This window comes from Triticum dicoccoides, chromosome 2A (assembly GCF_002162155.2).
Source record: "Triticum dicoccoides isolate Atlit2015 ecotype Zavitan chromosome 2A, WEW_v2.0, whole genome shotgun sequence".
NCBI classification, from domain to species: domain Eukaryota; kingdom Viridiplantae; phylum Streptophyta; class Magnoliopsida; order Poales; family Poaceae; genus Triticum; species Triticum dicoccoides.
The window spans coordinates 732,816,029-732,886,820 of NC_041382.1; the positions used below are offsets into that span (position 1 = coordinate 732,816,029).

Here is a 70,792-nt window from a genome sequence, read left to right on the forward strand (position 1 = left end):
TCGGCTATAGATTTTTGATAATAAAATCTGAGGTATCCGACATGCATGTTGGTACGATTATGGAGTCGAATGACGCAACTTTCTTTGAGGACATATTTCCTATGAAGGATATGTCGAGTTCATCAAATCAGGAGATACCTACTCCATCTAGTGAGGAATTCACTATAATTCCTGAACCCACCATTGCGATGGAACACGTTGAGAATCCTGTTGAGGGTGACAATGGAACTCCTGTGAGGAGTAAGAGACAGAGGACTGCAAAGTCCTTTGGTGATGATTTCATTGTGTACCTCATGGATGACACACCCAGGACTATTTCAGAAGCCTATGCATCTCCTGATGCTGACTACTGGAAGGAAGCTGTACGTAGCGAGATGGATTCCATCTTAGCTAACGGTACCTGGGAGATCACTGACCGTCCTTATGGGTGCAAACCTGTAGGATGTAAGTGGGTGTTCAAGAAGAAGCTTAGACCTGATGGTATGATTGAAAAGTACAAGGCACGGCTTGTGGCCAAGGGTTATACCCAGAAAGAAGGTGAAGACTTCTTTGATACTTACTCACCCGTGGCTAGACTGACCACAATTCGGGTGCTACTATCACTGGCTGCCTCACATGGTCTTCTTGTTCATCAAATGGACGTTAAGACTGCTCTCCTCAATGGAGAGTTGAAGGAGGAAATTTACATGGATCAGCTAGATGGTTTTGTAGTACCTGGTCAGGAAGGAAAGGTGTGCAAGTTATTAAAGTCTTTATATGGCCTTAAACAAGCTCCTAAGGAGTAGCATGAGAAGTTCGAAAGAACATTAACTGCTGCCGGCTTTGTAGTGAACGATGGTGACAAGTGTGTGTACTATCGCTATGGTGGGGGCGAAGGAGTTATTCTTTGTCTGTATGTCGACGACATACTGATCTTTGGAACCAAACTTGATTTAATCAAGGAGGTTAAGGATTTCTTATCTCGCTGTTTTGAGATGAAGGATCTAGGAGTAGCTGATGTTATCTTAAACATCAAGCTGTTGAGAGATGAGAATGGTGGGATCACACTACTTCAGTCTCACTATGTGGAAAAGGTCTTGAGTCGTTTTGGGTATAGCGACTGCATGCCTTCTCCAACTCCATATGATGCTAGTGTGTTGCTTCGAAAGAACCGACGGATTGCTAGAGATCAACTGAGGTATTCTCAGATTATTGGCTCGCTTATGTATTTGGCGAGTGCCACGAGGCCTGACATCTCTTTTGCTGTGAGCAAGCTGAGTCGGTTTGTGTCAAAACCGGGAGATGATCATTGGCATGCGCTTGAGAGAGTTATGCGCTATTTGAAAGGCACCGCGAGCTATGGGATTCACTACATCGGGTATCCAAGGGTACTGGAGGGTTATAGTGACTCAAACTGGATATCTGATGCTGATGAGATTAAGGCCACAAGTGGTTATGTTTTCACACTTGGTGGTGGCGCTGTTTCCTGGAAGTCTTGCAAGCAGACCATCTTAATGAGGTCAACTACGGAAGCAGAACTCACAACATTAGACACTGCCACTGTTGAAGCAGAGTGGCTTCGTGAACTCTTGATGGACTTACCTATGGTTGAAAAACCAATACCCCCTATCCTGATGAACTGTGATAATCAAACTGTGATCGTCAAAATAAACAGTTCAAAGGACAATATGAAGTCCTCAAGGCATGTGAAGAGGAGACTGAAATCTGTCAGAAAATTGAGGAACTCCGGAGTTATTACATTGGATTATATCCAAACATCGAAAAATTTGGCAGATCCCTTCACAAAGGGTCTATCACGTAATGTGATAGATAATGCATCGATGGAGATAGGTCTGAGACCCACCGCATGAGTTGTCCATAGTGGTAACCCACTCTATGTGATCGGAGATCCCGTGAAGTAGAAGTGGGAGACAAGCTGTTGGTCAGCTGGGAGGAGAGTATCCCTATATTACCTATCCCACTCCATGAGGATGCAATACTCTCCTGATCTGCATGGTAGGTTGATACTTATCTTAATGTGTTCCAAGTGGCTTATTCGGGTAAGCAGAGATGTTGTCCTGCAGAACATCTTCTGAGGAACACACCTATATGAATTTGACTGTTAACATCACAGTCTGTGAGAATTGGGTGTTCTCTAATAAATTCATGAAAAGGCATTGGAGTATGACGTATACACTGCACCCGCGGGGAAGCCTTGCGGCAGCCCAGTATCGGTCAAGAATTTGTGTGAAAGTAGTCTCACAGAAAACTTGTAGTTCAAGGCATAGTCCACTATTCAAGTTGTGATCTAGTGTAGCATAAATCTCTAAGTGGAAGTTCAACTTCACAGTCTCCAGTAAGCACCGGTATATAAGCAATGTTTTGGAACTAAATGATGAGATGTGACAATGAGACTTTGTGGGGGATTGTTGGAATTTTGCTAGTAGGCCTTTGGCCCAAAGCCCAACTACAATTCTGAAATTCTCTTGGCCCATTCATGCACACATGTGAGTGGAGTGAGTGAGGCTAAAGTTTAGTCCCACCCCGGAAGTTGAGAGAGAGTTGCACCTCTTTATAAGATGAGCTCTTCTACCACTTGTATGAGCATGAGAAGAGGAGACCTACACGCGCGCTCCTCCTCCTTGCTCGCCTCGCCACGCCTCGTCACGACACGCCGCGGGTTGCGGGATTGAGCCGAGCCGAGGACAAAGCTATGCACGTTGTCTATATTTTTGCTGCTCGGGAAAAATTAATGAGTCATTAATTAATAATTAACGGACGCGTTAATTACTGAACCGTTTCCGATTCTTTTGGATCGTGACGACTCGGACGTGGGGTTTACTCCAACGACCTACCCGGCCCGCACTATATGGTCAGGCAGACGTCTACCCTAGCCGCCGACGCTTCGTATGGTTTCTCACCACCGTTCCAGATCATTGTTCCGCCAAGCAAGTCTTATCCATCCCTCCTTTCGGCGTGCACCGGGAGAAGGGACGGCAGGCCTCCGGAACCCCGCCTCTCGTGATCCTGTACGGGAGAGGGGCGATCAGATTTTTGGGGAGCGCACTCGCGCGACTGCTGGCAGCGACGACTTCGTGAACGACGACTTCTTCCCTGACCTCGACAACCTCATCCTTGACGACATGGGCGACAACGTCAACGCCGGCGGTGCTGCTCCCGCTGCACCGTATGTGATTCTATCCTTCCTGTTCAAGATCGTGGTAGAATTCATGTTTCTAGTATGTGCCCTAGATGTGATCTGTTCATCTGCTATGCTAGTTCGCATGATTAGTTTAATCTCTGCTACTGTAGTCATGATTTATCTTCTAATTATTCGGATTAAATCTCGTAGTAACTTGCTCTTATTTCCAACAATGTTGACAAGGCACACTAGAGCATTCTGGTCGGGCAGGAGTGGGTAGTGAACGTCAAGGGAGGTGGGGCGGCCGCGCACAACAGGCTCCATGGCGAGGTAGGAAGAGAGCTCAGAGAGGCAAGGATATTGGGGCGCTAGGAAGGAAGGCTTTAAGGCTTGGGGATAGCAGTGGGATGAGCCGTGATGCGGGGTGCTATAAGTAGCCGAGACAACGGCTCGAGAAGCTTGGCGGTCACGTAGTCTACCCCGGCGTAGAACATGACATTGGGAGGAAGTGTGGCCCACCCGACGGCAAGACCAACACACAATGGGATCACGACAATCTATCCTACGGTGATCGTATGAAAGGCATCTAAAGCATCGAAGATGCAGATCTTTTGGCTTTGTGAATCGCTTTGCAGCATTGGGCGTGGAGTTAGGCGCGGTGTAGGTGTGCTGCCCAGGGACGAGGTTAGACAGAAGCTTCGGCGTGCCCCCTTGCGAGGTGAGCCGATTGGTCGAGGAGCTCGGCCGCCAGCGTGGAAGTAGGATTTAAAGAATGCGGGCCATGATTACGCTTGCATGGGGCATGCAACCCGGTGGACTCGCTCATGGAAGATCGCAGGAAATCCGGAGCGCATCGATCACACACACTCGGTGAGGGTGGGGTGGGGTACGCATTCGAGCTAGGATGCGGCCCTAGTATAGACGGGAGGCCTGAGCGTGCAGCGCGTGAGATAGCGCTGTGCTATGCAAGCGAACGGTAGGGAATGGGTCGTGGACGCATAGAGAAACGAACCGCCAGAGCGCCCCAGTGCCATGCACCACGTCGCACAATCTCCCATGCAACCCCAGCATGGGCAACTTCGAATTCGAAATGGCCAACGGGCAGCGGGCAGACGCGGAAACCAGCCAGAGAGCCCCGAACCAGTGGTGCAGCAGGTTGGCGAAGAACTCCGCGAGCAGAAAACGCCCGGAGTGAGGAGGTGGCCATCGAGAAAGGAGGCCTGGCGGGATCCGGCCATTGGCGCAACCGTACCAGAACCATAGTGTTCTAGCATTTGATCCTCGAAACGAACACCTACGACATCGGCTGGCCGCATGGCTTACCCAGCGCCCAGCGGACGCACGTCACTAGAAACCTCTAGGCGCGCGCAATCTTGGAATGCTGAAATGCAAGCATGCTGCAAAGAGAAGGCAAGAAGACGGCGAAGCAGCAGGAGATGCTTGCTTAGCAGGCTAAGCAGGACAGCTCAATGCCGCATAGAACTCAGAGCATGCAAGACAACAAGTGCAACTATATGTGAAGAGGAAAGCGAGAAAGAGGATGCAAAAGGAACGCAGGGGAGCGGATGCACAGGATGCCTAATGCAACTATATGCAGCAAAGGAGATGGAACTATGCTAGCATGGACTTGGTGAAACCAGACAAAGCAGATAGGATCAAGGAGCTCAACCTGTTAGTTTCACGTAGTGCAAGTCTACCTGTGGGTCAAAGATCGCCAGCAGGCAGTGGCCTATGGTTTGCGGGTGTCCGCCGGGCTCGGAGCGAGGGTCGGCGTGGCCGCCGGGCGCGGGGAGAGCAACGGCGGGAGGTAGCCGCCGGGCTCGGAGCGAGCGCCGGCAAGATGCGGTGGCCGCTGGGCTTGGAGCGAGCTAAAGCGGTGAGCTAGCACATGCCAATATACGCGGACGATGTAGTCCTTTTCCTGAAGCCGAAGCAAGTGGATCTGGCGGCATGTAGAGCGATCTTTGCCATGTTTGGGGAAGCTTCGAGACTAAGAATAAACATGGCCAAATAGGATGTGATGAGCACACAATGGCTTGGGTGAGCCAGGAGTTAGGATGTCCAGTGGCCTCGTTCCCGATCAAATATCTTGGTTTACCGCTTTCCCTAAGAAAACAAACGGTAGGACAGCTACAATACTTGGTGGATAACTTGGCAAATCATTTGCCCAAATGGAAGTCCGCGCTAATGCCGAAGAGTGGGAGGTTGACACTGGTGCAGTCTGTGTTATGTGCCATGCCGATACACATGATGATGGCTCTGGACCTGCCGATGAAGACAATAGCGGCTATGAACAAGGTGTGCAGGGGATTTCTGTGGTGCAAGAGGGCCGAGGCAAATGGAGGTAATTGCGCGGTGGCCTGGGAAGCGGTGTGTGCCCCTAAGTGGGCCGGAGGTCTGGGCATACCAAACTTGCAATGGTTGAATGTGGCAATGCAAGCGAGGTGGCCGTGGCTGCAAAGGGTGGATGGTAACAAACCGTGGAGTGAATTCACTATTAAAGTGCCTAAAGAGTCTATGCAGATATTCTGGGCAGCAACTAGAGCCGAGGCTAGAGATGGGAGGACTACCTTGTTCTGGGAGGATAGATGGCTCGATGGCATGAGGGTGCAGGAGGTAGCACCGGCAGTGTATGAAAGGATCCCACCAAGAATCAGGAGAGGCCAGAAGGTGGGGCAGGTCGCTGCGAGTGGAGTTTGGGCACAACATGTTGGGCCGGACATGGATGAGATCACACTGCGGCAGTTCATGGATCTGTGGTCGAGGGTGCAAGCTTGGGAGCCGCGTGTGGGAGAGCAGGACGTGGTCGCTTGGTCCTGGGAGGCTCACGGCCAGTTCACCGTGAGCTCGGCCTATGCGAGCAGATTTTGGGGTCGGGAGGTGGTGCCCACATCAAACCTGACTTGGAAGTCTAGGGCGCCATTGGAGTGTCGCTTTTTTGTGTGGTTGGCCCTCAGAAACCAGTGTTGGACCTCGGACCGGCTAGCGAGGAGAGGTTTACCGCACCAGGACACGTGCCCGTTTTGTGATCAGGAAGAGGAAACGATAAACCATATTTTGCTCACGTGCGTGTTTGCCAGAATGGCGTGGACGCGCATAGGTGAGGCTCTTGGCAGAGCAGATTGGAAACCAAGAAAGGATGACAAGCTCGGGGACTGGCTTGGCAGCAGGAGCGCGGATGGGACAACGAGGATCAAGGACCTACGTACAATGATGTTACTTGTAATGTGGGAGCTTTGGAAGCATCAAAATGCCATTGTTTTTGACGGCGTTTCCCCATCAATTGAGAGGCTCATCCAGAAGGCGAAGTCTGAGGCCATGATATGGGCTAAGGCATGGCTTATCAAGAGGGAGTTAGGGAGTTTCCAAGGTAGTTTGTATAGGTGGGCTATGAGGGAGGAGTAGGTTACGTGTATCTGGGTGGAGTGGGCGCGTACTAAGCGCCGCACAGACGTGTAAATGTAACTGTTGGTGAAGGCTTTCTTTGCCGTTCTTCTTTAATATATGATATGCACATTCGTGCATATTCGAGGGGAAAAAAGTCAAAAACCCCTTGAAGAACTTCCGACGTCGTCGTCATGGCATGTTGATGGACGAGCTAAACTCAAACTCTTCGAACACTAACCGACAGGGCATGAAAAAGTTGGCAGTCGTGACTAGCTCAACAACAAATAGACATAACAATAATATACATGGGCCTTGTCTACACACATGTATGTATATGCGTAGGCTAGTCTTGTATCATAGTGTAGGAACAAGTAGCAGACAAGTTCACGATGGAACAATAGTTCACACGATATTAGAACATCATCAGATGCATGACTTCATTTTTACTAGAGTGAACATGCTAACCTATGTTCAACAAGCGTCTTCCTCGAGTATCATCTTGGGAATACGATATAGTTCATGTGCGTAATAAGGTTCTGCACATCCCATCAGCCCGATATGATGTTGGCTTTTAGCCATGAGAGACCAAGTAACGGTTATCTCCACTTCACAATCACCAAGGTCACATCTTTCTTGACTTACGCTGCTAGATTTGGGTGTGAAGACAACACTTCCACTCGCTTCTCTAGCATGTACGAGAATTGCCAGCCTTCCGTTTAATTTTACTGAACCAGCTCGCCTTGAGAGCTCTAGATAACCCTCTTCATCCACGGGCATTGTTTCAGCTTGTGAATCAAGCAGCAAAACAGGCCTAGATGGGAGACCGCCTTTGGTTTCATCTTCGGTTAGTGCGAAGCAAAGGACTTTGATGCCACTTTCACAAGGCAATGATCCTTTTACAAGTTGGACGCCCAGGATAGTGGCTTGGAGCGACCGTCGAAGATGCTCACAACATAGCTCCAGCGTGCAAAGACTGTAACACCTTCGATGCGGCTACATCTCACACGTATTGAAGCACGACTTAGAGGCATAACAGCATTGAAAGCAATGTCGCAAGTGAGGTAATCTTCACACAACCCATGTAATATATAAGAGAAAGAAATACATAGTTGGCTTACAATCGCCACTTCACACAAATACATGAATAAATCATTACAACATCCAAATACAATCAAGGCCCGACTACGGAACCAAAATAAAAGAAGAACCCCAAATGCGACACGGTCCCCGATCGACCCCAACTGGGCTCCAGTACTAATCAACTAGAACGAAACAACACAAAGGACAAGATCTTCATCAAGCTCCTCCAGAGTTTGGTTGCGTCATCTGCTCGGTATCCTCGGCACCTGCAAGCTGGTTTTGAAAGTATATGTGAGTCACGGGGACTCAGCAATCTTACACCCTCGCGATCAAGACTATTTAATCTTATAGGTAAGGCAAGGTAGTATGTGGAGCTGCAGCAAGCGACTAGCATATATGGTGGCTAAACATACGCAAATGAGAGCGAGAAGAGAAGGCAAAGCACGATCGTGAAACTATGATCAAGAAGTGATCCTAGAACAACCTACGTCAAGCATAACTCCAACACCGTGTTCACTTCCCGGACTCTGCCGGAAAGAGACCATCACGGTTACACACACAGTTGATGTATTTTAATTAAGGTCAACCTCAGGTTTTCTACAACCGGACGTTAACAAATTCCCATCTGCCCATAACCGCGGGCACGGCTTTCGAAAGTTCAAATCCCTGCAGGGGAGTCCCAACTTAGCCCATGACAAGCTCTCACGGTCAACGAAGGATATACCTTCTCCCGAGACATTCCGTTCAGACTCGATATCCCGGTTCTACAAGACAACTTTGACAAGTTAAAACAAATCCAGCAACACCGCCCGAATGTGCCGACAAATCCCGATAGGAGCTGCACATATCTCGTTCTCAGGGCACACTCAGATGAACACTACGTACAACTAAAACCAAACCTCGAGTTTCCCCGAGGTGGCGCTGCAAGTGGCTCTGTTTGGACCAACACTCAGAGGAGCACTGGCCCGGGGGGGTTTAAATAAGATGACCCTTGAGTCCGCGGAACCCAAGGGAAAAAGAGGCTAGGTGGCGAATGGTAAAACCAATGTTAGGCATTGCTGGAAGAGTTTTAATCAAGGCGAACTGTCATGGGGTTCCCATTATTACCCAACCGCATAAGGAACGCAAAATCCGGGAACATAACACCGATATGACGGAAACTAGGGCGGCAAGAGTGGAACAAAACACTAGGCAAAAGGTCGAGCCTTCCATCCTTTACAAAGTATATAGATGCATTAATTAAATAAGAGATATTGTGATATCCCAACAAGTAAACATGTTCCAACAAGGAACAACATCTCCATGTTCCAACAAAGAACAAACTTCAATCTTCACCTGCAACTAACAACGCTATAAGAGGAGCTGAGCAAAGCGGTAACATAGCCAAACAACGGTTTGCTAGGACAAGGTGGGTTAGAGGCTTGGTTCAACAATATATGAGGCATGATAAGCAAGTGGTAGGTATCGCGGCATAGGCATAGCAAAAGAGAGAGCAACTAGCAAGCAAAGATAGAAGTGATTTCGAAGGTATGATCCCGCAAGGAAGAAGAACGAGTCATGAAGAAGACACACGGACAAAGTCGAACGGATCCTGACAACTCTGGAACGGAACCGAAGCTCACGAGAAAGGCAACCCGGAAAGAAGCAAACAACATAGTAAACAACCATCACATAATCATGGCACGATGCACAATCAAGTATGATGCATGTCCGATTTAAAGAGGCATGGCATGGCAAAGTGCACAAACAAAACTACAAATTAAGTGGAGCTGAATATGCAACGAGTTGCATATTGACGGACACCACAATAATTATTTAGTTCTCTCTCGTTTAGGTACCCAACAATATTAAATGTCGATTAACATGGCAAGAGGTGAGGCATAACAAAACTACACCATCTAAACAATTTAAATGGAGCCGGATATAACAAATAACGAATCCGGTAAATCCCCATATGCATTAGTAATTTAAAAGCAAACAACAATTTTAACCATCTAAATGTTATTATCATGATGCGAATGACATGAACAAGTTTATGCAATTTTTATTAAAAGTTGACATGAGCATAAAGAAGCATTTGTCATCGTGGCGGAAACAAAAGGGGTGCCACGACAATGACAACGGAAATGGTGCCACGGCAACATTCCGGTTCCGATAGCTCACGGAGATACCGGTGCAAAAGGAAAAGTGATGGGAGCGTGACATGCGATAGAAGGTGGGGTGATCCCGGCAACCGGGTTCCCACGAGACAACGGCATAGCAACGGGGAACATGCAAGAAACACGTCGGGCACGGTGCAACCGCGAGCATTTCACACAACATATGCATTCGTCCACGGGCGGTCGTTTCGGGGTTATACCTTCGAAGCGTGCAAACGGGCCGGTTCTCGTTCAGTGCCAAGTAGAGGAAGTATACGTTCTCGGGACGTGGTGGAAGAAGGGGGTACACGACGACGGTAGAGGTACTCGCGACGGTAGAGGTACACGTTTTCGTAGAAGGACTTGACGAATCCGAGTAACTTGGGGTCGACGGTAGTCGTTCATGTTTCGAGGAGGAAGTAGGGGTTCTCGCGATCTCGGTGACGGTAGTTGTTCACGGAGGTAGTGGAACTTGACGGCTCCGATGCCTCCGGACGTAGTGGTACATGTTCGGTGCGATGTAGGGGTACATGTCAAAGGTCATCATGGTACTTGGTGTAACATAGGTCTTCGGGGTCGTCGGGCACACTTTCACATTATGGTTGTACACGTCGACGGTCTTATCGGAACCTCGTCAACGTTCGAGATCCACCTTGGCGATCCGAAGGGGTACTTGGCGTCATGGTACTTGGGTCTTCGGACTTGCCGGTCTCGGTTCTTGTGACGGTAGTGGTACAAGGTCGTCGTGGGACTTGATGGTCTTGACAAAACGAAGGGGTACTCGCCAAAACCATGTTCTTCGGAGGTCGATGGTAGTGGTTCCCGTATCAACATGGTGTGGTTGTACTTGATGGGTCTGGTCTTGGCGTGCGAACAAACACGGCACGATGTACAGGTGTAGTGGTGGCCCTGGCATCTCGCAATAGTAGTACGGGAAGGCAAGGACGCGGCCGTTGGTGAGGTTGTAGCGGCCTTGGGCGTGAACTCCGGCGACGTGACGAGGGGAACGACGAGTCCCCAGATGGAGGAGGACGGGGCCAACTGGATCTGGCCGGAGTAGAACGGAGGCAGCGGGGCGAGCTCGACGGAGGCGAAGCCACAGACGCAGGGGTCGTGCATCTAGAGCAGAGGCGGGTAGCAGGAGCGGCAGGAGGATGGCCGGCGCTGGTCGTGGTGGCCGGCAGCGACCGGACACGACGGCGGGGCTTGGTGGAGCTCGGCGGCCTGGTTCCACAGACGCGGACAAGGACGGCGGCGGGCGGCCGTGAGGGACCTCCTGTCCAAGGCGTAGCAGTGGGAGCTCTGGCCTGGGTAGTCGAGGACGAGGCCAAGGCCCGGGAGGGAGCGGCCGGTGGTGGCCGGAGCCAGAAGTCGAGGCGGCGGCTTCCATGGACGAGGCAGGAGGAGGCGCAAGCGGGAGGAGGAGCAAGGCCCGATGTCGAGGCAGGCGAACGGGAAGGGGAAGGAGGGTGCTCGCGAGGGAGAGGCTGCAATGGGGATCGGGCTCCTCCTTTGGCGGCGCTAGGAGGAAAGAAAGGGAGAGATCGAGGGAAGAGGGGATGGATCGGGCGAGAGAAGGACCGAGAGGGAGATCGAGAGAAGAAGGGGTCGAGCGAGGCCGCAGCGCTCGCTGACTCTGGCGGCGCGAGGGAGAGGGTCCAGATGCGCCTAGGGTTAGGAGGGATACGGGCCTTGGGCCAAAAGGTCAAGTGGTTGGCCTTGTTGTGCTGGGCTAAAGGAAGACTAGGAAGAGAGAAGGAGAGGGCCAGCCTGGAAAGCTAAATTGGGCTCCCAATAAAAAAATAAAAATAAAGAGAACTTTGGAGAACAGAAAGAGAGAATTAGAAAAGGAATTAGACCAACAGGGATATTTTCCTTGGACCAAGAAAATATGAAGGATTTATCAAAAATGGTTGGAAGAGGTTTGGGCAAACTAGGTCCACACTCATTTGAATTTAATTCAAATGGGTTCTAATAGAAAGTGGGTGCTAGGACGGTCTAGAAATGATTGAGAATCTCGGTGGAGCTCCGGAAAAATAGAGAAAGGATATATAGCAAAGTTAGAGGCCAAGAGTTGTGATTACAAAGGCATTGGGATTTTGCAAGTGTGTTAAGGTGAATTCCAAAATAGTTGAATATTTATAATAGCTCCCTAAATATTAGGAGGATATGTTATAAAGAGAAGTCACTCTTCCCTCGATTTAAATGGATCTAAAATCCACACAATTTATTTAGTTGAGATGCAAAAGATTTATGAGATGATGGCATGATGACATGATGTAATGCAAAAATAAAAGGGTAAGCACAAATGAAACACACGGCGAAACCCGGAATATATGGAAGTCTTCTCGAGCCTCGGTCTCGGGGCGTCACAACACTCCACCACTACGAGAGGATCTCATCCCGAGATCTAGGATGGCACTGGATAGAAAATGGAAGAGGAAGAGGTAAAACAAAATTGCTTCTTTGACAAATGAGTGAAACCACGAATCTTGAAAGGTTAAGCCATTTCGAGAAAAGAATGCAATGGAGATGAACGAAGTTTAAAGCACTCCGTTAAGAAAGAGGAAAAGAAAGAACCGATTCGGGTAGCACTTCGGTTGAAAAGAGATGAAAGACTTGATAAAATGAAAGAGCTTGAGCAAAAGGACACAACACTCCGGTTAAATGGATAAACCAAGAAAAGAACACGATCCTGACAACACGAAAAGATGGGTTGAAGAGAGCAACATCACAAAGCCTCCGAAACAAAAGTAAGAATGGAATGGGATGAACGAAGGGAAACAAGATCTCGAGGGAGCACGCTTACAACAAATGCTAGAACGGATTTGTTGGAAAACCAACAACGAAAAGAATAAGCTTGATATGGTCTTATGGAATACATCTCAAATTATGAGGTGACAACCTGCCACTCACGGGAAAAAGAATTGGATTGATAAGAACAAGGAGACGAGAAACTTATTTCGCCGGGAGGATAAATGAAGAACTTAGATCATTTATAAGCACCATAAATAGCAACAATCATTAGGGAAAGCTTTAGGTGAAAATATAACCCAAGATAACTCCAACGAAGAGGTATATGGATTTAAAATACCTCATTCTTAACAACATGTGATTCATGAAACATGAACTCAAATTATCAAGAATGACATAATACCACCTCCAATGATACGGAAGAAAGAATTGCACTCCGGATTGCAAGAAGAAGAATGATTGAGCTCCTTAAAAGAATCTTGATGAAAACTTGGTGAAGGAATTAAATCCTTGATGAAACATCATGTAGAACCTTCATGAAGAACTCCGGTAAACAAAAGAATGATCAAACGAAAGGAAAGAGAAGTTGAAAAACACAAGGTGAATCCTTGTAACGATTTAGATGAATCTCCGTGGTGATATAATTGAAAGAGGTTGGAACTCTGGAAAAAAGAGAATATGAAACAAATGGAACCGAGAATTTGAAGAGCCTCCGGAATAAGGAATTAATCACTTGGATGAAGCAAGAATAAGAATTACGTTATGCGTATCCTTCACCAATTAAATTGATGACAATCAACGGATTTGACATATTACTTATTCTCATAGAAAGGATTAAGATAGATATAGCGCAAATTTGAGAAAGTCTTCAACGAACCACCGGTAGGGTTGGAAAGAAGGAGTCAATTGATATTATAACGAAGGAAGAAGAATCTTAGAAGAGCCACCGGTAGAATTCAAAATGAACGAAGAAAAAAAATAAAGAAACACCGGGAAGAATTAGAAAATGAATGAAGATGCTTGAGAGGATTTAGATACATGAGAACGAAGAGATCACGAGCCGATTAGAGATCACTTGAACGAAGCACCGGCAAGATTGGAGAATGATAACTGAAAACTGAGAATGAATAAACCTGAATTGATGGACTCCAGATAGGCGAAAGGAATTCTCACAATCAAAACAATTATGAGAGGATGGACTTGAACTAGAACCACGAATCTTTGAGAGAACAGATAAGATATGGAGGGAAAACTCTTCTTCGGTCTTCAAAATCTGAGAATGACGACGAGAAACACCAACAATAATTGTAGAGGCACTCCGGAATGAAGAATGGAAAGGTTGATCCAACGATGAAAAGAATTTGAAAGATCTTGGAGAAAGGCATGTGACTGATGATAACTCATTCTTACACCAAACTTTGAAAAGGATTTGATAGATAGCTCCGGGAAGGGAAAAGAGTCAGGTAAGATCCTGGGAAAAGACCTGTGGGTTAGGGCCCACTCAAAAGGAACATCGTAGAACGATTTAAAAGAGAGAATGCACCGGTTAGATTTAAATGGCTAGAATGAGATAACAACCTCGAAATAGGTTGAATTGGTCTTGAAAGACAAGACGAGCCTTCTGAGATATCTTCAGCACTCCCGAACAAATGAATAGCGAGAAGTGAATTATTATGAGGTGCACCGGTATGAGAAGGTATTGAAACGAGGAAAAGATGTGATCACCATCGAAAGATTGCATTGAACACACCGGGGAAGATAAAAGAACAAAGAATTATAAACTTGAGGCTCCATTAGTATCTTCATGAGAAACACCGGGTAAGAACATGAAGGAGAAGAATGGAGAGGCTTCACATCAATAAGATGGATACTTGATCAAGAAATATGAGTCCTTGAAGAAACAAGGGTGGGAGGGCTGGAAAAACAAAGGCAACTTGGAGACGGATGAAACAAACACCGTTGAGAAAAAACGAGAGGTGATCTTGCGATGTTAAAATGATCGGATCCACTTGAAGAGAAACACGCCGGTTGGAAAGAAATTGGCATGACAATCTCGATTATCATGAAGGATTGGTATTCACCTCGGAGTATGAGAACACCATTTAGAGAAGGTATGGAATCAACATTTGACTTTGAAGCAACTCGAATACCACAACTCAAAAACAAAAACAAAGGATTGGCTTGCGGAATAAGCCAGAACAAACATATGATAGAGATTTCGTCCGAAGTTTTCGTGGTGGGGCCTACACGGGCTCGGTTGTACAGCACCATCATGTACAAGGCAGTGCACATGACATATGAAGCGTCCCCGAGTCGGCATAGCCAAGGACTCTTTAAGACATAAGGAGACCACTGTAAAACCAACCGTGGATAGGCGGACCACTAGACGTCGAACCCCAATTTCATATCATACATCTGTCGAAAAGATATCCTAAGAGCTACTTGAATTCCCACTTATAAACTCCCGAAATTTTCCGGTTATGCAATCAGGTGTTGGGGATACAGGGGAAGCATAATATCTCACCCAAACTAACAAATCCTACATCCAGCTGTATCCATCCTTCAACACATAACCAAGAAACCTTCGGAACTCGTCTACCTCAACCTTCGAAAAGCATCCGTTATACGAGTTATGGCAATACTCCCGAACTCCCGCCCCAGTATTGGGTGGCGTCGAGGTTATCTCACCAACAACTACATAAAAGAGATTTTCGATGTCGGCGAACTAAACTCAGGTATTCCAGAACTGCAACGATAAAATTGTGATAACAACACCTCGGAGCTCAACTCCCCGGGACACTGCCACAACCCCTAAATGTCAGGAGGCACCAAGAATAATGTTCTCGTCACAAAACCATCAGAACGATTCCAAGATACCCGCGTGATCCTAAATTTTTTTTAGTGAAATTTGAGAAAAGAAGAGTCAAAACTCTACGTCAGGATGCCTTACCAGAGCGATGAAGGGACTAGGGAGTAAAAAGAATTCCTAAACTCTCCGATATATAATTCCTAATGACTCAAAACATTTTTTCTAGACTCAACAATGGCAGCTAATTCGATCAAGCAGTGGGGGCTCCTAAGGTCGGGGAAGGCTCTAATACCAACTTGTAACGCCCTCGATGCGGCTATATCTCCCACGTGTCGAAGCACGACTTAGAGGCATAACCGCATTGAAAGAATGTCCCAAGTGAGGTAATCTTCACACAACCCGTGTAATATATAAGGGAAAGAGATACATAGTTGGCTTACAATCACCACTTCACACAAATACATGAATAAAGCATTACAACATCCAAATACAATCAAGGCCCGACTACGGAACCAAAATAAAAGAAGAACCCCAAATGCGACACGGTCCCCGATTGACCCCAACTGGGCTCCAATACTGATCAACTAGAACGAAACAACACAAAGGACAGGATCTTCATCAAGCTCCTCCAGAGTTTGGTTGCGTCATCTGCTCGGTATCCTCGGCACCTGCAAGCTGGTTTTGGAAGTATCTGTGAGTCACGGGGACTCAGCAATCTTACACCCTCGCGATCAAGACTATTTAATCTTATAGGTAAGGCAAGGTAGTATGTGGAGCTGCAGCAAGCGACTAGCATGTATGGTGGCTAAACATACGCAAATGAGAACGAGAAGAGAAGGCAAAGCACGATCGTGAAACTATGATCAAGAAGTGATCCTAGAACAACCTACGTCAAGCATAACTCCAACACCGTGTTCACTTCCCGGACTCCGCCGGAAAGAGACCATCACGGTTACACACGCGGTTGATGTATTTTAATTAAGGTCAACTTCAGGTTTTCTACAACCGGACGTTAACAAATTCCCATCTGCCCATAACCGCGGGCACGGCTTTCGAAAGTTCAAATCCCTGCAGGGGAGTCCCAACTTAGCCCATGACAAGCTCTCACGGTCAACGAAGGATATACCTTCTCCCGAGACATTCCGATCAGACTCGGTATCCCGGTTCTACAAGACAACTTCGACAAGTTAAAACAAATCTAGCAACACCGCCCGAATGTGCCGACAAATCCCGATAGGAGCTTCACATATCTCGTTCTCAGGGCACACTCAGATGAACACTACGTACAACTAAAACCAAACCTCGAGTTTCCCCGAGGTGGCGCTGCAAGTGGCTCTGTTTGGACCAACACTCAGAGGAGCACTGGCCCGGGGGGGTTTAAATAAGATGACCCTTGAGTCTGCGGAACCCAAGGGAAAAAGAGGCTAGGTGGCGAATGGTAAAACCAATATTGGGCATTGCTGGAAGAGTTTTAATCAAGGCGAACTGTCAAGGGTTCCCATTATTACCCAACCGCGTAAGGAACGCAAAATCCGGGAACATAACACTGATATAACGGAAACTAGGGCGGCAAGAGTGGAACAAAACACTAGACAAAAGGCCGAGCCTTCCACCCTTTACCAAGTATATAGATGCATTAATGAAATAAGAGATATTGTGATATCCCAAACAGTAAACATGTTCCAACAAGGAACAACATCTTCATGTTCCAACAAGGAACAAACTTCAATCTTCACCTGCAACTAACAACGCTATAAGAGGAGCTGAGCAAAGCGGTAACATAGCCAAACAACGGTTTGCTAGGACAAGGTGGGTTAGAGGCTTGGTTCAACAATATATGAGGCATGATAAGCAAGTGGTAGGTATCGCGGCATAGGCATAGCAAAAAAGCGAGCAACTAGCAAGCAAAGATAGAAGTGATTTCGAGGGTATGGTCATCTTGCCTGAGATCCCGCAAGGAAGAAGAACGAGTCATGAAGAAGACACACGGACGAAGTCGAACGGATCCTCACAACTCCGAAACGGAACCGAAGCTCACGAGAAAGGCAACCCGGAAAGAAGCAAACAACATAGTAAACAACCATCACATAATCATGGCACGATGCACAATCAAGTATGATGCATGTCCGATTTAAAAAGGCATGGCATGGCAAAGTGCACAAACAAAACTACAAATTAAGTGGAGCTGAATATGCAACGAGTTGCATATTGACTGATACCACAATAATTATTTAGTTCTCTCTCGTTTAGGTACCCAACAATATTAAATGTTGATTAACATGGCAAGAGGTGAGGCATAACAAAACTACACCATCTAAACAATTTAAATGGGGCCGGATATAACAAATAACGAATCCGGTAAATCCCCATATGCATTAGTAATTTAAAAGCAAACAACAATTTTAACCATCTAAATGTTATTATCATGATGCGAATGACATGAACAAGTTTATGCAATTTTTATTAAAAGTTGACATGAGCATAAAGAAGCATTTGTCATCGTGGCGGAAACAAAAGGGGTGCCACGACAATGACAACGGAAATGGTGCCACGGCAACATTCCGGTTCCGATAGCTCACGGAGATACCGGTGCAAAAGGAAAAGTGACGGGAGCGTGACATGCGATAGAAGGTGGGGTGATCCCGGTAACCGGGTTCCCACGAGACAACGGCATGGCAACGGGGAACATGCAAGAAACACGTCGGGCACAGTGCAACCGCGAGCATTTCATACAACATATGCATTCGTCCACGGGTGGTCGTTTCAGGGTTATACCTTCGAAGCGTGCAAACGGGCCGGTTCTCGTTCGGTGCCAAATAGAGGAAGTATACGTTCTCGGGACGTGGTGGAAGTAGGGGGTACACGACGACGGTAGAGGTACTCGCGACGGTAGAGGTACACGTTTTCGTAGGACTTGACGAATCCGAGTCACTTGGGGTCGACGGTAGTCGTTCACGTTTCAAGGAGGAAGTAGGGGTTCTCGCGATCTCGACGACAGTAGTTGTTCACGGCGGTCGTGGAACTTGATGGATCCGATGCCTCCGGACGTAGTGGTACATGTTCGGTGCGATGTAGGGATACATGTCAAAGGTCATCGTGGTACTTGGTGTAACATAGGTCTTTGGGGTCGTCGGGCACACGTTCACATTGTGGTTGTACACGTCGACGGTCTTATCAGAACCTCGTCAACGTTCGAGATCCACCTTGGCGATCCGAAGGGGTACTTGGCGTCATGATACTTGGGTCTTCGGACTTGCCGGTCTCGGTTCTTGTGACGGTAGTGGTACAAAGTCATCGTGGGACTTGATGGTCTTGACAAAACGAAGGGGTATTCGCCAAAACTATGTTCTTCGGAGGTCGACGGTAGTGGTTCCCGTATCAACATGGTGTGGTTGTACTTGATGCGTCCGGTCTTGGCGTGCGAACGAACACGGCACGATGTACAGGTGTAGTGGTGGCCCTGGCATCTCGCAATAGTAGTACAGGAAGGCAAGGACGCGGCCGTTGGTGAGGTTGTAGCGGCCTTGGGCGTGAACTCCGGCGACGTGACGAGGGGAACGGCGAGTCCCCAGATGGAGGAGGACGGGGCTAACTGGATCTGGTCGGAGTAGAACGGAGGCGGCGGGGCGAGCTCGACGGAGGCGAAGCCACAGACGCAGGGGTCGTGCGTCTAGAGCAGAGGCGGGTAGCAGGAGCGGCAGGAGGATAGCCGGCGCTGGTCGTGGTGGCCGGCAGCGACCGGACACGACGGCGGGGCTTGGTGGAGCTCGGCGGCCTGGTTCCACGGACGCGGACAAGGACGGCGGCGGGCGGCCGTGAGGGACCTCCTGTCCAAGGCGCAGCAGTGGGAGCTCTGGCCTGGGTAGTCGAGGACGAGGCCAAGGCCCGGGAGAGAGCGGCCGGTGGAGGCTGGAGCCAGAAGTCGAGGCGGCGGCTTCCATGGACGAGGCAGGAGGAGGCGCGAGCGGGAGGAGGAGCAAGGCCCCATGTCGAGGCAGGCGAACGGGAAGGGGAAGGAGGGTGCTCGCGAGGAAGAGGCTGCAATGGGGATCGGGCTCCTCCTTTGGCGGCGCTAGGAGGAAAGAAAGGGAGAGATCGAGGGGAGAGGGGATGGATCGGGCGAGAGAAGGACCGAGAGGGAGATCGAGAGAAGGAGGGGTCGAGCGAGGCCGCAGCGCTCGCTGACTCTGGCGGCGCGAGGGAGAGGGTCCAGATGCGCCTAGGGTTAGGAGGGATACGGGCCTTGGGCCAAAAGGTCAAGTGGTTGGCCTTGTTGTGCTGGGCTAAAGGAAGACTAGGAAGAGAGAAGGAGAGGGCCAGCCTGGAAAGCTAAATTGGGCTCCCAATAAAAAAAAAATAAAGAGAACTTTGGAGAACAGAAAGAGAGAATTAGAAAAGGAATTAGACCAACAGGGATATTTTCCTTGGACCAAGAAAATACGAAGGATTTAACAAAAATGGTTGGAAGAGGTTTCGGCAAACTAGGTCCACACTCATTTGAATTTAATTCAAATGGGTTCTAATAGAAAGTGGGTGCTAGGACGGTCCAGAAATGATTGAGAATCTCGGTGGAGCTCCGAAAAAATAGAGAAAGGATATATAGCAAAGTTAGAGGCCAAGAGTTGTGATAACAAAGGCATTGGGATTTTGCAAGTGTGTTAAGGTGAATTCCAAAATAGTGGAATATTTATAATAGCTCCCTAAATATTAGGAGGATATGTTATAAAGATAAGTCACTCTTCCCTCGATTTAAATGGATCGAAAATCCACACAATTTATTTAGTTGAGATGCAAAAAATTTATGAGATGATGGCATGATGACATGATGCAATGCAAAAATAAAAGGGTAAGCACAAATGAAACACACGGCGAAACCCGAAAATATGGAAGTCTTCTCGAGCATCGGTCTTGGGACGTCACAAAGGCCCCTGTGGAGACGCGTAGAAACACTATCATCATAATGACCGTAGTCGTAACATAAGGCTTTACTGATCAATGTCCTATCTTTAGACTCTACGGTGCCCTTTAGCTTTAGGTGGACATCAATCATGACATCGTCCCCAGACATAATCGCACGAGACGGGCCAATCAAGTGCAGAAAGGGATCCTGCAAGCATCATTATTCACAAACTAACTTGTCAACAAATATATTTTTTCCAAATTTTTTTCTAAACTTATCAACAAAGATGCAAGCAATAAGAAAAATAAGAAGAGGAAAATAGCAACGCGTCGTGGTACCTGTTTTGTGAGGATTTGGCAGTCATCCCTTATGCGGAGGAAGAGAAGGTTGCGACGATGGTCCACGCCATCCTGGGCAGCGACCACACCGTATACCTCGAGTGGCCACTCAAGGTGAAAGCTTTCCGTTTCCGCGACTTTGATGGAGTAGATCTGCATGGTCCTCAAGAATTTAGGACCCATGGGTTTGGCCAGTGTGGCCCGGCATATAGTGGGTAAACTGCATAGGGCTCAATACCACTGCACACAACCAAGCGAAGTGGAACGTGTTAGAAATCTAACATGGACCAAGAGCACGTCACTAGCAAGCAAATTTACTCACTTGGGTCTTCGAAGTTGCCACCCCAGCTGAGGCTGAGCATACTTTCCCAGGATCTACGGTAGGCAGCGTAGTAATACTCCTCGGCCTTCTTCTCCTCCTCGTACTCGTCCACCTCGAACTACTCCTCGTCATCCTCAGACTCATTCACCTCATCGTCATTGTCAGTTTGTCACCGTCGCCGTCACCATCACCGCCCTCCGTCTGCTTGTGCTCATTGATCGATCGCAATTCCCGTGCGAAATCGGGTACCCATGTGTCTAGCCGGTTGATGACGGCAGACATGAACCGCAATGTGTGGAGGCGTGGCGCGCGAAGGGCTCGCGTGTGAGCATGCACGTCGCCAGAAGTTTCGGCTCCGTGGAGGCTAGCTGCCGACGTCGTCCCACAGCTCATCGATCAGCCCGGAGAGCAGGCTTAGTTTGAAGTCGACCGTCCGTGCCGCCGCCCCCGCGGCGGTCGCTTCCTCTGCCTCAGACATCTTTCATGCCGGCCAGCGGCTCGTCGAACTGCTCCTGGCTAACCTGCATCGCCATCTCGTTGGAGATCGATTGGCCTCCGTCGCCAATCTTGGTCTCCGTCTGTGCCGGGACATGTTCGAATTCCGGCATGATGTTGCTAACCGGTCTATGTACGATCTCCTCCCTGCAGGACACATGATTCTCGTCGGGCTTGCCGGCGATCCTCTCGTGGGTCTCGAGTGCGGCGGCATGATCCTCCCGGCCCAGGGACTCGCCGCCACTCCTTCCTGCTTCCATATCGCCGTCCTCGCCACCAATGTCGCTCCGGGTCTCCATTAGGCTAGTTATAGTGGGAGTAACTTACATAGTAACATAGCGCACTTTAATTTTTTTTTTTTGCTTATGTGGCATGTAGTTAATGAGGAGAGAGGTGTTTAAAGTAACATAATATGTTACTGTAACATAGCGCTTCACGAGAAAAAATGAGTCTATAAACTAATAAAAAAAGTCATCTGTGACACTAGTATTATGTTACTTTACACTATAAAAATAATAACTTAGATTAATGTCATATATATAACACTAGTCTAAATTACTCCTCACTGACCAGCCTTGATAAACTGGTCCTCCCGTCGTCCTTATGCGTCTCGGAATCGGCCTGACGGTCAGTACAACTTTCTTTTAGGGACGCGCTGGTACAAGGCCAAGCCCAGTAACCCGTCTGAGCGTCTCCTCCCAGCACAACTATCAAGGCACACCGACTCAAAAAAAAAACTATCAAGGCACTTGATTCTCAAAAAAAAAAAACTATCAAGGCACACCTCTCAAAAAAAACTATCAAGGCACATTCTTCTCAAAACGAAAAGGCTAGCAAGGCACATTCTTCTAAAGACAAAAAACAAAAAAAAAACTAGCAAGGCACTTCCTCGAAAAAAAGGTAGCAATGGATTTTAGAGAAAAAGTGCAACAAACGGTCACCTTTTTATCGGGGTTTTCAATTGTTTTGGGTGAATACATATGTTTTGTTAAATAAAATGTTTTTTGTGAAACATTGTTCATGTGTATTTTAACAACTGTTGTTGTATTCAGATTAAAACAAATTCTTATAGACAGTAAAAACAATTCATCATGTATAAAAAATGTTCATCATATTTTTAAAATATAATCATAAAGCATTTTCAATTATTTTTGTTGCACATTTAAAATTCATTCATTGTGTATTTGAAGATGTTCATCGTGTAATAAATAATGTTCATATGTAATTAAAAAGTGTTAACATATTATAAAAATGTTCATAAAATTTTAAAAGAGTGTTCACCTATTTTATAAAAAAATCTTGTGTTTGATAAAAAGTGCCCCCCCCCCCTTATGTTTAAAAAGTCATGTAGTATCAAAAAGTGTTCATGATTTAAAAAATATTTATATAAATTTAAAAAGTTTCACATGTTTAAAATATGAAGTAATTACAAAAAATTCAACCTATTATGAATGTTTGTGTATTGTTAATAGTGTTCACACCTCTCGCAAATTTGTTCATGTAGTATTAAGAACGTTTTCACATATTTTTTAAAATATGCGCGTAATTAAAAAAATGTTCAATCTATTTAAAAAATGTTCATGTAATTCTAAAATGTGTTAATGTCTTTTTAAGAAATTCCACATGTTCCAAAACAATGTTCATGTATATATACACAAGCGTGCATGAATTTGGCCCCCTCTTGGTTGCTTGCCATGCGCATTACCTATTGAAGCATTATTTTTGGCACTTCGTGATGTAAAAAGTGATCATGCCTTATCATAGCGACACCTACTGAAGATGCTATAAGGCCATCTACAATGGAGAGGCTCATGTTTGGCCGGTTATAGAATATTAAAAATATATCAATTAAGAAAATTGAATACGTAGAGGAGTCTGCTGCCCCAAGACATGGGGTGCTTATTCAGGCGCTAACCGAATTGATTTTTTTGGCTAAAGAATGTGCATTGCACTCGTTAGAAAAGTCCATGCAAAAAAAAAAAAAAACCAGACGCCAAACGACTAGCTTGACATCAATACCAGCCAAAAACACAGGATTGGACGGGATTACATTGAAACGACCAGGAATCAAAGCGTAGCGCCTCGTTCGCCCGCGTTCGCCCCGTATATACCCCAAAAAAGAGGCTGCAAAATGCCAACGCTCCAAAAAGTATTTCGTTAGCGAACCAACTTGTGGAGGCTGCAAATGCCAACGCTCCAAAAAGTATTTTCATTATTTCTAAATTTATTTCAGGATTTCAGCGATGCGTTTTCATTAGGAGGAGACGTTTCCGTCGACGACGAGGCGCCTACAGTGACTTCGTAAATTTCAAGATGACATGCCGGCTCAATCTCTCGGAGGTGCTCATAGAGGTAGGATGTGCGTGTGTGCGTCATAAGAATGAGTGTATGCGCGTCTGTATGAGCATTTGCGTCTGTATTGATGTTAAAAAAAAAGTATTCCGTTAAGCGCATGTCCGGCTGACGTGCAGCGTTCGGGGTTGCGGGTTCTGGACGGTGGATCCATCCTCGATCTTGTCGAAGAATCCCGTCTGCATGGAACCGCCAACCCTTCCCACGTGAAAGGGGCCCGGGATCGGTCGGTCGGTCGTCGCGCCTCGCACGCCACTCCACCGCGTGATGCGGTACGGGCCCGACAGCAAAGCAAGGGAATTACGCGCTGCTCCGAGGGCCTGAGTGCAAGAAAGCCGACGACGAGGCGAGGGGGGAGTGCCGGAGGAGCAGCTTGCGCCCACTATAGAAATCCCTCGCCCTCCGTCTCCGCTCCCCCCAAATCCCCCAAATTTGACCCGTTTCTCCGCCGATTCGCGTCACCCCCCTTTCTGCTCGGGTCGGTGAGTGGCCTCGGCCCCCGGCGGGGATGGGGTACCTGAGCACCGTCATCGGCCACCCCACGGACGGATCGCCCGTCAGCGGCGGCGGCCTCAGGTTGGGAGCCACCCCCGGAATCTCTTTTGCCCTTGTCTCTGCTTGATCTGCTCGAATTGCTCTAGTGGCAGTCCGATTCGTCGTCAATTCGATTCGATTCGGGACGCATGCACGCCCCTGGCTCAGCCTCTGGCGTGCGGTGGTAAATGCAGTAGTTCCCGTCGGTTACTGCGGTTCTGGCACGCAATTTTGCCGTATGGGCGGCCTGGAACATCACGCGGATTTAGCGTATGGAGTAGTGGTGATCTCGCTGCTACGAGCGAGGAGCTGTTTCCCTTCTATTTTTGGTAGCAGTTGCTTCCTAGTGAACTGTCGCGAGTATATGACTATTGTAGTGGTGCAATCCAGATACACGCAGTGATATGTTTGTATCCACTCTGTGAATGGTACTATGGGATCTCTAGTAATATAGCAACTCCATATTTGTGTTATGTTGTTATCGGCTAAAAGACCGGGTAATTGGGGCTGTTACTGTGTAGTTATTATACCTGTTTGCTCAGCATTTCTCATTTGTTTTTCTGCCAGCCAGAATGGTAGGTTTAGCTATGGTTATGCGAGCTCCCTGGGTAAAAGGGCTTCCATGGAAGACTTTTATGAGACAAGAATTGAAAGTGTTGATGGACAGCTTATTGGTTTATTCGGAGTTTTTGATGGTATGTATCATCTCTCTTCACGTAGTTTTTGTTCATGGCCAATTCTTATTTAAGCTTAGAACTTCGATAAGAGGGCGTTTTCCACATTTGGCACAATGTGCCAAAAGATCACACTTATATTTCTTATGTTGGACTTTAATCTGTCTAATATAGCGTAGCTAGCACCATAAAATTCTCTGCTCTTTCAAATGTATGTTGTTTTTGTGGCTAAAGAAACCATTAATCAAGGGGTTAATGGATAAAAGAACATATAAAATACGCACAGGGGGCGCAATGAAGAAGTTAAAGTTGAACAAGCCAAATAGATTTGCTATTTTCTTCCAAATAGGGTTGCTAAATGCACAGCTCATTTTTATAGGTCATGGTGGTGCTAAAGTAGCTGAATATGTCAAACACAACCTCTTCAGCCATCTTCTTAGGCATCCAAAGTTCATGAGTGACACAAAAGTGGCTATAGGTATCTCCTTGTTCTTTTGGTTACTAATCCGCTCGACTACCGAGTTGGGTGAATAAAACTAACATAATCATTGCATTGTATTGCTATCTGCAGATGATTCTTATAAAAGTACCGACAGTGAGTTCTTGGAATCTGACAGTACTCAAAACCAGTGTGGGTCAACAGCATCAACTGCTGTACTTGTTGGTGATCGTCTCTTTGTCGCAAATGTTGGAGACTCCAGGGCTATCATATGCAGGGCAGGAAATGGTAACCAACATTCAATATTTTTATTGCTTTTACTTCATGCTTTCTGAGACCATGCATTTTCGTTTAAGACTTGTTCAATGAATATGGCAGAACGGACAAACTTGGTCTACTTCCAACCTACTACAAAGTTATATGATTACAATATGGATCAATATTTTTCATTAGTAACTGGGTTTTAAGGTTTTAGTTGATTATGGGACAAATGTGTGTTATGAGGTTGAGAGCACATCATTTACAGACATCTACTCAACAGTATGTTTTCGTGCATGCTTGTAAAAGTTAAGAACATGTTATACGATTATTTTGTATTTGACTGGATGTATGATTATTTTGTTTTTAACGGAGGCCTTTCCTAAAGGCTTAAATGCTTGCCTCGTTTTATGAAAGCGCTGTTTTTGCCTGTAGATGCCAGTATTCTTCTTTCACACTAAACTAGTCAATAGGCTAATAGACTCAAGTTATTTTGATGGCAAATCAATGCGATGGGAAGTAAAATAGTGGTAATACTTTTATCAGTTCTTCACTTAATGGGGTGTACTGGTTTTTACAGCTGTACCTGTTTCGAAAGATCACAAGCCTGATCAGACAGATGAGCGGCAACGTATTGAAGAAGCTGGAGGTTTTGTTATGTGGGCAGGTACTGTGCACTGCACTCTCTTCAAATTATCTGGATGGGATATGATTGCCTTTCTAATGATGGTTTTCTGTTCCATAGGGACATGGCGTGTTGGTGGTGTACTCGCTGTTTCTCGCGCTTTTGGTGACAAGCTCTTAAAGCAGTATGTAGTTGTGGATCCAGAGATCCGGGTACGAACTTTTGGGGTGTTTAATGTTTCTCATTTTATTTCTCTCTCTAACTGCATATGCATGTAAGCAGGCATTCATCTTCATGACTCTTTGTGAGTCACTGTACCAATAAAAGAACTACTTACTTCTCTTTCTGCATATGCCGTCTTGAGGGGCTTAAGAAATTTTGTTCTTTATATTCACCTTTATAAATGATGATCGTGTTTAGTAATGCTTTGCTGGGTCATAGGAGGAAATCGTTGACGAGTCCCTGGAGTTTCTCATCCTTGCAAGCGATGGGCTGTGGGATGTGGTCTCTAACGAGGTAATTCAAGAAAACAGAAGGATTTCAAGACCTGTATCATTTTCCACGTGTCTGATATGCCCTTTCTACACAACGTTTCTAATGCAGGAGGCTGTCGATATGACCCGGTCAATACAAGACCCAGAGGAAGCTGCTAAGAGGCTCTTGCAGGAGGCCTACAAGCGGGAGAGCAGCGACAACATAACCTGCGTCGCCGTGCGCTTCTTTCACGGGCAAGGGAGTAGTGGGCCTGCTTAAAGCAGGTGCGAAGAGTTACTCTCAACTTCTCAAGTGGATGTTGTACTGTGATGACACACGTACATGCCTTGATTGATTCTTAAGGTTTAAACGAAGAGAAACTGGAAGTAGGAAAAGTGTACTCTGATATGAGAACAAAAGTTTAGAACGAAGTGTGCCCTAGGCCTTAGATTTAACAATAAATTTGCTGGTGATGAACTGATGATCGTTCATCGTGGTTTAGTCGTGGACGGTGTTGGGTCTGATGAGTGTGTTGTATCTTGTTGTGGATTGCCAAACCATGTGTGAGTGTGATGTAATATCCATAACTCTCTCAAGGTAAGCGATTATTGTTGTACTGAAATTGAGCAATGACAAGTATAATTGAGTTGTTAGATGGGTCTTAATTTCGATGTTTTATTGGATTGTGTGTGTGTGTGTGTGTGTGTGTGGAGTCTGGAGACTTAATTCTACTGGAATGTGTTGTGTACATACAAAAACTTTGATGAGTGGCCTTGTACATTGTGTTTTTTTTTTCTGTGGGGAAAATGGGAACTTTATTCCATGATAATATGATTACAATCTAGTGGCAACAGGTCCTTGATACACGGAGGCCCCCTATGCAACCATGCAGCTAGTCCATACGACTGTAATTAGCCAGTTGATGTGCTATCCTATTTTGACCTCTTCTAAACAAGATGCTAAACCACACACAGAATGGCAGGTTCAGGCTTCAGACCAGTAGAAGATGGCACAGACAACGCCTCCACCATGCATGTCTGAATTTAGTCCTCCCAGGATTGTAGCATGCCTATCTCCTTCAGACGTGTCCTGTATAGTTTCAGCGTTGCTCCCATGGGCGTCATGGTTTTTATCTAGACCAGAAGAAACCTGCATGGAAAAAAGGTTGAGTATCTTTGATCACATAAAGATATTTTTTGAGGATCACAATTAGCATCTTTTTTTCTTTCAGAATTGACCGCATCGCCATGAATCGCAGGGATCTGTTCAAGCAGATTTATTTTCACAAACAAAAGCAGGCGGAATAAAAGCCGAGGAGTAGTTTTTTCGATAGTTTTTTATCCACCCCATGCAGTCCCCGCAAATTTCTGAAACGGAAAACTTATGGATTGTGGTCCAATTCTCCGTAAGAACGACATCACAGAGAGGTATAGGAAGTCCAGAAAAAACAGAGTTTTTGAAGTGTTCTTAGCAGAAAGAAGAAGAAAATGAGTGTGTGCATGGAGAACTCAGTCCACATCACGATTTCTGATCATCAAGGCATAGTGAGCCATGTTAGGTTCGGCGAGCGAGCCTTCGTTTGTTTCCATCATCGTCCTCCAAACCAAACCAAGCCAAACCAAGCCAAAAACCACACGAAAATACCACCATCACTAACCGAACTTAGCAACAGCAAATTGGCAACTCAAAACAGACGATATCTATATATACTAAGGGTCCATGCGATTGAAACTCATGCGATCGGACCAAAAACACAAGCGAATGCAGAAGAGTAGGAGGAGGAAGGAGAGCTTGCAAGAAGCTATGGCACGGGGAGGGAAGGCTACTGGATCGGATAAACTAACGAGGCTTCATGGACTGCAGTGTGTGAGTGAGCTGCGGGTGCACAGGGAGAAGCGCAAGGGGCGGTTTTTATAGGCAACAAGAGCCAATGGTAAGTGTTCTTGGCGCCCAAGGTGTCGCGTGTGGAGCCGGATCCCCTGACGTACGGCCACCTGACGTTGGGTCACTGACGCGTGGGTCCGGGTCCACACGTCAGCGAGTGCGCCGTACGTCAGAGGAGCTGCGTCCGTCGCGTGTGGTAGGTGTCCTGCTGAATGATGGTGATGGGGCTCTTCTTTCTGCTGCTTTGGAGGATAAACTATAGAAAACATGCCGGATAACCTTAATTAAATGGCATGATCGCAAAGGCTGAGCTTGTTAACTGCTCCACGCGCTGCGCAAGCATAGTGTTGATTTGTCTAATACGGCCCGTACGGTTTGAAGTTTGAATGCATCGATTGTTTTTCACCGGCTTCCGTGCCTTCTTTAAACTACTACTCCCTCCGTTCCTAAATATAAGTCTTTGTAGAGATCACTATGGATCACATGCAGATATATGTAGATGCATTTTAAAGTCTAGATTCATTCATTTTGCTTTGTATGTAGTCCATGATGAAATCTCTACAAAGACTTATATTTAGGAACGGAGGAAGTAATTCAATTCCGAACTGGCCCTCGTGTTGTTTCGCCTTTCCCATCATGCCCAACTTCACCAGCCTGGTTCGGTTTAAGGAAGACATGTTTGAAAAAGGAGTAATGCGAGGATCTCCCAATGAAATTAACGGGATGGCTGGCATGTAGCTAGCTTTAGGATTGGAAATAGGTGAAGGAAAGGCCCACCCCATGAAATCCAGAGGGAGAGAGAATTACTAGCCCCGTCCCGTAATATAAGAGCGTTTTTTACATTAGTATATTTCAAAAACACTCTTATATTATGGAATGAAGGGAGTAGTTAGGAAGGAGTCCGTAAAACATCAGTAATTTCCCATGAATTTAGGTCCAACTGCGTTGGCGCTACCCTTGAAACCAGCCAGCTCTCGAAGAAAGCGTAATCTCACGAGGCAGCACAGTATCCGCCAACCAAGAGGCAACACGGCATAACGCTTCACGTTTCCGCAATCCCCGTCGCCGCGCAGCCTCCGCCACGAGCCGTCGCGAGACGCCGGGAATGGGGAATCCCGACGGGGCGAGGAAGAAGAAGAGGAGGAAGAGAAGCGGCGGCGAGGCGGCCGCCTCGTTCGACCGCGACGTCTTCCCCATCCTCCTCGCGGCCGTCGCGCCAGCCACCGGGCCGAACCAACGCGTCTCCTCCGCCGCCACCGCCGCGCGCCTCCTGCGCCGCCTTCTCCCCCGCTCGCCGCCGCCGCCGCCGCTATCCCCTCTCCCCGGACCCCTGGTCGCGCTCCTACCGCTCCTCCTCACCTCCAGGTACCGAAAGGGGAGCCCTCTCCTTTTTTGTTCTGTTCTCGCAGCAATGCACTCTCGGTCTTAGCCTGCTCAGTTAATTTGTTTTCCGATTTGTGATGCAGCTCGCACTCCGTGGCCGCGCTGAGCTGCGAGGTGATGGGCGCGGCGGCGCTGCAGTCCATGGAGGCTGGCGAGGCGCTGGCATCCGACGGCGGGATCGCCAGTGGCTTGGCGCGGGCGTTGGGGAGTGGCAGCCAGCGAGTGGCCGAGGCTGCCTGCAATGCCGTGATGGACCTCTCGGCGTCTTCAATTGGCAGGGAGCACCTCTCGGGCTCACCTGTTCTGCCGAGGCTATTGTGAGCATCCAACCTGCTGTTCTAGGTTAAAGCATAACATAGCTTCTAGTTTGTCTGATTGCTATGAATCGTCTTCCAGAGATCCAGTGAAAAGTGATTTAAATTGTAGTATATCCTTGAATTTTCGTTGTGTTCATGCATTACCCTGTTTTCCCACTGAAGATTTTGAATATGTGGAAGTGCGAATAAACTCCAGAAGGGTGAAAACCAACCTTCATCTTCACTACTTAAGCTATCTGTACATTAAGCGACTGCAGTGATTTGGCATAAAACCATGCAGCCAGCAATTATTGTCATATGATAATCTAACTCTGCATTTCTGACTATATCTAGAAGCCTAGCATTGCAGTCTGTTTTAATGGTGAAAGAGATACTATTTTGCTTGTACTTCCTGAATATCTCCAGTCAGTGGAATTGATTTCCTTTAGATATCTATTTTCTCAGGTGGAATCTATTTCTGGGGCTGTCGGTGGCGGGAGCACCGGGTGCCAAGCAAGGGTTTCAGAGCCAAGTAAATGTTTGAACTTGATCATTGACACAGTGGTGCTCATGGTGAACTCCTGTAAAGTCGACAAGTTACACAATCTTCAACAGGAGCTAGTTAGAAAAGTTATGCATTTGTTGTATGAAGTATGGAGCAAAGTTAGACTCTTACAGTCATCAGCTGACTGCAGCAACGGGAAGGATCAACTTCAAAGCAGACCATATGAGATATCTGAAGCTATTTTTAGGCTTTCGATGGATCTTGCTTATCCAGCCCACCTGGAACCTGATCAAGTCAGAAAAAGCTTTTTTGGACAAACGGAATCTGACTTTGAAAAGTTTGCCCTGATGTACTGGGAAAACTCACCTTATTTGTACAGGAAGAAACAAAGTGGTCTGGAGGGGGATGCTGTGTTCACTGCATTGCATAACGCTTTTGATCTTAGAACACCTGATGCTATCATTGAGTCATTCATACAGGACCTTGTTTCTTGCCCTGCTATTGCTTCGGATGAACTCAACATAAATTCCTTTCTCGATGAGGTTCATGATTCCTTGGGTGCTGCTGTGAAGTATAGGCAAGATGTAAGAGTCGTGAGAACACCAGATCAGACCTCAACAGGATCTGGGATAGAGGAGCATTTCTTTGATGATGGAACGGTCTTCCCAGATGCAACTGCATTTGTTGAAAAATGTAAGGGCGCAATCAGGAATGGTTTCTCAATCGCCTTGCGTGGCATGGAGTTCCGGTCTGAAAAGGTTGCTGCTATAGCTTCTGCTCTAGCTGATCTATTTGGTCAGCCTTCTGTAGGGGCCAACATATACTTCTCACCCCCAAGATCTCAAGGTCTGGCCCGGCACTATGATGACCACTGTGTGCTTGTTTGGCAACTACTTGGACGCAAGAAATGGAAGATTTGGCCCAATACAAAGTCAATTCTGCCTAGATTATATGAACCTTTTCACTCTTTAGATGGCTTGGTGGATGATCGTGGTGGAAGGGTGGAAGTTTTACGTGAAGGAGACATAATGTATGTTCCTAGAGGCCATGTGCACGAGGCTTGCACTGACATTGACGAAGGTGAATCTGAAGTCAATGCATCCGCCAATTACTCGCTCCATTTGACCCTTGCCATCGAGGTCGAGCTACCCTTTGAGTGAGTATTCTTCCTGTCTAAAATATAAAAGGCATTCCTGGCTTGCATGTCTAGAGGTTCTGTTTCTGACCATTTCTCTACCTTTGTTACAGGTGGGAAGGGTTCACACACATTGCTCTTCACTGCTGGTTGGAGGAGCAGAAACTTGTGGGGAGCTCTGGATCTGTCGAGTCCAGGATGGAAGAACAAGCTCCATTGTTTGCTCTCCTGCTGCATGTGGCCATCAGGTTGCTCTCGGACAAGGATCCTACACTCAGGAAGACGTGCATGGTTGCGGCAAAGCTCCCATCATCCAGTAAATCTGTCCGAAGCAGCCATAGGTCAATCTTCGACGAGATACTCGACAACATCGACAGGAACTGCGGCTTTGAGGATGCGCTGAGGTCGGTTGAGCTCGCGGTCAAGGAGAGGAATGATGAGCCGTTCCAGTGGATGTGCTGGCTCCGGCATCTCCCACAGCAGCAGCAGCAGCACGGTCGCAGCAGCAGGATCGACTTCTGCGACGTCCTGGGGCCCTTGGAAGAGCTTCTTGACATGTTCAGCTCCGATCGTGAGCGAGCCTCAGCCGATTTCGCCGATTTCAAGTCAAGGTTCTGTAGGCGTGCCATGTACGACGACGCTTGCAGCGAGTTCGAGGCGCTGCTCGTTTTGTATCGGGCGGGTCGGACGCGGTACACCAAGGGCATGCTTGCGTTGCACGGGAAGCATGGAGGGTGACTGCTCCAGAGTTCCCCCCCCATTTTTGCCGAACAGTTTGTCCTGTACACACACTGCGAAGGCGGTGACCGTTGCATCACTGGTTGTTAACTCGGTCGTGCAACCTGGAGTAGTTTGTGGTTTCCACTTTTGCCGTTCTACGACGGAGGATAAACTCGCCTGCTAGGCTACTAGTGTGGTTGCACTTGCACAAGAAGGCAGGGCCAAAAGTACAGGCAGCCCATGTGTGCTACCGCTGCTGCTGGGCGCTGTCACAGTGTCACTGCTAGTCCGTCCGTCCCCGGCACCGGGCAGCCCGACTGGAAGTGGACCAAGCTAGGGTGCCCCCATGACAGGCCACCCGGCGCAAAGACATGCTGCACCTGACAAAGGGATCCATCCATCCATCATCCTATACGGCTACACCCCCAATTATTGGCCCCGGGGTCAATGAGACACGCACGCCGCACAGCACATAGTTTGCTTGCGTTGCGGTGCAGTGCAGGTCTTGCTCCGCTCTGATGCATCTGGCTGGGTTTGGTTGGAGAGGTCGCTTGGGCTGGGGCGGGAGACGGACGTGACAAGGAGAGGCAGCCGCATCTTTCATTTCATATCCGGAGCCAGAGGGAAGGAACATTGTAAACTCTATCCGAGATGTGTGTGCCTTCTTTGGGCAGACGGCGCTTGGTTTCTGGCCCGGTTTGCCTCCGGTGCGGCTGCAAGGGGCGCCTCAAATCTCGTCCACCCAGAGCCCTATCGCCTAATCAAGAGCCAGATGCCACTGCCCGCGCCGCGGCCACTAGAATCTCCCCCGCAATCTAAATTACTTGTACCACCGGCCTCCGCTCCCATAAATATAAATAATATTTCCAGCAAGGTCGCCTCCCCTTCCCTCCATCCTCTCCTCCCTCGTCTCGTCCGCGTCCTTGTCCGTCTCTCTGGTGAGTGCCGCGGACTCCTCGATGCAATGCTTCTTGGAGCACCCGGCTTCTTCAATCTCTGTTGCGTTCATTCGCTGATCGACCGCAATGGCGCTGCTTTGGTTTGGTTGATCAGCTAGCGCTGAAGGGGAAGGCGGCGGCGGAGTAAGTAAGTAAGCAGCGGCGATGGCGCAGGCGGTGGTGCCGGCGATGCAGTGCCAGGTGGGCGTGCGGGGCAGGTCGGCCGTCCCGGCGAGGCAGCCCGCGGGCAGGGTGTGGGGCGTCAGGAGGACCGCCCGCGCCACCTCCGGCTTCAAGGTGCTGGCCCTCGGCCCGGAGACCACCGGCGTCATCCAGAGGATGCAGCAGCTGCTCGACATGGACACCACGCCCTTCACCGACAAGATCATCGCCGAGTACATCTGGTACGCGCGCACTGCTACGCGCCCTTCGCCGCAAATGTCGCCGCTGTTTTCTCGTCAGGCGCATCAATCTTCGCTTCCATAGATTGATTGATTGACTTCCATGAGAGCACAGTGGTACTACTGTGGTAGTAGCACCTTGGGATAGGCCAAGACGGCACTTTCACGGGATTACACTAGATTAGATTAGATTAGCACGGAGGGAGCAGTGCAGTGCGGATTTGCACCCTTAAAGTCGATACTCACTGCTAATATTAGGAAAAGCTTTCAAGGCCTGGTGGGTGATTTGTGACGACTCACTCACTGCTTTTGCCTTTTTAGTTCCGGCACTTGAATAAGATGCAGGGGACTGGACACCCCACTTTTGGGGTGCAACCAGGAGTCGATCCTGTCATGGCATGGCATGCACCACTATTATGTTTCTAGTAGCATTTTACTGTTAACAAAACTGACCTTTTCTCTTTTCTTTCTCTCTTCGCATTCTGCAGGGTTGGAGGATCTGGAATTGACCTCAGAAGCAAATCAAGGGTACGCGTTCGATAGCGTGATGGTCATCACAGTTATCGATGTTTCCTTGCATACATACTTTGTACTCGCTCTGTAGCGTTCTTATAGGGATGAGCAGCCATCATTTTCTCCAGAAGTTTTAGGGGATGAGCAGTTCACTGCGGAGTACTGTTTGCTCTACTTTCTATTTTTGCTGCTGACAAGAAAATGCAATGCTACTGTTTCAGACGATTTCGAAGCCAGTGGAGGACCCGTCAGAGCTACCCAAATGGAATTATGACGGATCGAGCACCGGGCAGGCTCCTGGAGAAGACAGTGAAGTCATTCTATAGTAAGGGGGAAATTGCTGTCCATGTGTTCTTCAGCCTTGCACATACAGAGTATTCTGGATTTTGGCTTTTGCTAACTCTGTTCATGTTTTTCTGTCCTGCTTTCAGCCCACAGGCCATATTCAAGGACCCATTCCGAGGAGGCAACAACATCCTGGTACCTTTCATCTGGACGTGCTTTATGCTAATCATGAATAAATGATTAATAGTAGTGGTCACTTTTACTGGTTACATGTGTATTTTGGCATGTTAGTTAATACGGGATTTGGTTTTTTCAGGTTATCTGTGACACCTACACGCCACAAGGGGAACCCATCCCTACTAACAAGCGACACATGGCTGCACAAATCTTCAGTGACCCCAAGGTCACTGCACAAGTGCCATGGTAACTAGTGCATTTGAGAACCTCTGCCTATATAAAAGCCTGCTATTGTTTGCACACGAAGTTGAAACATTTGCTTTTCTAGGTTTGGAATCGAACAGGAGTACACTCTGATGCAGAGGGATGTGAACTGGCCTCTTGGCTGGCCTGTTGGAGGGTACCCTGGCCCCCAGGTACTGCATCAAGAGGCTTGATATACCAGATGACAATTAATCTCAGGCTAACTGAAATATACACTTCATTAAACACAACCGAGTAGTAATATTTGTGCTGAAATGTTGCAGGGTCCATACTACTGCGCCGTAGGATCAGACAAGTCATTTGGCCGTGACATATCCGATGCTCACTACAAGGCCTGCCTTTACGCGGGAATTGAAATCAGTGGAACAAACGGGGAGGTCATGCCTGGTCAGGTATGCCTCCGTATTTATATGGGTGCATGTATTATTCTTGTTATGTGTGAATCAGTGTGATGTTTTTGACCTCTTCTTTTAAAAGAAAATCGAACTGTTTAATAAGTGAAAATTCACAACCTGTATTCATGCAGTGGGAGTACCAGGTTGGACCTAGCGTTGGTATTGATGCGGGAGACCACATATGGGCTTCAAGATACATTCTCGAGGTACTTCGAACAATTATCCATTGTTCCGTGATGGCCTGATATCACAGAACTTTGGTTTTTTTTGCTCTTATTTATGAGAATATGGTTAAAAAGTCGACTGGTTTGTTACATTATCGTAGACTCGGTAGGTGCATGTGCTGTGAGTTTATGATTTATTCTGACACCCTGAAGAATTCCCTTCTTAAATACCATAAAACCAGTTTTCACTAAAACATCAGATCCGATAACTGACCAAGTGATCATCCTTTTGCTGTTATCAATTTTCCCATTGGTAAGCACTTCTAATTATCATCCTACTCACCGTAATCAGAGAATCACGGAGCAAGCTGGTGTGGTGCTCACCCTTGACCCAAAACCAATCCAGGTATATTCCTATAAGATGTTTGTAGCAATTTATATATTAGAACTTGGTAATCTGAAGATTGATCTTATGTAGGGTGACTGGAATGGAGCTGGCTGCCACACAAATTACAGGTTCCACTTTTTTCTGTTAATATTTATTTATCCTGCATAACTTCTACAATTATATCTTGCCGTGTGTATTTTTTTTTGAGAAACCTGTATATATTAAATAAACATCAGAAAACCTATTATAGCTGTATTGAAGTAAATACAATGGAGATTTTGTGGGAAGAAAACATATGCTGATACTAACAGACAATGTTCCTTCAAATACTAAGGTATTTCAAACAGGGCCTGAATGTGCAGTGTTGATTATTTTTTAAATTGTTATCAACTGTTATTCAGAATAGACATGTATTTACTACACTTCATTTCTAACTTATGGAGTAGTTTTCTCAATTGGTTGATACAGCTTGTCCTTAATTTGCGAGTGAGAAACAACAATCTTTTCTTGTTGTTGCAAATGTAGTACACTGAGCATGCGCGAAGATGGAGGTTTCGACGTGATCAAGAAGGCAATCCTGAACCTTTCACTTCGCCATGACTTGCACATAGCCGCATATGGTGAAGGAAACGAGCGGAGGTTGACAGGGCTACACGAGACAGCTAGCATTTCAGACTTCTCATGGGTATGGGTGGAGCAAACCCTTTCTTTCTATATTAGTTGTGTTTTCCTTCCTGTTTATTTACATGGTGTGCTAATCAAAACACTTTGTTTATCAGGGTGTTGCGAACCGTGGCTGCTCTATTCGTGTGGGCCGAGAGACCGAGGCAAAGGGCAAAGGTATTTGCTCCCCCTTGTTCTGCAAAACTAATTGCAATGGTTGGGAATGCAGAAAAAGAATTATGATGTCCCAAATAAAACTCAAGTACATTGGGCAAGCCTAATTCTTGCGGAGCAGAAAAGGAATTATGACAACCCAAATAAAATTCAAATAAACCTCTTGCATATATTATACTGGTAGTCTGCTGGCACCTATGTGCCGTAGCTTGGTAATCTGCATCTTTGAACTGTAAACGATACCTTGTTGCCCAACAGGATACCTGGAGGACCGTCGCCCGGCGTCGAACATGGACCCGTACACCGTGACGGCGCTGCTGGCCGAGACCACGATCCTGTGGGAGCCGACCCTCGAGGCGGAGGCCCTCGCTGCCAAGAAGCTGGCGCTGAAGGTATGAAGGACCTGAAAAGGCCGAATTCTTCTGGGGAAAAGAAAATAAATCGGCGGTTCCGTCGTCCATTCTTGTTGATCCTGTGGTTCCGTCGGGGCACTGTCTGTACAAAATCTTCACGGTTTGTAGAACCGCTCCGCATGTTTTTTCGCTTGAACTGAGTCCATTTGATCTGTTGGGTCTGTACAATCCCTGTACCTGAGTCCATTCGGAGAACTACGTTATTATAAGGATAATGAATCACACAAAGGATTTTTCTTTGTGCTGCTTTCAACTTGGTCCGTCTGCTCGATTGGTGCGCAGCCTTGGGCCCGGCGTGTGTGCGCTTGTCGCAGGCGTATCGGTTTTCGGCCATCTTGATAGTTCTTTCTGAGTTGTGCCTGATATCAACGATCTCTCTTGATCCGTGAATCAATACAAAAATCAATGGGCTCTGACCAAGTTAGCTTATCTTCTTCTTAATGAAAAGACAGAGCTCTTGCCTGTTGCCCGAAAGGAAAACTTGGGCCGTTTGTAGATCTCAGTGTCCCCAGGCTGCCAGACGCCGCTATGACCACTGTGGAGGAGGGCGCTCCGTTTGCAGATGGTCGCTCTGTTGCCGGACTGCCCTCTCTTTCTCTGTCTCTCAGCTCGAGCACAGTCTGAAGAAATGAGACAAGGAATCATGCAGCGCAAAGTTCTGCTCTGCTTTTATGCTCTTATTTTCCTTTTATTTATTCAGTAAAACAGATCGTACCGTACTGCTGCATAGCTTGCAGCTAACTCCACAATGCCTGTGCCATCCCACGGACGAAGTCGTGCAGCTGGCCTGCTCCCTGAACGCACGGAGCGCACAGCGAGCGTGCCCTGCTGCAGATACTGAACTTGATAGAAAAGTAGTGAAGAAGCTGCTATCTGAAACGCCTACTGATTTTGGCTGCCATGGCTCCCAGGTTTCCCACCCGTGCACACTTCACCGTGCTTTGCCCTATGTATGTGGAGTGCCTGTGCCGTGCGTTCTGCGTTTGGTGGTGTTGAACCTGCTGGGTGCACGGTGCACCCCACGGATCATCGAGTGCCGCCCGGAGCCAACCCCCAACAAACAGCTACTGAATCAACAAAGGCACAAGTAATTTTCCGATAAAGGGTGTATTTTATTAATTTGAAATGAAGCATCAAAGGGATACAAACACAATGAGTACACACCCATCCCGGCCTCAAGCAACAAAGGCACAACTATGTATCTCGATTTTTCTTTTTAACGAAGATCCATATAAAATCGTGGACTTGGCATCTTTTACAGAGACGGCGAGGAGCTCCCGATACCCCAATTCCGTGAAACCGGCCTACTTACTTTGCTAAAGGCACAAAGAACTGGAAACTGAACCGGACAAGATTACACACGAACTGAATAATATCCGGAGGCGGAAGGCCTATGGCCTGGGGTGCTTTTTGTGCGCCGGCGGGGAGCTGTGGCCGTGCATGGCCACGCCGCTGTAGTCCGCGCTGGAGATCAGCCCTTCCGTCGCAACCGCCTCCTCGTCCTCGTTCCTCCAGCCCGCCTTCCTCCTCTCTTCAACACTCTCCACTCCCATAGGCACAACCTGCACTTGTGCTTCGTCGTCAAAAAACTCTGATGGTGCCATACATTTTCTTCTGAACAAAACAAATTTCTTCTGAGCAGAAAATGGTGCGTGCTTCGTTCAGAGACAGGTACACAGCTGAATAACAGCTGCAGAGTCTCTGCTCAAATTACACGGGAAACTCTGTTTTGGGGTCTCTGAATTTCTTGGTGGGGGCAAAATGAACTGACCTCATGCTGCTCCTCGTGGTCGCCTTCACGCCGGTAATGGTGGTGGTGTGCCGGTTCCTCTCTGCCTCTGCGACCTAGAACACGACCTTGTAGACTGTCCGGGGAGGGGTGCTGAAGAGAAGATCTGGAGGAGGCATCGTCCGCGAGAGTGGCTAGAAGAAGGCTTGAAACACACACTACGGTGAGCAGCTTTTCCATGGTGGTGGTGCCTGTGGCAGCTGACAATAATGGAGAGGAGGAAGCTCTTGTAGAACGCTCTCTCATCGGTGTCTTTACCAGACACACATCGGCGAGGGTTGCACAAAATGCATAATGGCACCTCGGCTTAGGCATATTTGCAAACTAGGCCCCATTTGAAGAAAAAATGTCATAATCGGCTTGGAGTCGGCATGACATTGTCGATAACAGTCAAAAAGTATTCCTTGTCCCTAAGGATTAGGGCTGGAATTTGAGCCGAGTCGAGCCGGCTCGTTTCGTTAACGAGGTAGCTCGACTCGACTCGTTACTGTAACGAGGTCAAATCCAAGATTGGCTCGACTTGTATAACTCGCAAGCTGGCTCGTTTAGCTTGTTATAAGCTTGTTAAAGATACGAACAAAAAATCTTACAAATATGATAAAAATGATTACTTGGGAATGTAACATGTACATAATGAGCATGTACAATGTTCATAAACAATTGTAAGTATGTACGAGCCTCGGTAACATCAACAAGTCAGACAGAAGAATGCAAGCATAGATCAGTAGTAGATGAACTAAAGGAAGATAAGGAGGAGATGAGCAGTGTTGCCGGGGAGTGTCCGACGCACGCACCTCAGAAGCGCAGGCCGCTGGCCGAAGAGGTGGGGTTGCGGCATACACACGGTACTGCCGCCATCGCGTTTCACAGGTAAAAGAAACAGAGAAGACAAGAGGGGAATCGGTCATCTATAACTTCACTGGGGATGGAAGGAGAGAAATAGTCACGTGCGATGTATGAGTCTCCCGGGCGGTTGAGCCTTGTGTTGTGCGCCTAGGACGCAGGGAGTTGAGTGGCTGATCTTTTGTACCGAGTCTAACGAGTTACATGAGTACTCGTGAAATTGTCTCGTTTAACTCGGTCTATAAACGATCTTAAACTAAAGGTTGGCTCGACTAGTTATTATTTGAGTTCGAGAGGATTCGAGCTAAGGCACGAGCTACTTGCTTAGCTCGCAAGCTTCGAGCCTTTTTCCTAGGGCTGCTTAAGATCAACGCCCCACCTTGGAACCGCAGTTGTAGTGGTTGGACTCTTGAATTGATCTAAAGTGCCTGAAACATATCCCGCCTTTTGTGCACGTACAAACAAGAAACCCTATTCTCTCCCTTACCCCCTCCCCCCAAAGGAGACAACGAGGAATCTACGCCAGATCTCTGTCGACTCTGTCCCGATGCACAAATTTGAGGAGGATCGAGGCTCTGAATACCAGCTCGAAGATGAATCGCCACCATCTGTCCGAGCGCCGCTCCCCCGAGGACCAAAAGACCCTAACCTAAACTACTAGCTAGAATCGAGGCACCGTGATTCTCCTACCCGCCACCAGCCATAGGAGCGGCAGGTTAGGGGAGTGGCGAATCTATGGTCTAATCAATGGAGCTTGGAGGGGAGGAAAATGTTGGCCTAAGCACCTACGCGCGAGGGAAAGCAAAATATTGTATGATCACCTCTGGGTGAGAATACACATATTTCAACATTGAGAAGTTACATGTGGTATATGGTGCGGTGGAGTTGCAGATGGAGCTGTAGTAATCCATGAATATTTGTACAAGAAAATAGGTGGGGAAAACTTAGAAAAATGGAAGGTATGATAGTTAGTTGTAAGTTTATTTTTGAAGGTTGGGCATCAAACACTGATGGAGATAGTTAGTTAAGTTTTCAAACACTCTTGATTAGGGGTGACATTTATGGTTCATCCATTCCCATGATCCTTTTTGTGTACCACTTCATGTGGACTATAATCAATAAAGCTTAGCTATAGCCCTAAAAAAAGATATCCGGTAACTGCGCAGGGCCCTGATATCGAAACACATTAGTACTACTTCCTCCATCCATATATATAGGGCCTAAGGGCATCTCCAAGGCAGACCCGCAAACTGCCCACATCCGTCCGGACCACGGGAGTCATCCAACGCGGGTCTGCATCGGTCCGGACGCAGTTTCTCCTGCAAAATGGAGACAAAAGTGGGGAAGCTTTGCGGGAGTCCGGACTCGCGAGACATAGGAATCCGACACCCCAGGCCCACCAAAAACCCTTCCCGGACCCCACGACTCCATCCTCCCCATTTCCTATCCTTCGTTCTTTCTCTCTTGCCACCACCGTCACTCCACCACCCCGGCCACTATGCCACACCCCTGCCAGAAATCTGCATCTCCGTCACCTCTAGCGCTCCATCAGGGCTCTTGCCACTTCTCCTCCGTCTCCGTTCAACCCCCTGTCTTCCAAACGCCCCCAGGTACCATCCTCTACCGTGCCCGGCAACTGTTTGATGAATCGTCGGAGCTGAAAACAATTGTCCCTTAATGAATTCCGATTTGGAGTACATATACGAGCATTATGTTGAGTAGTACTCCGATGAGATGGCGATGATGTAGGCAGTCCTTGAAGATGCCGAGCGTGCGAAGGAGCATGTTCTCAATTTCAAGGGTTTGATCAAGGGTCATCGAGTGCTCAACCGCAACAGGGCGTGTGGGCATTTGACACTTATGGTTGACTACTTTGCCCCCGATACACTATTTGTTGACCATTTTCGTCGGAGTTTTTGGATGCGCAAGACTGTCTTCGATCGTTTGTACCATGGTGTCTGGTCCTACGATGACTACTTCATCCTAAAGGATGTCGTGGGAACAATTGGCTTCTCTAGTTACAAGAAGAGCACGGCTGCACTCCGGATGCTTGCATATGGTATGGCCGCTGATTCATGGGACGAGTACCTACGGATGTCTGAGAGCACATGGGGAGATGTTGTCGGTGTCAAAACCGGCGGATCTGGGGTAGGGGGTCCCGAACTGTGCGTCTAAGGTCGATGATAACAGGAGACAGGGGACACGATATTTACCCAGGTTCAGGCCCTCTCTATGGAGGTAATACCCTACTTCCTGCTTGATTGATCTTTATGAATACAAGAGTTGATCTACCACAAGATCGTAATGGTTAAATCCTAGAAGTCTAGCTTGTATGATTGTCATAATAATCTATCGACTAGCCTGGCCTTGGCTTATATAATGCACCAGAGGCCTAGGATAACAAGAGTCCTAGCCGAATATGTTGGTGGAGAGGAGTCCTTGTCTTGATCACCAAGTCTTGTGGAATACTCCTTGTATGCGGCATGGGCTGCCCGAAGTGGCCCATGAGTGAAACGCCATGGGGGTCCTCGGCCCGATCCACCTGGTCAGGACAGGATGTGGTGAGTACCCCCTAGTCCAAGACACCGTCAGTAGCCCCCTGAACCGGTCTTCAAGTTGGGGACGCTCCTCGATCCTTCCGAACTATTCTTCATCTTCGGTCGTCGGTCTTGAAAACTGGTTCAACAAATCTTCTCGTCTTCGATCTTGAGGATCGCCGAAGTGAATCCGAAGTGTTTACACATCGGGTATTTGAGGAGCCCCTTTAAGTTCTCGGCCTTTATCAATGCCTTAGGATTATTTTTCACGCCACACGTCGGGTTTGAAGTTGTTCCCGTGCGGCGGTGTCCTCTTGCATCCGAGCTCCAACGTCGGACTGCATTCGAGATATCTTTTGCAGCCGAGCACCAACGCTGGACTATATCCGAGCTCCAATGCCAGACTATATCTGAGGTGTCATAGATCACCTTGGCTTGAAAATATTTGAAGGAGGTTATCCGAGTTTAACGTTGAAAAGTTCTCTATGGAAAGAGCCATTCAAATCCGGGCTTTATGCCGAACCACTTCCGAGCTCCAACGATGGTCAGCGTCCGAGGTGTCGTAAACTACCTTGGTCTTTTAAAAGATTGAACGAATTCAGCCGAGCTTAATGCCGGAAATGCCCTCTATGGAGCCAGCCACTGGCGCCCGAGCTTTTATGTCGGACTGCTTCCGAGGTGGTGCACCACCCTGACCACGGGCTGATTTTTGTGAATATTTTTGATTGGTGCAATTTACTCTCTGCTGAGATATATAGCCAGTATATGTATATCCGGTAGCCCTTAAGGTGTGTGTTGGTCTAAACCCAGGGTGCACCTGAAGGAAAACATAAAACTGCTGATTCCGGTAGCCCCTAAGACTCAGGTCGATTTGCGAAATCGGCCTGAGGATCAACTCCTAGCTCGGCAGCATACGTAGGAATAGAAACGCAGTATTATATTAGAGATAATAGTGATCGGCGAACGGGCCCTTGAGAGAGGGTTTTGAGAAGTTGCCGCAATATATTAACTTGACGCCAGATAGGTCCAGATGGTACCTATTGTTGTCCGAAGACGCGTTTGCCCATAGTTCGGTCAAGCCGAACACTAAGCACTTTGAATTTTCTGCACTGAACAGGCAACGCAGTAGCCCCCGAGACACTGGTCGGGTGGCAACACCAGATTAGGGGATCGATGTCCCCCTTTAATATTTATAAATAATGAGCGCGAAGCCCAGTAGCCCCCGAGCCTTAATGTGGGCACGGGTGGCCGAATTAAGGATCGATATCCGTGTGAATTTTTTTTGTTGTGTTTAACACAAACTTCTCGAAAAGAGAATAAAGATCTCTTAAAGGAGCTAGAGCCAGCGAAAGCTGGGCTCGCCAAGGTTGACCCCAAGGGGCTTAATAGATAGGAAATCGATGCCATTTGGGATTTAGGAGAGCTTTATGTAAGTTGCTCGCTTGGTCTTTAAAAGATGAGCTGCAATAAATCGACTTTACTCGCAATTTATGATCTTATGTATCCAAGTATTTTACATCATTAATGCTCGGATTCGCATTGTACAAAACTTTGTTGACCGACTATCGGCTTCCACCTCCTCGGCCAGCAACCAAGGAGTGTTTGTCCTTCTTTATAAAGCCTTCATGAGAGCAAAGATTTACGACAAACAAGGCAATCTAGTCATACGGTTTAAAAAACAAAGGTACACTGCGGGATATGTTATATTACTTAATGTAAGAGACATCTTCCAAGGAAAATAGTCCCGCTATCGGTTCCTTTCATTGGGTCGTCATGCTTATCATGATCATGAAACCTCACCTCCGATCAATGTGGGAGGAAAATATTGAGGATTTAGTTCGGGGAAAGTTCCCGAACTCTATGGTATTAATGAACCAAAATTTTCACTTCCGTCGTTGCTGACCAATGTGATCCTTTAAGATCACTAGCTTTCGGCTTCACCCAGTCTGAGGTACTAACTCGGATGACCCGGTAGTAACAATCACAGAGGTGCTCCCTTTACCGCCTAGCGGAACAATCGGGAACGTAGGGGTAAGCACAGGAGTCAGGCAACCCAGCTTGGCAAAAATCTTAAGTCAAATTGATGCATATTTATGGCTTTATAACGATGATTACGCAAGGCGGCCCTTGTGTATTAAATACAAATGACGATGATATGTTTATTTTGACTCCGTTGCGACCATTTATCAGTTGAAAGTGACCCATCATCGGCTTCTACCCCTTTGTAGATACTACGCAGGGTGTCTCCGCAATAACAAGACAACCCTTAGCCGACGTCTCGGTGCCCGAAGGCGGTTGTGTTAGCGAAAATGAGGCAATCAGATATGCGGGCTTTATAACTTTCACTTAGTCATAGGAGTTTTAAACTGGGGAAGCTAGCTACGAGCCCCTGGTTAGTGTTCAGCGACAGCCGAGGTCAAGTCGTAAACACTTCGGCCAATGTTATGAACGACCCGTCATTTAACATAGTCATAGGATCGCTAACCAGTTTATGCTTATTGTAAGAGTCAGTTTTCGGCTTTCTCCACTGAGGTGCTTAACCATGCGAGCTGGAAGCACAATCGTAGTGGTTCTCCCTTTGCACACCTAGCCAAACAAAGCGGAACGTAGGAGGCAAGCACAGGAGCTGGGCAACCCAACTATTTGACCAAAGACACAATTTGAAACCAATGCATATATAGCAATATCCGAGAATGTTTTTACCGAATCTCTAAAGGTGTCCGGAGTTGCACTACGAGACTTATGCTAGAAACACACAAATAGTTTAAAAGTGCCATAAGCTTGGAAAACCAAAAAACGTCAGTAAAAACTTGACATCCGAACGAGATCAAGTGTTCGGTGCCAATCCAAAAATTGGAAAAAATTGTGCTTCTGTCATGCTTTAACATGACACATCCGATCTCAAGACTTCAAGCGGGTCAGCCTACGGCTTCAGGCTCCTTATCCCAAAGGCGGAGTACTTCTCCGAGGTCAGTTTAGCAAACTAAACTCGAGCGGCTTTTAGAGAGAGAAGACAGGCTATCCGGTTATTGACCATACACTCGAGTCAAAAAAGGAGCGATAGAAAAAGACTTTGCAACGACCAAGAAGAAAACACATTTACTATAAAACAACTCATATAAATTTTAAGAGCCCCCAAGTGACTTGGGTAAAATAATTTTATTTATAATATTTGTATGTACCGAAGTACTTATATCATATCTGTGTTCACCCGAACTTTAAACGTGTCTTAACCGACCGTCGGCTTCTCCCTCTTCGATTAAGGGCCGAAAAGTGTTATGTACTCCACCTGTCGAGAATATCGATGATATTTTTGATAACGAGGTAATCAGGCCATAAGGTTGTGACAGACAAAGCGCGCTCAGGGAACTTATACTATATTACTGACGAAGTGTAAGAAGCATCTTCGAAGAAAATAGTACCCCCACCGATACCTTTCTTCGGTTGCTCATTGTTACTATGAGACTTGTGCAATAGATTTTTCGCACTCATGAGTTCCATTGTGTGCCGACCATGATTGAAAACAATAAGGGCACTAGCTTTCGGCTTCACCCAGTCTGAGGTACTGACTCGGATTACCCGATAGTAACAATCACAGAGGTGCTCCCTTTACCGCCTAGCCGAACAATCGGGAACGTAGCGGTAAGCACAGGAGCCAGGCAACCCAGCTTGCGAAACACTTAAGTTAACATGGTGCATATTGTGGCGTAATACACGAACAAGGAACGAAGCCATACAAGTATAATCATATGCAAGAGGAAATGCTTCATAAAGGAAGCCCCTAAATAAACAGGATATTTGAATTTGTGTGTCACAAACAAAGTTTTGACAAGGAATTTTGTCACAAACAACTTTTTGCCAAAAAGTACAATGCTTGGTCAAACCGAACAAAATTTAAAACGAAAATTTTTTGAGCATGAAAGTGACTTAGCTGGTTAATGTGCTCGGTGTTGATGACGCGATTCGGGCTTGTGGCGGGACGAAGACGTCCATTGATCTGTGACAGATCCGACAAGGTTCGCAGTCCTCGGCATGACTGAGGTGTTGGGGAACTCAGTAATTTCAAAAATTTCCTACCCACACGCAAAATCTATCATGGTGATGCATAGAAACGAGAGGGGAAGAGTGTTGTCCACGTACCCACGTAGACCGTAAGCAGAAGCGTTATGACGACGCGGTTGATACGTCTTCACGATCGACCGATCCTAGTACCGAAAGTACGGCACCTCCGCAGTCTGCACACGTTCGGCTCGGTGACGTCCTACGAACTCACGATCCAGCAGAGTGTCGAGGGAGAGCTTCGTCAGCACGACGGCGTGATGACAGTGATGATGATGTTACCGGAACAGAGCTTCGCCTAAGCACCGCTACGATATGATCGAGGTGGATTATGGTGGAGGGGGGCACCGCGCACGGCTGGAAACAATCAACTTGTGTGTCTATAGGGTGCCCCCTGGCCACGTATATAAAGGATGGAGGGAGGATGAGGCCGGCCCTCATAGGGCGCGTCCAAAGTGTGGAGTCCTACTAGGACACCCTAGTCCTAGTAGGATTCCACCTCCCACATGGAATAGGAAAAAGGGAAGGGAGAAGGAGAAGGAAGGAAGGGGGCGCCCCCTTTCCCTAGTCCAATTCGGACCAGTCCATGGAGAAGGGGCGCGGCCACCCTTGAGGCCTTTCTCTCCTTTCCCGTATGGCCCATTAAGGTCCAATACGAATTCCCCTAACTCTCCGGTACTCCGAAAAATATCTGAATCACTCGGAACCTTTCCGATGTCCGAATATAGCCTTCCAATAAATCGATCTTTACGTCTCGACCATTTAGAGACTCCTCGTCATGTCCCCGATCTCATCCGGGACTCGAACAAACTTCGGTCATCAAATCACATAACTCATAATACAAATCGTCACAGAATGATAAGCGTGTGGACCCTATGGGTTCTAGAACTATGTAGACATGACTGAGACTCATCTCCGGTCAATAACCAATAGCGGAACCTGAATGCTCGTATTGGTTCCTACATATTCTACGAAGATCTTTATCGGTCAAACCGCATAACAACATATGTTGCTCCCTTTGTCATCGGTATGTTACTTGCCCGAGATTCGATCGTCGGTATCTTAATACCTAGTTTAATCTTGTTACCAGCAAGTCTCTTTACTCGTTCTGTAATGCATCATCCCGCAACTAACTCATTAGTCACATTCCTTGCAAGGCTTATAGTGATGTGCATTACCGAGAGGGCCCAGAGATACCTCTCCGATAGACGGAGTGACAAATCCTAATCTCGATCTATGCCAACTCAACAAACACCATTGGAGACACCTGTAGAGCATCTTTATAATCACCAAGTTATGTTGTGACGTTTGATAGCACACAAGGTGTTCCTCCGGTATTCAGGAGTTGCATAATCTCATAGTCAGAGGAACATGTATAAGTCATGAAGAAAGCAGTAGCAATAAAACTGAACGATCATTATGCTAAGCTAATGGATGGGTCTTGTCCATCACATCATTCTCTAATGATGTGATCCCGTTCATCAAATGACAACACATGTCCATGGCTAGGAAACTTAACCATCTTTGATTAACGAGCTAGTCAAGTAGAGGCATACTACTACCTCTTGAGCACTGCATTGGTTTTCCCCGAAGAGGAAGGGATGATGCAGCAAAGTAGCGTAAGTATTTCCCTTGGTTTTTGAGAACCAAGGTATCAATCCTGTAGGAGGCTACGCGCGAGTCCCTCGTACCTGCACAAAACAAATAAATCCTCGCAACCAACGCAAATAGGGGTTGTCATCCCTATAAGGCCACTTACGAGAGTGAGATCTGATAGATATGATAAGATAATATTTTTGGTATTTTTATGATAAAGATGCAAAGTAAAATAAAGGCAAAGTAAATAGCAAAGGAAATAACTAAGTAGTAGGAGACTAATATGATAAAGATAGACTCGGGGGCCATAGGTTTCACTAGTGGCCTCTCTCACTAGTGGCCTCTCTCAAGAGCATAAGTATTGCAAAGATAACCAATCATACATAAAAGAATTCAAAGAAGATTCAAATATTGTTCATAGATAGACTTGATCATAAACCCACAATTCATCGGTCTCAACAAACACACCGCAAAAAGAAGATTACATTGAATAGTTCTCCATAATAGAGTGTATTGAGATCCAAAAAGAGAGAAGAAGCCATCTAGCTACTAACTATGGACCCGTAGGTCTGAGGTAAACTACTCACACTTCATCGGAGAGGCCATGGTGTTGATGTAGAAGCCCTCCGTGATCGATGCCCCCTCCGGCGGAGCTCCGGAACAGGCCCCAAGATGGGATCTCGTGGATACAGAAAGTTACGACGGTGGAATTAGGGTTTTGGCTCCGTATCTGATCGTTTGGGGGTACGTAGGTATATAGAGGAGGAAGGAGTACGTCGGTGGAGCAACAGGGGGCCCACGAGGGTGGAGGGCGCGCCTGGGGTAGGCAGGCCCGCCCCCCTACCTCGTGGCCTCCTCTTTTCTTTCTTGATGTAGGGTCCAAGTCTCCCTGGTCTTGTTCGTTGAGAAAATCACGTTCCCGAAGGTTTCATTCCGTTTGGACTCCGTTTGTTATTCCTTTTCTTCGAAACCCTAAAACAGGCAAAAAACAGCAATTCTGGGTTGGGCCTCCGGTTAATAGTTTAGTCCCAAAAATAATATAAAAGTGAATAATAAAGCCCAGTAATGTCCAAAACAGTAGATAATATAGCATGGAGCAATCAAAAATTATAGATACGTTGGAGACGTATCAAGCATCCCCAAGCTTAATTCCTGCTCGTCCTCGAGTAGGTAAATGATAAAAAACAGATTTTTTGATGCGGAGTGCTACTTGGCATAATTTTAATGTAATTCTTCTTAATTGTGGTATGAATATTCAGATCCGAAAGATTCAAGACAAAAGTTCATATTGACATAAAAATAATAATACTTCAAGCATACTAACTAAGCAATTATGTCTTCTCAAAATAACATGGCCAAAGAAAGTTCATCCCTACAAAATCATATGGTTTAGTCATGTTTCATTTTCGTCACACAAGAATGCTCTCATCATGCACAACCCCGATGACAAGCCAAGCAATTGTTTCATACTTTAGTAATCTCAAACCTATAAACTTTCACGCAATATATGAGCGTGAGCCATGGACATAGCACTATGGGTGGAATAGAATATAATGAAGGGGGTTATGTTAATGCAAGGAGTAGGGATCGCCATGTAACGGATGCACTAGAGCTATAAACGTATGAAAGCTCAACAAAAGAAACTAGTGGGTGTGCATCCAACTTGCTTGCTCATGAAGACCTAGGGCACTTGAGGAGGCCCATTGTTGGAATATACAAGCCAAGTTCTATAATGAAAAATTCCCACTAGTATATGAAAGTGACAAAACAAGAGACTCTCTAACATGAAGATTAAGGTGCTAGTTTGAAGCACAAGTGTGGCAAAGGATAGTAACATTGTCCCTTCTCTCTTTTTCTCTCATTTTTTCTTTTTTTTTCTTTGGGCCTTTTCTCTTTTTTTATGGCCTTTCTCTTTTTTGGGCCTTTTCTTTTTTATGGCCTTTCTCTTTTTTTTATTCCTCACTTGGGACAATGCTCTAGAAAATGATGATCATCACACTTCTATTTATTTACAACTCAATGATTACAACTCGATACTAGAACAAAAGATGACTCTATATGAATGCCTCTGGTGGTGTACCGGGATATGCAATGGACCAAGAGTGACATGTATGAAAGAATTATGAACGGTGGCTTTGCCACAAATACTATGTCAACTACATGATCATGCTAAGCAATATGACAATGATGAATGTGTCATGATGAACGGAATGATGGAAAGTGCATGGCAATATATCTCGGAATGGCTATGGAAATGCCATAATAGGTAGGTATGGTGGCTGTTTTGAGGAAGATATAAGGAGTTTATGTGTGAAAGAGCGTATCATATCACGGGGTACGGATGCACCGGCGAAGTTTGCGCCAACTCTCAATGTGAGAAAGGGCAATGCACGGTACCGAAGAGGCTAGCAAGGATGGAAGGGTGAGAGTGCGCATAATTCAACATTAGTCATAAAGAACTCACATACTTATTGCAAAAATCTACCAGTCATCAAAAACCTCAGTACTACGCGCATGCTCCTAGGGGGATAGATTGGTAGGAAAAGATCATCGCTCGTCCCCGACCGCCACTCATAAGGAGGACAATCAAATAACACCTCATGTTTCAAATTTGTTGCATAATGTTTACCATACGTGCATGCTACGGGACTTGCAAACTTCAACACAAGTATTTCTCAATTTCACAACTACTCAACTAGCACGACTTTGATATTATTACCTCCATATCTCAAAACAATCATCAAGCATCAAACTTCTCTTAGTATTCAAAACACTCTTAAGAAAATTTTACTAACTTTGAATTCCTAGCATATTAGAATTTTAGTAAATTACCATGCTATTAAGAATCTCAAAATAATCTAAGTGAAGCATGAGAGATCAATAGTTTCTATAAAACAAATCCACCACCGTGCTCTAAAAGATATAAGTGAAGTACTAGAGCAAAACTATATAACTCAAAAGATATAAGCGAAGTACATAGAGTATTCTAACAAATTCCAAATCATGTATGGCTCTCTCAAAAGGTGTGTAAAACAAGGATTATTGTGGTAAACTAAAAATCAAAGACTCAAATAATACAAGACGCTCCAAGCAAAACACATATCATGTGGCGAATAAAAATATAGCTCCAAGTAAAGTTACCGATAGAAGTAGACGAAAGAGGGGATGCCTTCCGGGGCGTCCCCAAGCTTTGGCTTTTAGGTGTCCTTAGATTATATTGGGGGTTCCATGGGAATCCCCAAGCTTAGGGTCTTGCCACTCCTTGTTCCATAATCCATCAAATCTTTACCCAAAACTTGAAAACTTCACAACACAAAACTTAAAGTAGAAAATCTCGTGAGCTCCGTTAGCGAAAGAAAATAAAAGACCACTTCAAGGTACTGTAATGAACTCATTCTTTATTTATATTGGTGTTATACCTACTGTATTCCAACTTCTCTATGGTTTATAAACTATTTAACTAGCCATAGATTCATCAAAATAAGCAAACAACACACAAAAAACAGAATCTGTCAGAAACAGAACAGTCTGTAGTAATCTGTAGCTAGCGCAAGATCTGGAACCTCAAAAATTCTAAAATAAATTTCTGGACGTGAGGAATTTATCTATTAATCATCTTCAAAAATAATTAACTAAATATCACTCTCCAAATAAAAATGACAGCAGTTCTCGTGAGCGCTAAAGTTTCTGTTTTTTACAGCAAGTTCAACAAGACTTTCCCCAAGTCTTCCCAACGGTTCTACTTGACACAAACACTAATTAAACACAAAAAAACACAACCAAAACAGAGGCTAGATAAATTATTTATTACTAAACAGGAGAAAAAAATCAAGGAATAAAAATAAAATTGGGTTGCCTCCCAACAAGCGCTATCGTTTAACGCCCCTAGCTAGGCATAACAAGCAAGGATAGATCTAGGTATTGCCATCTTTGTGTTGGGGAACGTAGCATAAATTCAAAATTTTCCTACATGTCACCAAGATCTATCTATGGAGTCATCTAGCAACGAGGGAGGAGTGAATCTACATACCCTTGTCGATCGCGCGCGGAAGCGTTCAAGAGAACGGGGTTGATGGAGTCGTACTCGTCGTGATCCAAATCACCGATGATCCTAGCGCCGAACGGACGGCACCTCCGCGTTCAACACACGTACGGAGCAGCGAAATCTCCTCCTTCTTGATCCAGCAAGGGGGGAGGAGAGGTTGATGGAGATCCAGCAGCACGACGGCGTGGTGGTGGAACTAGCGGGATTCCAACAGGGCTTCGCCAAGCGCTGCGGGAGGAGGGAGATGTGTCATGGGAGGGAGAGGGAGGCGCCAGGGCTTGGGTTGGGCTGCCCTCCCTTCCCCCCACTATATATAGGTCCAAGGGAGAGGGGGAGGCGCAGCCTTGGCCCTTCCTCCAAGGAAGGGTGCGGCCAGGGGAGGAGTCCCTCCTCCCCAAGGCACCTCGGAGGTGCCTTCCCCCTTTAGGACTCTTCCTTTCCCTCTTCTCTTGGCGCATGGGCCTCTTGGGGCTGGTGCCCTTGGCCCATATAGGCCAAGGCGCACCTCCTACAGCCCATGTTCCCCCCCGGGGCAGGTGGCCCCACCCGGTGGACCCCCGGGACCCTTCCGGTGGTCCCGGTACAATACCAGTGACCCCAAAACTTGTCCCGATGGCCGAAATAGCACTTCATATATATAATTCTTTACCTCCGGACCATTCTGGAACTCCTCGTGACGTCCGGGATCTCATCTGGGACTCCGAACAACTTTCGGGTTACCGCATACTAATATCTCTATAACCCTAGCGTCACCGAACCTTAAGTGTGTAGACCCTACGGGTTCGGGAGACATGCAGACATGACCGAGATGACTCTCCGGTCAATAACCAACAGCGGGATCTGGATACCCATGTTGGCTCCCACATGCTCCACGATGATCTCATTGGATGAACCACGATGTCAAGGACTTAATCAATCCCGTATACAATTTCCTTTGTCTAGCGGTACGATACTTGCCCGAGATTCGATCATCGGTATCCCGATACCTTGTTCAATCTCGTTACCGACAAGTCTCTTTACTCGTTCCGTAACACATCATCCCGTGATCAACTCCTTGATCACATTGTGCACATTATGATGATGTCCTACCGAGTGGGCCCAGAGATACCTCTCCGTTTACACGGAGTGACAATTCCCAGTCTCGATTCGTGCCAACCCAACAGACACTTTCGGAGATACCTGTAGTGTACCTTTATAGCCACCCAGTTACGTTGTGACGTTTGGCACGCCCAAAGCACTCCTACGGTATCCGGGAGTTGCACAATCTCATGGTCTAAGGAAATGATACTTGACATTAGAAAAGCTTTAGCATACGAACTACATGATCTTGTGCTAGGCTTAGGATTGGGTCTTTGTCCATCACATCATTCTCCTAATGATGTGATCCCGTTATCAATGACATCCAATGTCCATGGTCAGGAAACCGTAACCATCTATTGATCAACGAGCTAGTCAACTAGAGGCTCACTAGGGACATGGTGTTGTCTATGTATCCACACATGTATCTGAGTTTCCTATCAATACAATTCTAGCATGGATAATAAACGATTATCATGAACAAGGAAATATAATAATAATCAATTTATTATTGCTTCCAGGGCATATTTCCAAGAGTCTCCCACTTGCACTAGAGTCAATAATCCAGTTCACATCGATATGTGATTAACACTCAAGGTCACATCCCCATGTGACTAACACCCAAAGAGTTTACTAGAGTCAATAATCTAGTTCACATTACCATGTGATTAACACTTGATGAGTTCTGGGTTTGAACATGTTATGCTTGTGAGAGATGTTATAGTCAACGGGTCTGAATCTTTCAGATCCGTATGTACTTCGCAAATCTCTATGTCATCTTGTAGATGCAGCTACTACGCTATATTTGGAGCTATTCCAAATAACTGTTCTACTATACGAATCCAGTCTACTACTCAGAATAATCTGGATTAGTGTCAAAGTTTGCATCGGCGTAACCCTTTACGACGAACTCTTTTACCACCTCCATAATCGAGAAAATTCCTTAGTCCACTAGTTACTAAGGATAACTTTGACCGCTGTCCTGTGATCCATTCTTGGATCACTCTTGTACCCCTTGACTAACTCATGGCAAGGCACACTTCAGGTGCGGTAGACAGCATAGCATACTGTAGAGAGCCTATGATAAAAGCATAGGGGACGACCTTCGTCCTTCCTCTTTCTTCTGCCGTGGTCGAGCTTTAAGTCTTAACTTCATACCTTACAACTCAGGCAAGAACTCCTTCTTTGACTGATCCATCTTGAACACCTTCAAGATCATGTCAAGGTATGTGCTCATTTGAAAGTACCATTAAGCATTTTGATCTATCCTTATAGATCTTGATGCTCAATGTTCAAGTAGCTTAATCCAGGCTTTCCATTGAAAAACACTTTCCAAATAACCCTATATGCTTTCCAGAAATTCTACGTCATTTCTGATCAACAATACGTCAACAACATATATTTATCAGAAATTCTATAGTGCTCCCACTCACTTCTTTGGAAATACAAGTTTCTCCTAAACTTTGTATACACCCAAAATCTTTGATCATCTCATCAAAGCATACATTCCAACTCCGAGATGCTTACTCCAGTCCTCAGAAGGATTGCTGGAGCTTTGCATACTTATTAGCATTTTCAGGATTAACAAAACCTTCCGGTTGTATCACATACAACCTTTCCTCAAAAATCGTCGAGGAAACAATGGTTTTTGGCATCCTATCTGCAAGATTTCACAAATAATGCAGTAATTGCTAATATAATTCCAACAGACTCTTAGCATCGCTACGAGTGAGAAAGTCTCATCGCAGTCAACTCCTTGAACTTGTCGGAAAACATCTTAACGACAAGTCGAGCTTTCTTAATGGTGATACTTACCATCATTGTCCGTCTTGCTTTTAAAATCCATATGTACCTAACAGCCTTACGACCATCAAGTAGTTCTTCCAAAGTCTACACTTTGTTTTCATACATGGATCCTCTCTCGGACTTTATGGCCTCGAGCCATTTATCGGAATCCGGGCCCACCATCGCTTCTCCATAGCTCGTAGGTTCATTGTTGTCTAGCAACATGACTTCCAAGACAGGATTACGTACCACTCTGAAGTAGTACGCATCCTTGTCATCCCACGAGGTTTGGTAGTGACTTGATCTGAAGTTTCATGATCACTATCATAAGCTTCCACTTCAATTGGTGTAGGTGCCACAGGAACAACTTCCTGTGCCTTGCCACACACTAGTTGAAGAGACGGTTCAATAACCTCATCAAGTCTCCACCATCCTCCCACTCAATTCTTTCGAGAGAAACTTTTCCTTGAGCAAGGACCCGATTCTAGAAACAATCCCTTATTGCTTTCGGTTCTGAGACAGGAGGTATACCCAACTGTTTTGGGTGTCCTATGCAGATGCATTTATCCGCTTTGGGTTCGAGCTTATCAGCCTGAAACTTTTCACATAAGCGTCGCAGCCCCAAACTTCTAAGAAATGACAGCTTAGGTTTCTCTAAACCATAGTTCATATGGTGTCATCTCATCGGAATTACATGGTGCCCTATTTAAAGTGAATGTGGTTGTCTCTAATGCCTAACCCATAAACTATCATGGTAATTCGATAAGAGACATCATGGTATGCATCATATCCAATAGGGTGCAGTTATGATGTTCGGACACACCATCACACTACGGTGTTCCAGGTTGTATTAGTTGTGAAACAATTTCTACAATGTCTTAATTCTGTGCCAAACTCGTAATTCAGATATTCATCTCTATGATCATATCATAGATATTTTATCCTCTTGTCACGACGATCTTTCAACTTCACCCTGAAATTACTTGAACCTTTCAATAATTCAGACTCATGATTCATCAAGTAAACATAGTCAACATCTACTCAAATCATCTGTGAAGTAAGAACATAACGATATCCACTACATGCCTCAGCACTCATTGGATTGCACACATCAAAATGTATTACTTCCAACAAGTTGCTTTCTAGTTCCATTTTACTGAAACCGAGGCTTTCAGTCATCTTGCCCATGTGGTATGATTTGCATGTCTCAAGTGATTCAAAATCAAGTGAGTCCAAACAATCCATTTGTATAGAGTTTCTTCATGCATATCTACCAACAAACATGGTTCGCATGTCTCAATCCTTTCAAAAATGAGTGAGTCCAAAGATCCATCAACATGGAGCTTCTTCATGCGTTTTATAACGATATGACTTAAGTGGCAGTGCCACAAGTAGGTGGTACTATCATTACTATCTTATATCTTTTGGCATGAACATGTGTATCACTATGATCGAGATTCAATGAACCATTCATTTTAGGTGCAAGACCATTGAAGGTATTATTCAAATAAACAGAGTAACCGTTATTCTCCTTAAATGAATAACCATATTGCGATAGACATAATCCAATCATGTCTATGCTCAACGCAAACACCAATCTCGATGGTAGAGGGAGCGTGCGATGCTTGATCATATCAACATTGGAAACACTTCCAACACATATCGTCAGCTCACCTTTAGCTAGTCTCTGTTTATTCCATAGCTTTTATTTCGAGTTACTAACACTTAGTAACCGAACCGGTATCTAATACCCTGGTGCTACTAGGAGTACTAGTAAAGTACAGATCAACACAATGTATATCCAATATACTTCTATCGACAACCTTCTCATCTACCAAGTATCTAGGGTAATTCTGCTCCAGTGGTTGTTCCCCTTATTACAGAAGCACTTAGTCTCGGGTTTGGGTTCAACCTTGGGTTTCTTCACTAGAGCAGCAGCTGATTTGCCGTTTCATGAAGCATCCCTTTTGCCCTTGCCCTCCTTGAAACTAGTGGTTTCACAAACCATCAACAATTGATGCTCCTTCTTGATTTCTACTTTTGTGGTGTCAAACATCGCGAATATCTCAAGGATCATCATATATGTCCCTGATATATTATAGTTCATCACGAAGCTCTAGTAGCTTGGTGGTAATGACTTTGGAGAAACATCACTATCTCATCTGGAAGATCAACTCCCACTCGATTCAAATGATTGTTGTACTCGGACAATCTAAGCACAAGCTCAATAATTGAGCTTTTCTCCCTTAGTTTGTAGGCTAGGAAAATCGTCGGAGGTCTTATACCTCTTGACGTGGGCACGAGCCTGAAATCCCAATTTCAGTCCTTGGAACATCTCATATGTTCTGTGATGTTTCAAAAACGTCTTTGGTGCCTCAGTTCTAAACCATTTAGCATTACGCACTGAACTATCATGTAGTCATCAAAACGTGTATGTCAGATGTTCGCAACATCCACAGACGACGTTCGAGGTTCAGCACACTGAGCGGTGCATTAAGGACATAAGCCTTCTATGAAGCAATGAGGACAATCCTCAGTCTATGGACCTAGTCCGCATAATTGCTACTATCAACTTTCAACTAAATTTACTCTAGGAACATATCTAAACAGTAGAACTGAAGCGCGAGCTACGACATAATTTGCGAAGACCTTTTGACTATGTTCAGGATAATTAAGTTCATCTTATGAACTCCCACTCAGATAGACATCCCTCTAGTCATCTAAGTGATTACATGATCCGAGTCAACTAGGCTGTGTCCGATCATCACGTGAGACGGACTAGTCAACATCGGTGAACATCTTCATGTCGATCGTATCTACCATACGACTCATGCTCGACCTTTCGGTCTCTTGTGTTCCGAGGCCATGTCTGTACATGCTAGGCTCGTCAAGTCAACCTAAGTGTTTCGCGTGTGTAAATCTGGCTTACACCCGTTGTATGTGAACGTAAGAATCTATCACACCCGATCATCACGTGGTGCTTCGAAACGACGAACTTTCGCAACGGTGCACAGTTAGGGGGAACACCTTCTTGAAATTTTAGTGAGGGATCATCTTATTTACTACCGTCGTTCTAAGTAAACAAGATGTATAAACATGATAAACATCACATGCAATCAAATAATAGTGACATGATATGGCCAATATCATATAGCTCCTTTGATCTCCATCTTGGGGCTCCATGATCATCTTGTCACCGGCATGACACCATGATCTCCATCATCATGATCTCTATCATCGTGTCTTCATGAAGTTGTCTCGTCAACTATTACTTCTACTACTATAGCTAACGGTTAGCAATAAAGTAAAGTAATTACATGACGTTTATGTTGACACGCAGGTCATAAATAAATTAAGACAACTCCTATGGCTCCTGCCGGTTGTCATACTCATCGACATGCAAGTCGTGATTCCTATTACAAGAACATGATCAATCTCATACATCACATATATCATTCATCACATCCTTTTGGCCATATCACATCACATAGCATACCCTGCAAAAACAAGTTAGACGTCCTCTAATTGTTGTTTGCATGTTTTACGTGGCTGCTATGGGTTTCTAGCAAGAACGTTTCTTACCTACGCAAAAACCACAACGTGATATGCCAATTGCTATTTACCCTTCATAAGGACCCTTTCCATCAAATCCGATCCGACTAAAGTGGGAGAGACAGACACCCGCTAGCCACCTTTATGCAACTAGTGCATGTCAGTCGGTGGAACCAGTCTCACGTAAGAGTACGTGTAAGGTCGGTCCGGGCCGCTTCATCCCACAATGCCACCGAATCAAGATTGGACTAGTAACGGTAAGCATATTGAACAAAATCAACGCCCACAACTACTTTGTGTTCTACTCGTGCATAGAAACTACGCATAGACCTAGCTCATGATGCCACTGTTGGGGAACGTAGCATAAATTCAAAATTTTCCTACGTGTCACCAAGATCTATCAATGGAGTCATCTAGCAACGAGGGAGGAGTGAATCTACATACCCTTGTAGATCGCGCGTGGAAGCGTTCAAGAGAACGGGGTTGATGGAGTCGTACTCGTCGTGATCCAAATCACCGATGATCCTAGCGCCGAACGGACGGCACCTCCGCGTTCAACACACGTACGGAGCAGCAACGTCTCCTCCTTCTTGATCCAGCAAGGGGGGAAGAGAGGTTGATGGAGATCCAGCAGCACGACGGCGTGGTGGTGGAAGTAGCGGGATTCCAACAGGGCTTCGCCAAGCGCTGCGGGAGGAGGGAGATGTGTCATGGGAGGGAGAAGGAGGCGCCAGGGCTTGGGTTGGGCTGCCCTCCCTTCCCCCCACTATATATAGGGCCAAGGGAGAGGGGGAGGCGCATCCTTGGCCCTTCCTCCAAGGAAGGGTGCGGCCAGGGGAGGAGTCCCTCCTCCCCAAGGCACCTCGGAGGTGCCTTCCCCCTTTAGGACTCTTCCTTTCCCTCTTCTCTTGGCGCATGGGCCTCTTGGGGCTGCTGCCCTTGGCCCATATAGGCCAAGGCGCACCCCCTACAGCCCATGTGGCCCCCCGGGGCAGGTGGCCCCACCCGGTGGACCCCCGGGACCCTTCCGGTGGTCCCGGTACAATACCGGTGACCCCGAAACTTGTCCCGATGGCCGAAATAGCACTTCCTATATATAATTCTTTACCTCCGGACCATTCCGGAACTCCTCGTGACGTCCAGGATCTCATCCGGGACTCCGAACAACTTTCGAGTTACCGCATACTAATATCTCTATAACCCTAGCGTCACCGAACCTTAAGTGTGTAGATCCTACGGGTTCGGGAGACATGCAGACATGACCGAGATGACTCTCCGGTCAATAACCAACAGCGGGATCTGGATACCCATGTTGGCTCCCACATGTTCCACGATGATCTCATCGGATGAACCACGATGTCAAGGACTTAATCAATCCCGTATACAATTCCCTTTGTCTAGCGGTACGATACTTGCCCGAGATTCGATCGTCGGTATCCCGATACCTTGTTCAATCTCGTTACCGGCAAGTCCCTTTACTCGTTCCGTAACACATCATCCCGTGATCAACTCCTTGATCACATTGTGCACATTATGATGATGTCCTACCGAGTGGGCCCAGAGATACCTCTCCGTTTACACGGAGTGACAAATCCCAGTCTCGATTCGTGCCAACCCAACAGACACTTTCGGAGATACCTGTAGTGTACCTTTATAGCCACCCAGTTACGTTGTGACGTTTGGCACGCCCAAAGCACTCCTACGGTATCCGGGAGTTGCACAATCTCATGGTCTAAGGAAATGATACTTGACATTAGAAAAGCTTTAGCATACGAACTACATGATCTTGTGCTAGGCTTAGGATTGGGTCTTTGTCCATCACATCATTCTCCTAATGATGTGATCCCGTTATCAATGACATCCAATGTCCATGGTCAGGAAACCGTAACCATCTATTGATCAACGAGCTAGTCAACTAGAGGCTTACTAGGGACATGGTGTTGTCTATGTATCCACACATGTATCTGAGTTTCCTATCAATACAATTCTAGCATGGATAATAAACGATTATCATGAACAAGGAAATATAATAATAATCAATTTATTATTGCCTCTAGGGCATATTTCCAACACTTTGGTAGGCAATCCATAAGTGGCTCTCATAATAGATTCATAAGGTAATTTAATTTTCTTTCTAGGAAAGTGTTCCATGCCTTTCCTTAATGGAAATTGGAATCTAATATTTCCTTCCTTCATGTCAATAATTGCACCAATCGTTCTAAGGAAAGGTCTAGAAAGAATAATAGGACATGAAGGATTGCAATCTATGTCAAGAACAATACGATCTATGGACACATAATTCCTATTTGCAACAATAAGAACATCATTAATTCTTCCCATAGGTTTCTTAATAGTGGAATCCGCAAGGTGCAAGTTTAGAGAGCAATCATCAAAATCACAGAAACCTAACAAATCACACAAAGTCTTTGGAATCGTGGAAACACTAGCACCCAAATCACATAAAGCATAGCATTCATGATCTTTAATTTTAATTTTAATAGTTGGTTCCCACTCATCATAAAGTTTTCTAGGGATAGAAACTTCCAATTCAAGTTTTTCTTCATAAGATTGCATCAAGGCATCAACGATATGTTTAGTAAACGCTTTATTTTGACTATAAGCGTGAGGAGAATTTAGCACAGATTGCAACAAGGAAATACAATCAATCAAAGAGAAATTTTCATAGTTAAATTCCTTGGAATCCATTGGGTTTAGCAACATCTAGGGTTTTAATTTCTTCAATCCCACTTTTATCAATTTAGCATCAAGATCAACAAATTCCGAATTCTTGGAACACCTTCTAGGTAAAGGTGGATCATATTCAGTCCCATCATTATCAAGATTCATATTGTAAAACAAAGATTTAATAGGGGACACATCAATAACTTTTAGATCTTCATCTTTATTTTCAAAGGAACTAGAAGAACACGCTCTTATAAAGGCATCTTTCTTAGCACGCATCCTAGCGGTTCTTTCTTTGCACTCATCAATGGAAATTCTCATGGCTTTGAGAGACTAATTGATATCATGCTTAGGTGGAATAGATCTAAGTTTTAAAGAATCAACATCAAGAGAAATTCTATCAACGTTTCTAGCCAAATCATCAATCTTAAGCAATTTTTCTTCAATCATAGCATTAAAATTCTTTTGCAAAGTAATAAATTCTTTAATATTAGATTCAAAATCAGAGGGCATCTTATTATAATTTCCATAAGAATTGTTGTAGGAATTACCATAATTATTAGAGGGATTACTAGGATAAGGCCTAGGATTAAAATTTCCTCTATACGTGTTGTTACCAAAATTGTTCCTACCAACAAAATTCACATCCATAGATTCATTATTATTCTCAATCAAAGTAGACAAGGGGATATCATTAGGATCAGAAGAAACACTCTTATTAGCAAATAATTTCATAAGTTCATCCATCTTTCCACTCAAAACATTAATTTCTTCTATCGCATGCACCTTTTTATTAGTAGATCTTTCAGTGTGCCATTGAGAATAATTAACCATAATATTATCTAGGAGTTTAGTAGCTTCTCCTAAAGTGATTTCCATAAAAGTGCCTCCCGCGGCCGAATCTAAAAGATTTCTAAAAGCAAAATTCAATCCGGCATAAAAAATCTGAACAATCAGCCACAATTTTAAACCATGAGTAGGGCAATTATGTATCATTAATTTCATTCTCTCCCAAGCTTGTGCAACATGTTCATGATCAAGTTGCTTAAAATTCATAATATCGTTTCCAAGAGAGATGATCTTAGGAGCAGGAAAATACTTAGAGATAAAAGCATCTTTGCACTTATTCCATGAATCAATACTATTTTTAGGCAAAGACGAAAACCAAGCTTTAGCACGATATCTAAGCGAAAAAGGAAATAGCTTCAATTTAACAATATCATTATCCACATCTTTCTTCTTTTGCATGTCACATAAATCAACGAAGCTATTTAGATGGGTAGCGGCATCTTCACTAGGAAGGCTGGAAAACGGATCTTTCATGACAAGATTCAGCGAGGTAGTATTAATTTCACAAGATTCAGCATCGGTAAGAGGAGCAATCGGAGTGCTAATAAAATCATTGTTGTTGGTATTGGTGAAGTCACACAATTTAGTATTATCTTGAGCCATCGTGACAAGCAAGCAAACTAACACACAAGCAAACAAAAAGCAAGCGGGCAAAAAGAGGCAAATAGAGAAAGAGAGGGAGGATAGAGAGAGAGAGAGGGCGAATAAAATGGCAAGGGTGAAGTGGGGGAGAGAAAAACGAGAGGCAAATGGCAAATAATGTAATGCGGGAGATAAGGGTATGTGATGGATACTTGGTATGTTGACTTTTGCGTAGACCTTCCTGGCAACGGCGCCAGAAATCCTTCTTGCTACCTCTTGAGCACTGCGTTGGTTTTCCCCGAAGAGGAAGGGATGATGCAGCAAAGTAGCGTAAGTATTTCCCTCAATTTTTGAGAACCAAGGTATCAATCCAGTAGGAGGTGACGCGTGAGTCCCTCGTACCTGCAAAAAACAAATAAATCCTCGCAACCAACGCAAATAGGGGTTGACAATCCCTGTAAGGCCACTTACGAGAGTGAGATCTGATAGATACGATAAGATAATATTTTTGGTATTTTTATGATAAAGATGCAAAGTAAAATAAAGGCAAAGTAAATAGCAAAGGAAATAACTAAGTAGTAGGAGATTAATATGATAAAGATAGACCCGGGGGGCCATAGGTTTCACTAGTGGCTTCTCTCAAGAGCATAAGTATTCTACGGTGGGTGAACAAATTACTGTTGAGCAATTGACAGAATTGAGCATAGTTATGAGAATATCTAGGTATGATCATGTATATAGGCATCACGTCCGAGACAAGTAGACCGACTCCTGCCTGCTTCTAGTACTATTACTCCACTCATCGACCGCTATCCAGCATGCATCTAGAGTATTAAGTTAAAAACAGAGTAACGCCTTAAGCAAGATGACATGATGTAGAGGGGTAGATGTTGGGGAACGTAGTAATTTCAAAAAATTTCCTACGCACACGCAAGATCTTGGTGATGCATAGCAACGAGAGAGGAGAGTGTGATCTACGTACCCTTGTAGACCGACTGCGGAAGCGTTAGCACAACGCGGTTGATGTAGTCGTACGTCTTCACGGCCCGACCGATCAAGCACCGAAACTACGGCACCTCCGAGTTTTAGCACACGGTCATCTCGATGACGATCCCCGGACTCCGATCCAGCAAAGTGTCGGAGAAGAGTTCCGTCAGCACGACGGCGTGGTGACGATCTTGATGTTCTACCGTCGCAGGGCTTCGCCTAAGCACCGCAACAATATTATTGAGGATTATGGTGGAAGGGGGCACCGCACACGGCTAAGAATATGATCACGTGGATCAACTTGTGTGTCTATGGGGTGCCCCCTGCCCCCGTATATAAAGGAGTGGAGGAGGGGAGGGCCGGCCCTCTCTATGGCGCGCCCTAGGGGAGTCCTACTCCCACCGGGAGTAGGATTCCCCCTTTCCTATGCCGAGGAGACAACACTGCCCGACCCGGATCATTTACCTATGCACGGAAAATAGTGCGAACCGGAGATAATAGTAATAATAATAAATAAATAAAAATCGTTGCATAATTAATAATTTGTGCAAAGTGAGTAATAGAAGAAATATGGCTCGTGTGCGGAACACTCGATGAGGTAGAGCTCTCTCAGCGATGCCGAAGTCCCCAAGGCAACCGAGCATGTCGGTATGGCAATTCGACCAACAAGGTGATCACGCGAGCTGATTTATGCCGATTGGGATGACGGCGTCGACTTGCCGAAGTGACCACGTGACGCAGTCGAAGTCGATTATCTGCACATGTAAAATAGTGCAGGCCGACAATAATAATATAAATATATAAAAATCCTCGCGTAATTAATTTACGCAAGATAATTTATTTAAAAATATGTGGTCTGACGCCGAAGTCAATGTCGATGCAAGGCATCGGCGTGATGTGGTAAAGGCGTGGCAAAGCCTGAATTCACAGGTCGGTCCAAGTTCCGGATGCGGCGTTCGCCGAACTATGTACGGAAGCTGACCGAACCACCACGCGACCGTCGTTAATGTGGCCACCATTTGATAGACCTATGTACAGATGATAGAACAAACCAGAGTAATAATTCCTTGAGAAAAATAAACGCAAATAAGCAAAAATTGCTAGGATTACTAGCATCTAGTTTATTTGTTGTAGCAGTCCAAAGAAAAGTGACTCCCAAAATTGGGAATCGATCCGCACGACCATTTCCTGATGGGCGGTGAAGCGACGGTATGGCGATGCTGGTAAGGTTGGCCCGCCGAGGCAAAGCCCCGGTCCAGCTAACAACGAAGCAGGTCGGCTGACGACGCCAAAGTCTCCGGAGTAGGTTGAAGAAGGGATGGCGAAGCCCCCGGTCTAGCCGAGGTGACAGAGCAGGTCAGTAAGGAGATGTTGCAGCTGCCATGTCAGCCAAGGTGTTGAAACAATTCGATGTGATGGACATCGGCTTGAAAAAGCAACGGTGCGGCCATGCCGGCGCAGGTCGTAACTTGTGACGCGGTCGATGCCGGCTTGATGAAGTGATCGTGCGGCGATGCCGGTGTGCCCGCTCTGTGTAATCCTTGGGGCGGCGATGTTGGTGATGATTTATCGTTCGCGATGCCAAACTCTTGTTCGGCTTGCCTAAATGATGATCCGAAGAAGTTGACATCGGCTCAACAAAGCGATGACGTGTCTAGCGCAGGTCGGCAGCCGTGGAGCAACGTTATCGGGCTAGTTTGACACCGGCGCGTTGAAGATCATATTGGAAAAGACTTTAAAATTAATGGGATGTGTTTGGGAATAAAACACAATACCCCATACAATACTTCCTTCAAAAAGGATGTCTGAAATCCCGTTCATAAAAAAGATGAACTTTGGTCGGATTTGTTCTCGCGCAGAAAACAGATTAGAAAATTGGTCCACGCATCGAAAGGTTTCCGGAGTTTGAACGGCCCGATCGAGCTGAAATTTTGAGGGCTGATAGATATGGGAAATCCGCAGCAGATGAACGGTTGGATCTTCCAAAAGCCCTCCGAGGTTGGCTCTGGAGACCACACCCTAAACTCGTCTAGATTCCTGTCCAGATTTGGTAGGGCTCCGGTATATCGTAGATTGCCGGAGATTCCTCCATCGGAACTCGACGAAATTGTGCATGGTTGTTGTAGACTTAATTCCACACAATTCCACCGAAGGAATCGTCAAAGCTATGCTCGAGGAGGTGGTGGCAGTGGATACAAGTTCGCTGTCCGGAAAAACAGCACGGTCGCCCGAGGGCAATGTTGACGTTGAGCCCCAGAGCTCCGAGGATAATTCCTCCATGATCATGATATTGATCGGAGTTGATGTTGATGAAGGCCCTTGTCAGAACATGACTATCGGAGGCAGGGCATAGTCCTCGGTCAAGCCGAGGTGACTAGTCGAGCCGGTGACGAAGATGCCGATGTCGCAGTTAATCTGCAGATGAGCCATCGATCCTTTGCCGATCACACAATGGAACTCTCAATGAAAGCACCAATGTCGGTGTCAAAACCGGCGGATCTCGGGTAGGGGGTCCCGAACTGTGCATCTAAGGTCGATGGTAACAGGAGACATGTGACACGATGTTTACCCAGGTTCGGGCCCTCTCCATGGAGGTAATACCCTACTTCCTGCTTGATTGATCTTGATGAATATGAGTATTACAAGAGTTGATCTACCACGAGATCGTAATGGCTAAAGCCTAAAAGTCTAGCTTGTATGATTGTCATAATAATCTACCGACTAGCCTGGCCTTGGCTTATATAATGCACCAGAGGCCTAGGATAACAAGAGTCCTAGCCGAATACGTTGGTAGATAGGAGTCCTTGTCTTGATCACCAAGTCTTGTGGAATACTCCTTGTATGCGGCATGGGCTGCCCAAAGTGGCCCATGAGTGAACCGCCATGGGGGTCCTTGGCCCGATCCACCTGGTCGGGAAACGATGTGGTGAGTACCCCCTAGTCCAGGACACCGTCAGATGCCATGGCCAGGTTTGCCACTGTCGTGGTCGAGGTGTCCGGATCTCAGTACCTGAGAGAACCAACTATGATAGACACCGAGAGGCTCCTGGCCATCTCAGAAGCAAGAGGGTGGCCAGGTTTGCTTGGATCTCTTGAATGCATGCATTGAAAATGGAAGAACTACCAGAAGGCTTTACAAGGGAAATGTCAAGGTCATGTTAAGAAGCCCACCATCATTCTTGAAGTAGTTGCATCGTAGGATCTTTGGATTTGGCACGCTTTCTTTGGCATGCTCGGGTCTCACAATGACATTGATGTGTTGCAACAATCGTCGTTGTTTGCGAGGCTGAGTGAAGGAAAAGCTTCTCCTTGCCACTATAATATCAATGGACATGAGTACAACATGACTACTATCTTGTTGATGGTATCTATCATTCATGGGCTACCTTTGTCAGCACCATCTCAAACCCAGTTGGCCAGAAAAAGGCTCACTTCTCCCATAGACAAGAAGGAGCTAGAAAGGATGTCAAGATGCATTTGGAGTTCTGCAGGCCCGTTTTGCAGTTGATCGTGGACTTGTTAAACAATGAGATCCGGAAATCTTGTGGAAGATGATGACATGTTGTGCGATCATGCACAACATGATCGTCGAGGATGAGGGTGACGATGTTGCCGCAGCTCTGGAATTTAGGAACATGGCTGATCGTATCAAACTTCCGGACCAGAATCCAGCCACATTTGAGGAGTTTAATCAAATGCATCAACAAATTCGGCATCGACCAACTCACGAGCAGGTGAAGGAAAATCTAATTGAGCATTAGTGGGTGGTGAAAGGAGACAACAATATTGAGATGTAATATTCGAACCTTTTTAAATTTGAACTATTCAAACATGGGAGGGGCAACTAATCTTGCTTGATAATATTGATATAGATTTACTATTTGCAGCGTGTATAATCTTTCCAACCTTCTGTGTTAGCATAATGTGATCTTAATTATTTCAGTGTGTGAGCCATAACATCACATGTGACTGAACCTGGGAGTCCAATAGTGGAGTATACAATAATTTGGTAGTAGGGGCCGGCACGGGGAGCCACCACATTTGGCTACTTGCTGCCGTATGGCTTCTTTTTCTCGTGGGGATCCTGATAAAACCTGACAAGAAAACCAGAGAGGACCCAGCACCAATAATCGCACCCAAAAAATTCCAAAATTGACCGATGCTGTCTGGACGGCCATCACCGACCCACGCCTCACGTTGAGCATGTTGTAGGACGTATCGTGTCTGAGAGAATGGGCCTATACTATCCTCTGTGTAGGGCGCAATATGCTGTGCATGCATGCATGCATGCTGTCACCGCAATAGTGTGGCTCAAGCTGCTTGGCCATTTGCTGGTGCCCTGCCGGCAGCTTTCATGTGGCATGTCTACCCTTTCGGTAGATTGTGTTGGGAGGAAGTTAAATATAGAGCTGAACATAGTGATCATTCTTGGCACTTCCTGTGTTCTCTGAAAAAGGTTTTCCCACTCCCAGTCCCATGACCAGCACACATGTAGTCCTTTCTGATTCAAAGGGTTTTCATATGAATTTTGAAGTATTAGGATTCTTAGAATTTATTTACATTGGTCGTTTAATTCGTATGGTTGACTCTTACGGGATTTTCTCCTAATGATTCCTTTCTACTACATTCTATAGGAATTTTCGCATTTACTCAAACCTTTTGAAAAGATTCCTTTGTTTCTCGTGTGGTGCAATCAAATAAACTCAAAAAACGTACATCCTCCGTTCTATTATATAAGAGCATTTTTAACACTCTTATATTACGGGACGGAGGAAGTAGCATTCAAATGGACATGACCTTGCAATCATACTACGTTTTTTCTGTTCCTACGTTTCTTGAATTCTGCGAATCAAAAGGGCCCATAACTACTACAGTGTCTGAATATCCTCTGCCGTTCAATCAATCAAATTAGATGGACAAGACATGATCTACCGTTACACCAGACCAGGCTGAGGCTGGAGGTTGAGGTGTCAATTCAGCTAGCCAGGCAAGGTTATCGATGGCCGATAGCTGCTTGGATTCGGCATGCCCAACAGCGAGGAGGCAATTCCAAATCTGTGTCTTTCTATGTAGTCCATTTGTAGATTGGAGGTATGCTTGGCAGTGTGCGTTAGCAAGCTAGCAGCTTGTACTAGTAGTATATTTAAAATTTGAAGCTGATTATGCTCTGTGATTAGAGTATGTCATCACACCGTACGCGGGGCTCGAGACACTGAGGCCAGGCTCAGGAAAGCTTCTTTTATCAGAGCTGTCGATCTTGTCTCTTGCTAGCCAATGAGCTATCCAGTTTTCTGCTCCATAATAAGGACATGTCAACTAAAATAGAATTAAGCCTTGGCTCAGTGGTTGGATATGCGGTTGTGCAGCCTAACGACCCGAGTTCAATTCCTAGAATTGACAGGTGATGCACAGGGGTTTTCTCCCGTTTATTGAGGATCAAGTTTGGTGTGTGGTGGAATCACGCATCAAGAAATATCTTGATACTCATTTAAAAAAAAATCTGAGGACCATGTTTATCTTGGTACTAAAATGGCCGTATGCATCCCTAGTTGGTGCAGAGGCCGGGAAGTGAAATTCTCTCCCATTTAAATAACTTAGCGAGACACATTCGGGTTGGAGTTTGCGTGTTGCTGTGGACTATCTGGACTTGCAGAAATGATTTGGTTTTTAACAGAATATCACGTATCCATTTTTTGCAGGTTATATTCCAAACCACGGCATTGATCCGTTCGTGGTCGCTACTCACTCCGATGGAGGCCAGGGGGCATTTGGTTACTGAATCTTTCCGCTGGGAGATGGTCGCTCGGGATATCTTCAACCGGTTTGGATGGCGGTCATGTAATAGGATAGGCAATTAGTTTACCTATCTATTTTTAGCCAGCCGGTTGTGGCGTCTTTTCGTGGCTAGGTTGTGTTTCTAGCCTTGTATGGCTCTGTGTGAGCCTTCTCTGCTTTATTTTTACTTTTCGAGACCTTGAGACCATGTTGGCACTGTTTTATTTGGTTAATAAGAAGGCCGTATGCATCACTCTGATGCAGAGGCCGGGGAGCCCCCCTTTTTGAAAAAAAAAGAAAAAAAAGTTGCAACAACAGTGTTTACATTGCACTAGGCGACTTAGTACTGATGGTTTCCTCCTTCAATGAGATTTCGATAATTTCGCTAGACACCAAAATAGTTACCTTTCGGTCAAAATATTTAAGTACTTTCAGTTGTACACAACGGACGTTTCAGCCCCTTGGGCGTAATGCAAACCAAAATCAGTGGAATTCAGTAATTTCGGTAGGTGCTGACATATTTCTGAAAATCAACATTAGAACAAATCATGATTAATTACATTAGATAGATAAGGTCCTGTTGTCAAGATAAATTGGGAGGTTCCCAGTTGTCATTGCTTTCATATCCTTGAGTATGAACGTTGGAATGGACGCGGACTAACTGCTCGCGGGCTCACATGTTCTCGGATAAAAGTAAAAAAAGAAGTAAAACTACAAAAAAAATGAAGTTTTGTGGCAACAAACATTGACAATTTTTCAAAAAATACTACATTTTTTGTGAAGGAAAAAAATTCCTAAATACTTTGGCCAATATCGATGCTTCAAAAAGAATATTTGAAAAGCATTTTCGAGCACTTGCTTTGTATTTTTTTGTCTGGAGCATTGGGGACGTTTTTTCTTCATGAAAGAATACACGTATATGAAACATTCAACAATGAAGTGTATGCAAAAAAACATCAACAATGTTTACTGCCAAAAAATCTTTTTTTGGTTTCATACTATATTTTTTTCCAATTTACTGTTCACAACAGGTGCATTTGAGTTCGAGAGAATAAGGTTACTTTGGCGTTGGAATTATTTACTCGAATGATAATCATGTAGTGAAAGAAGGGGAGCTCCTATTTTGGCACGTTATGAGTGAGGCGGGACGCGCCCTGTTGTTTGCATTTCGCTCTCTTTCCTTTTCTGCTTTTGTTTTTTCTTCTTTAAAACAATTCAGGATTTCAATAAAGCTCC

The 70,792-nt window shown here is 45.8% G+C and overlaps 5 protein-coding genes across 6 annotated transcripts; 3 read left to right on the forward strand and 2 right to left on the reverse strand.

Moving 5' to 3' along the window:
- Positions 1–6,979: 6,979 nt before the first annotated feature.
- Positions 6,980–20,686, reverse strand: LOC119358241. The gene is made up of 4 exons (XM_037624888.1): positions 20,528–20,686; positions 20,205–20,396; positions 17,014–17,019; positions 6,980–7,465 (listed from the first exon to the last, which is right to left on the reverse strand). The coding sequence occupies exons 1-4, from the start codon at positions 20,684–20,686 to the stop codon at positions 6,980–6,982; spliced, it is 843 nt and encodes a 280-aa protein (XP_037480785.1).
- Positions 20,687–24,015: 3,329 nt separating this feature from the next.
- LOC119356748 (probable protein phosphatase 2C 45) lies at positions 24,016–27,353 on the forward strand. 2 transcript variants are annotated; one of them, XM_037623728.1, is made up of 8 exons: positions 24,016–24,272; positions 24,798–24,925; positions 25,284–25,382; positions 25,476–25,631; positions 26,182–26,268; positions 26,347–26,438; positions 26,668–26,742; positions 26,830–27,353. In XM_037623728.1, exons 1-8 carry the CDS (start codon positions 24,205–24,207, stop codon positions 26,977–26,979), a joined length of 855 nt encoding a protein of 284 aa, XP_037479625.1. In that variant the 5' UTR covers positions 24,016–24,204; the 3' UTR covers positions 26,980–27,353. The 2 variants fall into 2 exon arrangements, with proteins under 2 accessions (XP_037479625.1, XP_037479626.1); XM_037623729.1 differs by having other exon boundaries at positions 24,018–24,272; positions 24,802–24,925.
- Positions 27,354–29,624: 2,271 nt separating this feature from the next.
- On the forward strand, positions 29,625–32,814 carry LOC119356746. Its single transcript, XM_037623726.1, has 4 exons — positions 29,625–29,949; positions 30,051–30,284; positions 30,713–31,924; positions 32,017–32,814. Exons 1-4 carry the CDS (start codon positions 29,690–29,692, stop codon positions 32,639–32,641), a joined length of 2,331 nt encoding a protein of 776 aa, XP_037479623.1. The 5' UTR covers positions 29,625–29,689; the 3' UTR covers positions 32,642–32,814.
- Positions 32,815–33,403: 589 nt separating this feature from the next.
- On the forward strand, positions 33,404–37,651 carry LOC119356747 (glutamine synthetase leaf isozyme, chloroplastic). The gene is made up of 14 exons (XM_037623727.1): positions 33,404–33,561; positions 33,677–33,965; positions 34,451–34,490; positions 34,697–34,800; positions 34,907–34,955; positions 35,077–35,183; positions 35,266–35,353; positions 35,465–35,593; positions 35,728–35,802; positions 36,113–36,166; positions 36,239–36,276; positions 36,674–36,833; positions 36,928–36,988; positions 37,244–37,651. The coding sequence occupies exons 2-14, from the start codon at positions 33,727–33,729 to the stop codon at positions 37,381–37,383; spliced, it is 1,284 nt and encodes a 427-aa protein (XP_037479624.1). The 5' UTR covers positions 33,404–33,561; positions 33,677–33,726; the 3' UTR covers positions 37,384–37,651.
- Positions 37,652–38,597: 946 nt separating this feature from the next.
- Positions 38,598–39,423, reverse strand: LOC119352139. The gene is made up of 2 exons (XM_037618866.1): positions 39,170–39,423; positions 38,598–38,960 (listed from the first exon to the last, which is right to left on the reverse strand). Exons 1-2 carry the CDS (start codon positions 39,365–39,367, stop codon positions 38,790–38,792), a joined length of 369 nt encoding a protein of 122 aa, XP_037474763.1. The 5' UTR covers positions 39,368–39,423; the 3' UTR covers positions 38,598–38,789.
- Positions 39,424–70,792: the final 31,369 nt, after the last annotated feature.

Coding starts and splice junctions, on each gene's coding strand:
- LOC119356748 (XM_037623728.1), top strand. CDS start 24,205: ATGGGGTACCTGAGCACCGTCATCGGCCACCCCACGGACGGATCGCCC. Junction 24,926..25,283: donor TTTATTCGGAGTTTTTGATG/GTATGTATCATC, acceptor TCATTTTTATAG/GTCATGGTGGTGCTAAAGTA. Junction 25,383..25,475: donor TGACACAAAAGTGGCTATAG/GTATCTCCTTGT, acceptor TGCTATCTGCAG/ATGATTCTTATAAAAGTACC.
- LOC119352139 (XM_037618866.1), bottom strand. CDS start 39,367: ATGGAAAAGCTGCTCACCGTAGTGTGTGTTTCAAGCCTTCTTCTAGCC. Junction 38,961..39,169: donor ACCACGAGGAGCAGCATGAG/GTCAGTTCATTT, acceptor GCACAAGTGCAG/GTTGTGCCTATGGGAGTGGA.
- LOC119356746 (XM_037623726.1), top strand. CDS start 29,690: ATGGGGAATCCCGACGGGGCGAGGAAGAAGAAGAGGAGGAAGAGAAGC. Junction 29,950..30,050: donor CCGCTCCTCCTCACCTCCAG/GTACCGAAAGGG, acceptor TTTGTGATGCAG/CTCGCACTCCGTGGCCGCGC. Junction 30,285..30,712: donor CCTGTTCTGCCGAGGCTATT/GTGAGCATCCAA, acceptor GATTTCCTTTAG/ATATCTATTTTCTCAGGTGG.
- LOC119356747 (XM_037623727.1), top strand. CDS start 33,727: ATGGCGCAGGCGGTGGTGCCGGCGATGCAGTGCCAGGTGGGCGTGCGG. Junction 34,956..35,076: donor GAGGAGGCAACAACATCCTG/GTACCTTTCATC, acceptor TGGTTTTTTCAG/GTTATCTGTGACACCTACAC. Junction 36,834..36,927: donor GCATTTCAGACTTCTCATGG/GTATGGGTGGAG, acceptor TTTGTTTATCAG/GGTGTTGCGAACCGTGGCTG.
- LOC119358241 (XM_037624888.1), bottom strand. CDS start 20,686: ATGCAGATCTACTCCATCAAAGTCGCGGAAACGGAAAGCTTTCACCTT. Junction 20,397..20,527: donor GCCAAATCCTCACAAAACAG/GTACCACGACGC, acceptor TGATGCTTGCAG/GATCCCTTTCTGCACTTGAT.